The 71,249-nt window shown below is 38.5% G+C and overlaps 6 protein-coding genes across 9 annotated transcripts in view; all 6 read right to left on the bottom strand.

The window, feature by feature from the left end:
• Window positions 1-12,060: 12,060 nt before the first annotated feature.
• On the bottom strand, window positions 12,061-13,562 carry LOC101897167 (mitochondrial import receptor subunit TOM40 homolog 2). 2 transcript variants are annotated; one of them, XM_020036433.2, is made up of 3 exons: window positions 13,035-13,562; window positions 12,426-12,979; window positions 12,061-12,367 (listed from the first exon to the last, which is right to left on the bottom strand). In XM_020036433.2, exons 1-3 carry the CDS (start codon window positions 13,314-13,316, stop codon window positions 12,244-12,246), a joined length of 960 nt encoding a protein of 319 aa, XP_019891992.1. In that variant the 5' UTR covers window positions 13,317-13,562; the 3' UTR covers window positions 12,061-12,243. The 2 variants fall into 2 exon arrangements, with proteins under 2 accessions (XP_019891992.1, XP_005182619.1); XM_005182562.4 differs by having other exon boundaries at window positions 12,061-12,364; window positions 13,035-13,561.
• Window positions 13,563-23,143: 9,581 nt separating this feature from the next.
• On the bottom strand, window positions 23,144-28,068 carry LOC131807228 (uncharacterized). Of its 3 annotated transcripts, none has more exons than XM_059132331.1 (7): window positions 27,524-28,068; window positions 27,116-27,377; window positions 26,755-26,975; window positions 26,340-26,663; window positions 26,122-26,255; window positions 25,799-26,047; window positions 23,144-25,697 (listed from the first exon to the last, which is right to left on the bottom strand). In XM_059132331.1, exons 1-7 carry the CDS (start codon window positions 27,747-27,749, stop codon window positions 23,247-23,249), a joined length of 3,867 nt encoding a protein of 1,288 aa, XP_058988314.1. In that variant the 5' UTR covers window positions 27,750-28,068; the 3' UTR covers window positions 23,144-23,246. The 3 variants fall into 3 exon arrangements, with proteins under 3 accessions (XP_058988314.1, XP_058988316.1, XP_058988315.1); XM_059132333.1 differs by having other exon boundaries at window positions 23,144-24,007; window positions 27,524-28,041; XM_059132332.1 differs by having other exon boundaries at window positions 23,144-26,047; window positions 27,524-28,042.
• Window positions 28,069-46,302: 18,234 nt separating this feature from the next.
• On the bottom strand, window positions 46,303-48,950 carry LOC101894542 (sodium-independent sulfate anion transporter). Its single transcript, XM_059132334.1, has 7 exons — window positions 48,835-48,950; window positions 48,085-48,768; window positions 47,807-48,027; window positions 47,425-47,746; window positions 47,210-47,371; window positions 46,870-47,156; window positions 46,303-46,802 (listed from the first exon to the last, which is right to left on the bottom strand). Exons 2-7 carry the CDS (start codon window positions 48,578-48,580, stop codon window positions 46,362-46,364), a joined length of 1,929 nt encoding a protein of 642 aa, XP_058988317.1. The 5' UTR covers window positions 48,581-48,768; window positions 48,835-48,950; the 3' UTR covers window positions 46,303-46,361.
• Window positions 48,951-55,889: 6,939 nt separating this feature from the next.
• Window positions 55,890-56,905, bottom strand: LOC101896991 (uncharacterized). Its single transcript, XM_005182561.4, has 3 exons — window positions 56,723-56,905; window positions 56,212-56,663; window positions 55,890-56,120 (listed from the first exon to the last, which is right to left on the bottom strand). Exons 1-3 carry the CDS (start codon window positions 56,834-56,836, stop codon window positions 56,027-56,029), a joined length of 660 nt encoding a protein of 219 aa, XP_005182618.2. The 5' UTR covers window positions 56,837-56,905; the 3' UTR covers window positions 55,890-56,026.
• A 2,429-nt stretch (window positions 56,906-59,334) lies between these two features.
• Window positions 59,335-60,376, bottom strand: LOC101894379 (uncharacterized). Its single transcript, XM_005182546.4, has 3 exons — window positions 60,145-60,376; window positions 59,627-60,072; window positions 59,335-59,548 (listed from the first exon to the last, which is right to left on the bottom strand). Exons 1-3 carry the CDS (start codon window positions 60,259-60,261, stop codon window positions 59,461-59,463), a joined length of 651 nt encoding a protein of 216 aa, XP_005182603.1. The 5' UTR covers window positions 60,262-60,376; the 3' UTR covers window positions 59,335-59,460.
• A 7,223-nt stretch (window positions 60,377-67,599) lies between these two features.
• The window catches only part of LOC101896819 (uncharacterized), an 11,769-nt gene continuing 8,119 nt past the window's right edge, over window positions 67,600-71,249 (bottom strand). The window contains exons 4-5 of the mRNA XM_011293817.3: window positions 70,715-70,886; window positions 67,600-70,144 (exon numbers count right to left, since the gene is read on the bottom strand). Coding sequence (XP_011292119.2) covers window positions 68,528-70,144; window positions 70,715-70,886 — 1,789 coding nt within the window. The 3' untranslated portion in view covers window positions 67,600-68,527. The remainder of the gene's footprint in view (window positions 70,145-70,714; window positions 70,887-71,249) is intronic.

Raw genomic sequence — 71,249 nt, forward strand, 5'->3', positions numbered from 1 at the left:
CTCTAATCTTCAAATAATGGAAAAAGTTTTGTTGTTAAGCAAAAGCTTTGCGATTTTTTATGTGTCGTGTGTCGTGTGTGAGTGTGTTTTGATTTTTGTTTATTGTTTCTTTTTGATTTCGTAACTTTTGTTGGTGCATTTTGGAGGCCCAAAGAGACAGTACACCCACCCCCACACACACACACACACATACACAAGCCGTGAATACATGTGAAAGGAATGTCGAAAGAACCATGCACACACACATACATGTAGATATTTTTCTACTTCGTTTATGTTTGCTAATTGAAAATGGACGACTTATTTTGTCTGCAGACAAATCTGATGAGGGATTTGCTCCGCATGAGATTTGTCTGTGTCGTTGTTGCTGTCGATAGCGACAGCGTGTTCGTCTGCAATGATGACTTGGCCCATGAAGTGCCCGCAGACCGCAAACAATTAAGATAAAGCTAATTGGCAATTGAAAAGCTGCGATTGATTTCTTTATATCTCCCAATCGAACCGTTACCAAGAGGAATTCGGAATGACATTCTTTTCCCATTACCTGCGGTTGAATGCCGCCAGTGGAGGTATTTAATTACTATTTTATTAAAGAACAAATGCAACTAGTATGTGTATGTGAGCATGGTGGAAGATTCACCAACTAACGTGACTGTGAATGAATGCCGCAGGGTCAGCGTATTAGTAATGTTTCAAAATACGTATACGAACTCTGGGATGGATGTGGAATTTGGACATCATTTCAAAGCTCCCAAAACAACGATTAATTTGAAGGATTTTTACGCCTGCATCTGATGTTTAAAACGTTGCATTTGTTCGGAACGAACTATGGTGAAAAGCACAAAGGTGAGACTTTAAGTAGCTTCATAGTCCCTAGAAGTGATGTACGGTGGTCAATTCACTAAAATTCTTTGGCTATTATTTGTCGGTAGGTTTCGATTTATCGTGGAGCTGTTTGCCAAAGTATCAATAGGACGTTGCTTCTACATTTGCATTAATAAGCTACACACTCATACATATGCACAAAGACATACCTCAAGTTCTTCTGAGAACAAATAGCTTTCCATCCAAACCACTCATTACTGCCACATACAATTAGTTGTGAACGGTAATTGAGGTTTTCCGCTTCCGGCTAACTCTACGAATTTCCTTCCACTTTTCTCAGGAAGCGTTTTTTGTGTTTCAAGGATATGGGGGTACTTGGCTAATGCCGACCAATTGCATTGTGCCAGATTTTTTTGTTTGTTTTTGATTTTAGAAAATTCATTAAAAACGCTAGCATTTAATAACATCCCATATTTTCTTAGCAATTACTCGGCATTAAAGCATCCGAAATGCTGACCACATTGAGCTTGAGACTGACTATCCAGCAGATGGATGAGTGCTGTTGGGAAAGGACGATAAAGGTCCATTTTAGGCCTTCGGATGTTAATCATATTTTCTGCCCTGTAGTTTTGAGACTTTAATCCGGGGGGTGGTTTTACAACATTTGTTTTGTTTTTCTTTCGAGACTTTTGTTTGGCCACCAGATATGCTTTTGGGTTGCCGTAAATGTATCTCTTCAACGAGTCGGGGTTTTGGGTAGCGTTTCGTTTCGTTTTGTTCGCTGTTGTTGTTGTTTTTGTTCTTTCGGTTAAACTTGAAAAAGTTTTTAATATTCGCCAAGCTTTAATTAAATACATGTTTGTGTTTTGTTGTTGTCGTTTTGTGGGTTAAACTCTGATGATGTTGGCCACTCAGCGACCCTAAAATTGTTTGCACAATTTGCTGTTTATAACCGAAATGAAATCGGCCCATTGAAGAGGCCGAATGAAGAACATGGGGAGATGTGGAGGGGGTTGTTTGCAAAGCGTGGGTAGGCAGTTGGATAGTAGGAATGTAGCATATTTCATTTATTTGTTTTTTTTGTCGGTATATTTGGACAGTATCTGAATCAATCCTGCCCTCTATTGTTAGATTTGGCTGATACCTTGGCAGGGAGAGAGACGTAAAAGATTGAAGTGATCAGAAAGACCAGTAAATCAGAAACTGTTGCTATTATCCGCAAACTACCTTTCAAACGTCAGGAAATGATTTTTCTCCCCACTACGTTCACGTTGGTAAACGTTCGTTCAATAATGGTCTTAAATTTACAACCACCTAAATTATTTTAACTTCAATTGTATTTTCAAGCCAACACAATGGCTCTCCCCGCCGTTCATCCACGTTCCTGCCAGTTAGGAACTGGCAGAGCAAAGATTTGTCGCTTTGCAAGTTCCGCTGTAAATTATATATCAACAACAGATGGGCACGCAATAAAGTGGCAAACAACAACTAGAAGATACACAACAACAGCAACAGAAACACAAAAACAAACACAAACGAACATGCAAATAACGGATTTTGGCGACAAATTTATGCAAAATTATGTTGAAAGTTTTCGTTTGGACATAAGGCGGCCTATTTTGGCTTTTAAGCCTTTGTTGCTGCTGTCACAAACTTCTCGGCAATAAACGTAAACAATTTAATGTTACCACTTTCGCCACATTGCACGGCACGGCGACCGCAAGCGTCTCTCCAACACTGAGAGTGCCACAACGAAGTCATTTGCCGAATCCTCGCCCAGTGGTAGACCACCGAAGATCTCAGCTGTACAGATGCTTTTATTTGCTAATTTTGCATGGGATACGTGAAGGCCAGGACCGATGTGGAATACTGGAGCCTGCTGGCGGCATTGTGACAAATCGCCTTACAAGAATGTTTCAATTGCAATTTAATTGAATATGCCGACGACATTTAGCATTGAGTGCTCCCGCCTAGGTAGATAGACAAAAATACCATGTTTAATATGAGAAAAATGTGTGTTGTAAACTAGTTTCGAAAGGACAACATTTTTTTTGGGGGAGGTCAACGAAGTTTATAAAAAGAAACTAGGTAATGCGGCAGACTACATTATACTTTTTAGCAGGATCTTCTTGAGAAGATATCACTGGATACGCTTCTTAAAATAAATACATAAGAAACTCTCAAATATCCATCAAAAATAACCTTCGCTCAATGAGACATACATTTCAAGTAAACACATTTTCAGCAGGAGCCCGGCTGTCATCTTAGCGATCGCATTTACAACAATTGATGTAGAAAACAAAATCCTTACCATATAAAATGTTGAGTATTGAAGAACAGGTTTCTACAGTCAGACTATAGACAAATTTGCGATGAAAAAATGTTCCAACCCAATTCGCGTATTCATTTATCCAATTATGTAGGAATAAATGGAACTTTCCACATTGATCGTGATAGCATCTAATATGCCTGATGAGCCACTTACTGGTTGATGCGTGGGTCTTCGCTAGATTTCAACTTTCAATGCCATCTCCTTAGCACTTTTAGGTCAATATAAGTTCAACTCGAAAGAGAAATGGATAAAATGTACATCTTCTATTGCAGATTTTCATGCACGCTTTTAAAAATTCGTATTTGTTCGGTTCTTTGGTTTTCGATACATGTAGACAGCTGGAACGACAACAGATGGATGGGAGAGGTAAAGAAAATGGAGACCCTTCTTCACTTCCCAACAACCTCTTGCAACTAACAAGAGCGCCAAGTATAAATGCCTAATGCAAATATGGACTTGTTCCTTGGATGCATGGACTGAAAACTTTCATAAAGGAATGAAATGTGACGTGAAATATTTTTTTGAAAAAGAAGGAAACCAATTCAATTCATAGGTGTGCGGAATTAGCACACACTTGAACATGACCTGCCGAATTGTGTGACCCTATTTGAATATGTCCAGGTCGCCAAGCAGATAGTAGGACCAACATAAATTTGTGAATCCAGAACTTGTCCATGCTCTACCGATCATCTGCGAAATCATCTGTTTAACCTAAACGATCGATTTATGAAAAAAACTCTCTTATTTTCAATATTTTGTGACAGTTGTTTCTTTTTGAAAATCTACCCCCAATGAATGAACATCAATTACTACGTGGACAAAGCTGAGCATAGACCTGTGAAAATAAAGATTAATTTAAATCTGTAGAATCCTTAAAGGCGTGACTAATTTCGGCATTACCAACAGATCGCCCAGGATTTCACCGGTGCAAAGCCAAGACCCTTATTGATACTGCGCCGTTGGACTCATGTCAGAGAACCCGGGAACCCACATATTAAAGTGGTAATTAGTTTGAATGGACGCGATACAGGGATCGGCACTGTTTTCATTTACAAAGAGTATTGGGTGGTTTGGACCTAATTTTTTTTTAATTCGTTTCATTTGCAGTACAGACTTGCTCAAATAATTCAATTTTAAGTGAATTCTGATAACTAATTAAGTCATATACTCCCCTAATTAAGGACGACGAATAACTGAGTGTTAAAATCAATATTAAGAACTATTCTATATCAAATACCAAAAATAGTTGTGCCCGTGGTTTGCCAGTACCGATGAATAGAGACAATTTATTGCCTTAGAAAAAGGAAAGGAAAACAACACACCCAAACAAACGTCGTTCAGCGGTACGCCTTAAAGTAAATACAAATTATGTTAAGCTATTGCCCGTAATAAACGGTTTTGTACGTACACGCCGAGCTTTTCCCCTGCAATTTCTGCCACCATTCCAGTTTAACAACCAAATTATATATCTATTCACAAATTCGTTGACATCTGTCGGTCGTGAATGGAGCATAACTATCCACAACATCACGTAATGTTTCACAATTGTCATAGGGCTACGAGCGTTTTGAACGGTTTTATTTGCGACAGCTCAATTGCGGATCATCTTTTGTTCGAGAGTCAAATTATTTGATATTTGTCAATTTCGTACGTACCAAGGGATGGAAGAAATCGTGCCAATTGAAATGCTCTAATACAATAAGCTAGGCCAAAATTGCCGGATGCCCTAATAACTCAATGCCATAGCAACAATCCATTTGTATCGAATCAGGTGATTTTCGTACAATCAAGTTCTAAATCGATTTATACATGTACATCCGTTTGTCCGTATATTTGCATGATCCAAGGACGAGCCCACTGAAATTGATGGTTGGTCTTAAAAACAATGTTTCAATATGCCGCCGATACACTGTGTGCTTTCTTTCAAAACAAAAGCTTTCGCCGCCATCAGGAAGAAAACCCAAAAGTATTGCTGTACTGCGAAGTTCTCAACATCACATAACCTTGAGAGTTCATCTTCCCGAGCAGAGTTGGCATTGTGCTGCGTCGTTGTCACAGAAATTAACGCAGCAAAGCACAGCACAACAACTGTGCAGCATTTTTAAAGTTGATGGCTGTGAAGCATAGTAAACCTAGAAGACTGTGAAATGTTGGCAGCCCTTTCAAACACACCTCCAAAGATTTAGTTATTTGATTGGAAATCGAAATTAAGCTTTCCGAAAATATTTGAATACCGGGAAACGTTATGCATTGCAATGTATGCCAAGGAGTCGTCACTTGTTCACTTCAGCTGGGAATTAATATTTGGTGGATTAGAAGTTATCAACACATTGAGACGGGAATCTTCGTCTTGCTTTAGGAGATTGTGTTTCCATTGTCCCCTTAAAGGAAGAAAGAAAAAAAACTTTCGCACATAGTACAACCGAGGTGTGTATCATATGCTTTGCTTCGAATCCTCTGTTTGGAACTGCATACAGCCGAAGGATGGCGTATTGCAATAAACATTATAGCAGCTTACGAGCATATGTTCGTTCATCAACGCGGTTTAGTGCAAAGCACCTCTTCAGAATGTTTTTAAACCTCCGTAAACTGAAAAATGATGTTAGTGCGGGTTGTTGTTTCTTTGTAGCGATTTTTTAAACAACCCTCCAGTTCATATTAATGGCAGTATCGTTGTCGTCATCAACACCATCGTCGTCTGAAATACAGTAAAAGTCCGCTGTATTACGGAAGTTGTTTAAGCGTGAAAATTAACTTTTTTAATTTTTTTAATGTTTTTTTCGTACGTATTACAGCCAGCTGCTTAAGTTCGCATTTCCGTTTGCGACATCAAAATTACTAACAACACCTGTGGAAGTAAATGTGTATGTCTACTTGATTGTAGCTTATATCTCATCTACTGAAAAAATTAGATCGATTCTGTCGGTGGGTCTCATCCTATCCTATCAAATTTTAATCTCACACTCTTCATTGCCTCATTTCGTGCTTGTTTTTGAGAACGTTGGACAAAAGTGGAAATCTGTTATTAATTTGTCGTTCGGTAGATTCGAAGTTGAGTCGTTATCGGGGACTCTTCTGACATGTGATCAAGACGTTATATTCGTTCGGTTTGCAACTTGATAGCTGACTTTAAAATTCGCGTCACATATCAGTGACGCTACTGACTTTAAAATTTGACTTTAAAATTCGGAGTGCGTCACATGCAAGGTTTCTTTTCAACGACGCGGTTAACGTGTTTAAGAACCTTGTCGTGCGAGCGATCCCCAAGGGTTAATCACATTGACCGCTTTGTTTTTTTCCTCGCATTCACTTTTGATCATCGAATTATGTCGAAATATTTAATCTTGGTTATACTTTCAGGGCCTGCAACTGTTCTTTAAAAGTTCTCTAAATTTTTTTTCAAATGTTTTTTCCCCGAAAAGAAAACAACTTGGAGCGGAACTTAATTTTGTTTCCATTTCTGGCATCCAAGGCGGCGATGCTTTTTGTCTGTTGGAGGGGGAGGGAGGTAGTGAATATTTATTTGTGAAGTACGCAACTTAACGAATGAAATTTCACAGTTTTTCTGGGTGCTTGTGGTAATTTTTTCCCCAAAGATTTGTTATTAAGTTCTTGCTCTCTCGCTCGAGGTTAGTGTAAACTTTATAATACTTAAGTGTTTTTATGGGAGTTCTTCCAGCTTTGTTCTTATTTGGTTTTTGGCCAAGGAGGATGATTATGTTCTTCCTGTTTCTATCCATTCTATTCTATTCCATTCTATGCTGCGTTGTTGTTTTAAGTTCTTAACGCCAGCAACGTGTCCATTCGAAGCCACAAAAAGACATTGTCTGCGAAATTGCTTACAGGTGTCCTGGCGGTGTTCTGGGCTTGTGTTTTCGCTTAATGAAAGCAGGTTTCGTTTTGCGGTACACTTTTTGTGAACGAGTTTTCGCTAACGGCTTTCTGTTGCAATGAAAAACAGTTCGTAAACCAGTAATTATTTGAACTGCGAGATAGGGTGAGTACGGGTCAATCTACGACTTTTTAAATTAATAAGATCCATACATTGTTTATGCGACTTGGAATTGGACGGCAATAGTGTCATTAGATAACTCTAAGATATTCTGATTTTATTTTCTGACATTTCAATTGCAACCTATAAACATCTTGAAAAAAGATACTTTTCCATTTTGAAGACACAGCTCGGTTGAAAATCGAGGTAACATTTTGACGTGAATAAATGTGAAAACCCTGCTCTACCATGAAATTGATCAGAATAGGTGCGCAGAAAACAGGAAATTTATAGTCGTAAAACGAGAGAATGGAACCTGTTTTCAAAGAAGTTAAACTGAAGTAAAGTAAAAGTGAAGTGAAGTAAAGTTACTGGAGTTACCTTGGCATAATTATACCATGGCTTGTAATCGTTTGAGTCGAATATTCATCCACATTTATTCATTTCATTTGTCATCCGACTCATTTGTCTATCGATTTGTTATTCAAACCTCCCTCTCCTTCTTTTGAACGAACTCTTTGCGAGTACTTAGTTTTTATCTGTGCCACCTGAAGGATCTAATACGAAACTTGATTACATCCCTTTGGGTTCATTGTCCATTTCCTTTCACTCTTCACGTCCTCCGCCCTGTTGTAAGCCACTTCATCATTTGACAATTTCATTAAAATTAAGCTTATTTGTTGTAATTTGTTGACATTCAAGTTGTCGAGTTCTGAGAGCACTTGAATGCCAGCAAAATTACAAATGATTTCGCCTCCAAAGGCAAACCAATAAATATCAAATAACTTTTAAACTTGAATAAGATTGTTTGTCCATGCCCTTGTATTAAATTAAGATGTGTGTTGGCCCTGTTGTCTTGCCATTCCAATGCCGCCCCTCTGCGGCCAGCCACCCACCAGCATCGACCGTCGAACGAGTTCCTGGTCTTTGGCATTCGAAGTCAGTCAATGTTTTACAAATAAAAGCAGCTACAATGGCTAATGCTAAGCATTTGTTAAATATTTGCTCTCTGATTTTTAACATAAACACAACTTACACGCAATTGGAGTCTGTCCGCTTGGCGTGCTTGGCCGTTGCGGGGGAAAAGAAGCACGGACCGACGTACATTAAACATTGTAATGAAAGGGATACGATATCGAAAGGCCGAAGGGCATTCGCAAAGATTTGATACTTTGGCGAGTTGGCAAAAATGTGATATTTTGCAAATTGTCGATAATGTACGTCACGGTAGTCAAAGGACACGACAGAGAACGCTGTCATCACACCGACTAGCAGACAGACGACTTTGTCTGATTTCATTTGAACGATGAACACCTGAAGCTGTTTATTCAATTCGTGTATGTTGGTGGAATAAGTATTGTGGTCACACACACACACACACACACCCACCCTCGCATAAAGCTGAGGTAATTTGCCTGCGAAGTGTGGAATACATCCTCCCATATATTAAATAGTATCACTCATGAGGCAGCTATTGAAAAGGGATTCTGATTTAGATCTTTGCGCCGTCGTTTATTTCTCTTTTTATCAATTATCGCAGGTACAACCTTAAATCTTTAGTATCTTTTTACGGACGATTAACTGAAGAAGACATCGCATAGACATTTTGTAATTCCATTCAATGCCAATCAATGATTGGATTGTATCCACCGAATATGATGTGTCTCTTGGAAAGCTTCGTCTGATGCTACTTCCTTCTTCTGGCATTTTATAACAGGTTCATATCTATGCGTTATCGCGTTTCCAATTAATTCTCTGCCCTAAAAATAAACCTCAACGTTGCCAGGATAATTTCTGGTTGCGTTTCTTCAGATGTTGATTTCCGGAAACGATATGCCCGTGCTGATGTTGTGACATCGTAAAAATCTATTTTATTAACATTGCCTTGAGAAGTACGGAGACAGTTTGTGAATAGCTATTAATATTTCATAAAACTCGAAAATAATGGAGATAATGGAATAGCTAAATTAAATCAATTTCACATATCTCAAAACCTAAATAAAGATTCGCAAGACAAAAGTACGTAGAAAGTTTGCTGCGAATACTTTTGGACGGAATTAACATCACACCAAGACCTATTTAAGGAGATTTATTCATCTAGAATTACCATTACAAAAATAGATCTTCTCACGGCCGGATTTATTTTAAATCTCCATACTAACGACTTACAGCATTTGCCCGACATTGGTATTATTATACACTCCAATTTTTACATTTAGCATCGGACCAATGACACTTGCATCGGACGATGCATTAGGTTCCTTGAAGAAAGTTAACAAATATGAATCAACCCTTATTATTCAACATCAGTTGTCTATTTTGAAGGTTTTTTGATTGATAATTGTTGGTCAATTTTGAAATTGTTCAACTTTGAAATTTCGTACGCTCGTCGTATTTTGGCAACATTCATATCAACAGATGTGTTTAATTTGAGTGACGAAAAACATCGGCCGAGTAACGCTGTAAAAGGCTGAGGGCAGACTATCTCACTTTTAAATACAACTTGATTCAGACATAATAGTATTTTCGTAGGAAAGTGGCGACTGTTAGGCTCAAGGTCAATGTAATTGGGACACATTGGGACACAGAATTATCAGAATTATTTATTACCTATTTTACACCCTCCACCTTGGAAATGAGGGTGAGCAAATATACAGGGTGAGATAAAAAAAACTGCCACAAAGTCAAACGTCATAACTTTTAATTTTTTTTTTTAATTTTAATGAATGAAAGCAAAGCATATCGGAAATAGCATAAAATTTTAAAATAAGTTTAAATTTGTTCGAATTGGTCACCTTTGAAACCGGTCGGTCACGGTAGATTAATACGAGCGGAGAGCGACCATCGACTGTTATGGCGGCCCACACCATCTCCATGGCCGGCGCTTGAGTTTTCGTTGCCAACAGAAGGTGCACATTTTCAGCTGACCTCTTTGGCAAGTAAACGCGATCATTTTGTTTGTTTACAAACTGCTGGACAACGAATTTTTTCTCATCGGAGAAAACCAAACTCGGCAGTTCGCTAATTTCGGCCACTTTCAATGCGACGCGGGTTGCGATCAAGTCGCTTCTTTACTTTTGAACCATTTCTGCTGATGTTGCTGTTTTCTATTTGTTTCTCTTCGGCATTTGTAGTTTATAATGAGTTTTACAACTGATGTCAGAAAACTATTCGGTGTTTTGATGATCCTAGCCACATTTGTCCACGGTGTTATGAATTTGTCAATTAAGACTCGCAATAGATAACAATCCTTGTAGTAGACCAAAAGTATAAATATATGATACCGTCGCAGCGATTCCGAAATATTTTCAAGTCAACATTTTGACACCGAAATTAACAGGACATGTCGGGAGGGGAACTTATAAAAATATCACCATGGCCAAAAGACACATGTGTATTTGAAATTCAAAGAGATTCAAGTCACAATTATTCAAAATCTACTATGAGAAGTCTTCTTGGTCGACCTTATATAGGCCTTGAATATTACCTCGTGAAATGTCACAACCCTAGGTCGCTTTGGACCAAATCCGTTTCAGGATATTCAGAGTCGATCTAGCGATGTCCGTCCGTCTGTCTGGCTGGCTGGTGCGCACGATAACTCTCGAAGGGAGTATCCGATTTGGTCCAAACTTAGTACATCGTAATATTTTTATCAAACTTAGATCGAGTTTAGTTGAAATTTTCAAAAAAATACATTTTCTGCACAGAAAATGAAGCGATAATCCGATTTTGCTCCAACTTTGCAAATCCTAATATTTGCGTCAGTGCTAGGTCAGGTGAGAAAATGGGCAATATCGGTCCACTCCATCAAGTACCTCCCCCACAAAGGGTCAAAATTTTGAATAATTACAATCCTTATAAAACGTGATGTAAGAGTCCGATTGTCATCAAATTTCACACATCCCAATATCGGCCCACTCCTTCTGGTACCTCTCTAATAATAGGTCAACATTTTGAATATCCATGAAACTCATAGAACGTGAAATTAACATCCGATTCCATTTAAACTTGGCACATCTGAATATTTCTACCGACACAGGATCTGTTAGAAAGACAGGTAGCAATCGGAACATTCCTTTTGGTACCTTCCCCACAAAGGATCAAAGCTTTGAATAACCAAAACGTTCATAAAGTCCGAAATAAGCATCAGGTTCTCTTTATATTTCACACATCCCTTTCAAGCGAAGCGAACCCCTTCTGGTACCTCACCCACAAAGGGTCACAATTTCCAACACTTTTATCTGTCATAACTTGCGAAACAAATCAGCGATTCTTTACAACTTGCTATGCCCAAATATTTCTCTCAACCAGAAACCTTATATGAATATAAAAATTTATCGGAATTTATGATTTCGCATAAAATTAGATATAAATGTTCGATTTTCTTGTAATTTTAAACATACCAATATTTTTATCTGTATTAGATGAAGTATAAAAATGGAATACTTCGGTGGACTATATCTGGTACCTCACGCACATTTTAACATATTCTAAAAATATCACATATCTCATATCAAGTGAAGGAAGAAGTCGATATAGTCAGGTATGGGCGTCGCAATATTTATATCATATTTATTTAGGTCCTATACGAAATGGACAATATTGGCCCATTTATTTGAAACCTACTTCATAGAGTTTGTATAACAATAACACAATTCAAAATATATTTAAATAATCGAACATATGCTGAGGGCATACATCTGTCGACAAACCCGACTGAAACTTTTTAACTTGTCTTAATTATATTTTCACCCGCGAACCTTAACAAGAGGTGAAGACTCACAAGATTAATTGATTTACTTCTCCGAAATCAGAACCATAGCCTAGCAAAGAATAACATTTCATCGGGCCCATCGATAGTCAGAATGAAACCAGCGCATAAGTATCCCCCTGATCAGAAAAACGCTCCGAATTGCGATTTTAATCGAACAGTAATTATTAGCAAATTCAGATTTTGAGTTAAGCAGTAAATAGTTTTAGAAATATTAGTTATAGATATTGATCGGACATGTTCTCCATTTCACAATAGGTGGGAGGGAAATCGAATATTCCTTATTAAGAGTCTTGTAAACGGTCCTGGAGCAGCAGGAATCAACTACTCACCTCTGCGAAGACCACTGGGGTCCAGCGTAAAGTTTACGCCAAACACAAATCGATTTGTCAGAAAGTTGATCAACAGACTCATATCCATGCTCAGGGGTATGTGTGGCATGACCCTGCTAAAAACAAAATCGAAGTGACCAGGCTTTAGAACCAACAACAACTCTTCAGGGTTACCTCGAATAAATGAAGCCAACCGAAAGATTAGAATCAAATTGTCCTCGCACATGGGCGTCCTCAAAGTTCCACTGATAACAAATCGTGGCCAAAGATTGTTCCGTTTTGCGTTGCCACGCCCACAGCGTGGCCATTTGTATTCGCCGATGCAGACGCTGCCAGTAGCTGACGTCGACACCCTGGCACGAAATGGTAGCTGCAATGGAATAGGACCGCTGGCGGAAACGCGCTGCAAACGCTATGTCCGTCATCATGGAATAGGGATCGGTCCACTCAATCGAGAGTTCTCCGCCCACTGACAATTTATCATTGATTGCCCTTAGGTACGAGAGAGTACCCTGACCACTTTCTCTGCGGGCATTGTAGAGCATCCCGGTGAGTGTTGCAGAATGTGTGGAGAGTTCAATGCAAGTTTGGGTCTCCAAAGTCGGCGCACCTAGGGCTGCCCTCTGCATTTCGGCTTGGACACGCAGCTGTGGATAAGGATGGTAGACAATTCCGACGTCCGTGGACAGATTGGCAGGATTGATGTCGGCATAAATGGTAGGTGTTTGCTAAAACGAGAAGAAGATTATTTTTCATGTTTCGAGCCGGGGGCCTAGGAATTACCATGACATCTCCGTGCAAGCGAACTGTATAAATGCCACCGAATCGGAAGCCCGATGGTTCATTGTGGCTCAGCCTCCAACTTGCTGTAAGCATTTTGTTCGGTTTCAGACTGTGGCGATAGTTTAGCCTTATGCCATCTAAGAAACTGGGCTTTATGCGATTGGCCAAGTTGTGTAGTCCCAATATATTGCCCGGATTCGATTTTGAAGTCACGCCAGGATGTTTTTCAAAACAAGGAGGAAATTTTGCATTGCACTTCGGGGGACACCAGTAGTCGTTCATAACGTTCAATTCGACTTGAAATATAAACGCTCAGTCAAATGTGATGAAAAGTTTTTTGTTATTGTGTGTACGGCATGAAAGAAGGAAGTAAAATGTCATATTTTCAGAGCTGCCACTTTGGGAAAACTGAAAAAGGCACGCCGGTGTTGGTTCGGCCTGAAACCTAATAGCAGACACATGGTACAATTACAGAAGGTAGAACAAAGATACATCCTAAATACAATTTTTTTCTTTTGGTGCCCTTATTCTGTAACAGAATTTGCAACTGAATTTAAAATAATTTCAAATTATTGTATTTTTTTTTTTTCAAGACAATACACACACATAAACAAAATGTGTATATGTTTTGAATAAAAAAAAAAAATACAATAAAACTGTATAGTGCTACCATTTTAGATTCAATATTGTGGAACAGCCCCAAAACTCCATTTTTGTTTCTCAGGTTTTCCCCAATATAAGAACAAAACCAACTGTTGCATATTTTAAAATCTATTTGCCACTATAAGACTCCAGCACAGAGTTGCATTTTTCTAGTTTCTTTTAAGTTGAGCAACCTTTCTTATTGAGCCACCTTCAACGACCATGGTAAAATTGTTTGTATGACCCAAATACGTCCATATCTCCATGTGAAAAATGTCGATCCCCTGTGGGCCGATATGGAACTTATTAACACTAGATCTAATGTAGATGGAAGCATGGTACAATAAGCAGGTAGAAGAGTTTCGTGAAACTATATAAATAAAGCCCTGAGGCTATGCTCGCTTCCTGTCAGAATTATTCAAATTTATATGCAACAAGTTATTTTCATTAATTTGATATGTTCTCTCATTTTTAAAAATGAGTTAAATATCACAAAAGATGAATGGAATGCCTGTATTTCCTCTCAAAAATATGATCAAAAGTATTCAATCTTTGAATTTCATGGCAAAAACCAAAGTTCGTTTCTTCCAATCATTGATTTTGAAAATATTTTGTTTTAATTTTTCAAAACAATAAATAGATACACAAAATTGGCAGAAGTCGGGCACACTTAGAAAAAATTATAATTATTACCTTTTAATTGTACCATGAGTGACAAAGTATTGTGTTGTTCGAAGTTAAAAGAAAAATCAGTGAATTATTTAGCATTTTATCAGAGCTGTAATAATACACAATTGTCCATTTCCGAACTCGGTCTAAGTTTTATACAAATATGACGATGTACCAAATTTGTACGAAATTGGATATTACCAAACAGACAGACATCGCTAGATCTACTCCTAATCTCCTGAAATGGATTTCGATATCGTCTGTACCGTCCATACGGGTAAAGGTAACAACAATTTTCACATTGTCGCTAAGGAGAAAATTTTCCTCTTTAATTTTGAAAGATGAGTGTTGCCAGTTCACGAGATTACTTTGTGTGCGTACAATTTTCCCAATAGAACTTTAGGGAACAACATTTGGGAATTGGAGTCCTTCAATATCCATGGAGGGATACTGATAGTAACCCTCAGCAATTAGGGGTTTCCTTTTTTCCGAAATCAGAAGTAAGTCTAGTTTGACAAATCAGTATATATGTACAAGTCGAGATTTAAAATAAATAAATAAATAATGTGCCTCATTTTTCGGCAGAATTTGTTCAATAAATTTGAAATCAGAGTGGGTTCTTCACAACCACAAAAAGAGAACTGAAAAAACTACTCGTAAATTACAAATAAAAGCGTACTTAAATTTACTGCAGCTGCTTTTTTTGAAATAAGAGGCCTAAAAATGATTAAATCTTTTTGGAGGTCATCGCATACGCTTTCAGCTGAAAACGCCAAAAACACACACAAATGGGAAGCATATATTGTAAAAAACAAAGATCGGAAAACTCAAAGAGGACATTCTCATCGGGGATAATGAGAATGTTCGGCGTTTCCCAGGAGAAAACTACACCTTCTTCAGATGTAATACGAAACATTTTAATTGTAATTTGAGAATTCTATTTGTAATACAAATCATTCGAATTTTAATTCGAAATTTTACATAATTAGCTTACAATTGAAACAATTTGAATTACAAATGGAATACCACGAATTACAATTGGAATTCTCGAATTACAAATTAAATATTATGCGTTAAATAAAAAATATTCGAGTTACACATTAAAAAAGTGTAGTAAAAATAATGGCGATTGGTGGTGAATTTAGAACTTTTTCTATCGTTAGCTGCTTATTGGTTGATTGTTGATTTTGAAGTCAATTTTGAAATGTTTCCACTTTCATTCCCTTACTTTCTAGGCTATGCCGTTATCTCAGACCCTCTTTTACGACTTTTACAAGTGAGTCGAACTTTTGTATGAGAGCTATACCATTAGGTTTCAGCTGATCGGGAGGTGTTATTATGTGGGAGCTATTCTTAAATGTGTACGGCTGTTTTCCATTTTAAGTATCGACAATTCGGAGCTCCATCTCTAATAGATGGAAAGACAGACAGATGGATGTGGCTAATTCGACAAGGAATACTATATTAACCAGATTTGACAAGAAGTAGTCTTTTGGCCATACGGCAGCCATTACTTACTTGAAGTAAATCTTTAATATTTTCGGAATTGTTCTATTTCTACATTGCACTTACTGTAGTTCGCCGATTCGAGTCGATACATTGGAAGCAATTAAAATGTGAAACACAAAAAACGTCAAATAACTTCCCTATGATGCATGCTATGGAGGGCATATTAAGTGTGTCATTCATCTAGTTTCCGGACAGAATGTGGGAGGTTAATAAAAACTCCCCATACAACGGTACCCATCGAGTTGAGGTATTTTTGCCGATATAGTCATATTTTGCAGCGAGTTCGCCGAAAATCGGCAGTTTGTGTTCCCAAAGGGGAAAGAAACATTATTGCAAAGAACCACATATAACATCTCCAAATCGTTTTATTTCCAAATATTTTATGACTTTACCTCATTGTGGTGGAGGGTTTGAAAAATCGACCCAATCGAACTTAACTTGTGATCGCGGCAAGAGGTTAGAGTAAGCTGTTGTTTCCCATCTTTTCCCATTTCAACTACTTGCTCGCTTCTCATATCTTAGTTCGAATAGGACAATCCCTTGTGCTCGACTATCTGCTTGTACATATAAAATAGAAAAAGCCTAAGATACCAGCTTAGGGTAGCTATAACAAAAATTTACCATGGACGAGATTTATATCAACATTTCCACTGGTTGGATAGTGGTATTGAGTATCGCATGGTCGTCCCTGCCCGACTATAATTAATAACTTGAATTGCTTGACTCGATATGAATATGTCAAGTTCGTCCGGCCAGCTAGAAGTCAACATACTAATTTACAAAGATTGCCCTTTTGTGGAGGTAATTTCGCAAACTCTGTAAGTGGATGATGAAAACGTTTGTTCGCCTTAGCCACTTAATACGTCCCGTTTTTAGTGAATCATAAACGTTGTCATTGTTTTATCCAAACGCCTGACTGTCAGTCAGTCTGTCAGTCAGTATGTTTGTCTTTTAAGACGATTATTGTTGTTGTGTCTTGTAACAATTCACTTTACTGCTGGCAACTATGACAATGATGATGACTAGGCTGAGGGGCACTTCATGTTTCCTGTTGAAGAGCTTTCGAACAGGGCCTACTCCGGCTACCATCCACTTCCCAGTCAATGAATGGGAAAACACCAACGGACAAAGAGCCATGAATGAGAATAGGCTAAAAATGTTGGCAAAAAGGTCAGAACACATTAGGACTAGACGCTCACACACACACACACTAATCCACAGTCAACGAGATGTGCATGGCAGGCTTGAACAAGGAGACCTTCCAAACGTTTAACACTACAGACAGCTACACATATACACACACGGGCGTCGACTATGGCCAGTATCATCTCGTAATATCGCCACTCACGTACGATTTCAAGCCGAGCAGAACAAGGACTCTTCCGCCCAGCAATGAGTACAGGAAATCGTTGTAGTCGGCCCTTTTCTTTAAAATTTGTTCGAGTTCGATGTGCATATGTGTGTGAGTGTGTGCTTGTTCTGTGGCCACTCGACTGAATTTTTCATCATTATGAGTCCTGAATTGCTGGCAATTTCCAATGATTATCCCTTTTTTCGTTTTATGTTCGCCTCTTTATTCTTCTGTCATTACAGAAAATGGAGCTACAACAACTAAACGCACATGACCCACGTACTGTGCGGATGAGTATCTGTGTGCCTATTTGCGAACGTGGGTGTGTGTGTAGGTGCAATTGCTCCCGTGAACGCTCCCTGAAGTTTTCATTGATCAACAATTGATAAGTACTTTGTGAACGGAAATGAAATTCATTTTTATTCGAAATAATCGTACATTACACGCTTCAACACCTCATACGTTTTTATGGACTGGTCACAAAGGACTAGTAGTCGTCCTACACCAACATCTCGTCTGGACGCAAGCACACAAATTCTAGCCGAATGGAAAAGGATTCGAAGTGCCGACACTTCATTGCTTTTATGTACTTTGGAAATTGTCGCAATATCCTTTGAGCAATGATTTGATGGCCCAAAAAGAGATCCCCACGAGATAATAATGAATATTCGATAGAAATTTATTATGCAATGAAAAGCTTCAAATGGGCTTTCTGCGAAGTACAGATTCTGTTTGTTATGTCCCTGGGAAGTTTGGCCTGTGCGCGTTTGAAATGGTGGTCATTGTTTTTCGACGAGATGTCGGACGTTAGTTTAATGGATTAATATTTTGCTACCCCGTCTTAAATCTAAAATCTAGCCAATATGTTGACGAATGCAAGGACAGATTTTCTAATTACATTAAATTTCACACATCCCAATATTTGAATTAACCCAAGGTCTAGTGTTAAGATGGGCAATATCGGTCCACTCCTTCTAGTACTTCCCCCCAAATGGTTGAAATTAGCAAAAAAAAAAAAAAAAAAAAAAAAAAAAATATATATATATATATATATATATATATATATATATATATATATATATATATATATATATATATATATATATATATATATATGTATATATATATATATATATTTATTTAGGTCCGGTACGAAATTTACAATATAGACCCATTCTTGAAAATTCAAGAGTTTGAAAATTCATAACAGAAGTCAAAATATTTTATTTTAAAATAAGCGAACATTGGCTGAGGGTATACATCTGTCGGCAAAACCAACAGATACTTCTTTACTTGTTTTTGAAGAGTTTCGAGACGTGGACTTTTTAAAGAATATTTTTTGAAGAGTTTCGAGACGTGGACTTTTTAAAGAATATTTTATGAAGAGCTTCGAGACGTGGACTTTTCAAAAAATATTTTTTGAAGAGCTTCGAGACGACAACTTTTTAAACAACTCTGTTCTATTGTCTTATTGTGTCAAATTGACTTTTAAGATATGCGACAATTGTGTTTGCTTATTTTACAATTTTCTTATGTAAGTCACACACGACAAAACCGTTGGAACAACTTGGAGGGTAGTCAAGTTGTATGCCTTGGTCACAAACGTTACAGCTATGTGTTTAGCCCTTTTGTACAACTTCACTTCTTCGCGAAGAGTTTATTTGAGTTAAGATGTCGCTGGAAATAATTTCGTTCTCTATAATTGACTCAATAGCTTTCATATATTATTAATGTTTTCAATTCTATTTTATAAGATTATAATTTTGATTTAAATGACTCGTTACGATCAGTTGCAACAACTTGCCGAATATGTCAAAATTTTGATTTTTCATACAACCGAGACACAACTTGGTACAACCTCTCCAGGTTGTACAACCAGTTGCATAGTGTTTGGCTTGTATTACACATTTGGACTTGGGAGAAACATGAATAGAATGTTGGGGTTATTCCACACAGCTGCGGATTAATCGAATCGTTGTGACACATACAATTTCCAGTCATATGTATTTTCATTGAGGAATCAGCAGGCCAACATTTGTGGGCGTGAAGCGTTAAATAAGAAAACCGAATGCAAATGTCTCCGCAACGAATGAGTCAGGAACACCTGCAGTTGGACATATTAAAGAGTTTTTTTTAGAGAGTACAGATCTTCCAAAAGAATGCAAAGAGACAAGCCTCTATTCCGCGGGCGTATTTTCGATAACATCAAATAAAATTTAAATGTTTGTAATTGGGAAATATTACAATGGTTGGAAATTAATAAAGTATCAGTTTTTAAGACGTTATTATTTGGTAGATTTTAACATATGGACCCGACGTATTTACGTAAAACGGACATACAAAACATTTTCCCACGCAGTGGGAAGTTGAAAATTTGTGTACGCAAGTCGAATTTTGGGCAACGCTGTTATACAAAATATATACCAATACTATTGGGTCCATGCCAAGGTGAAGGCTGTGGAAATTATTTGTAGAGTAGAAAATACGCTAATGGTAATGTTGAGGGTCCAATTATCACGCATTCTGTGAATCGTCATATTAAATATCCTGTAAATCGATTTGCTTTTCTGCCGTGGACAATTCAAATAAAAAAAAAAAAAAACGGCCTCTTTAAATCCTCAATCATTCGGTCATTAGCTGCGGTTATTGCGATTTAACAAGTAAGCTTCTATAAAAGCTTGTCACAGAATCGCGCCAAATGTATGCAAATCATTTAAATAAATAAACTAACGGTAGCTGCATCGGCAGCCAAGGCAATCGCAACTAACAACAAAAACAGAAGCAGAAACAAAAAGCCAATAGCCAAAAACAAGGACAAAAAATGATTTCTGTTTTGTTTAAAATTCGGAGATTATCGTTGGAAAGTTGTTAACTAAAAGCATCTCCGCAAGCAGCAATAACAACAATAGCAGCGACACGATTGTGTTTATGCATACGGCCGTAATAAATATTTATGCTGATAATGGCCAATTGTTTATGTTTCTTTCCATTTAAAGCAAATTCCGTGCAGCTGCTGTGAGCGATTGCAACGAATTGGCTTTGGCCATCCGTCAACACCGGCGTTTGGGTCATGTAGTTGTCACTCTACGAGTCTTGTGTGTCTGTGTGCGGATTTGTGAAGCAGCGAGTAGTGTCGAAATGCGATGGCGGTGAGGACGGTGTTTTGTTTGTCGATTTATTCGATACGATTACAAGTATTTGATTTGCTTTGCTTCGATTTTCTCTGATTTCTTTTTCTCAATGCAATTAGTGGCGTTTTTGCCTGAACGAGCATTTAGCATTTCCCTGCTAATCGTAAATAGATTAGTCCGAATGGAACTAAGGACAGCTAACACAGTTAAGATGTAGCAGCAGAATGCTGCCAGCCAAAGAGAGTGGACAACAAGAACGATGAGAGTGCTTCAGCGACCCGGAGGTGGAACTCGGTTGCTACTCACTTTAAATTAAGTTAATAAAATATGCTAAAAGCTTTGATGGGACGCTGTGGAGGCCTTGCACATGTTGCAATGGGTATTACGGACGATGACTGGAATTGGGTTGGAATGAATTCGGAGCATTGTCGAAGACGACATCTGCGAATTGTCCATCGATAGCTGGACATTCGGGTGTACAACCGTCATCCTCCGTAGTAAATGGTAATCATGTGTCCGTATTTACCTACTTGCGAATTCCATTCCGGTGGCAGCTATAAAAACGCTTTATTAAAATGGGGCATTAATTTAACAACCTGCACGCTTATGTTTCCCTTAATAAATTTCCAATCCACCTTTACACCTGAGCTCGAATGAGTCGAATTCATTACTTCACATGGATACACAGCCAGCCGAGCATATTCATCTATGAAGTGAAAAAGTAATTTAATTTATTGCAACATTGTGGAGGAGTTTACTTTACGAGGAGGTGACGTTTATGCGGATCGCAGTGGAAACGGAAAATGTGGAAAACAAGGGCTATTTTATGAGTTTTATTTTAACGAGTCTCGCAACACATTCCTCCTGCCATAAAACGTCCTTAAGTTTGCAAAGTGTGTGCGATATCGCAATAAAAAGCGCCAAATAAAATGCACGCTTAAAACAAAACCAAAACAAGGAACAAATCTAAAAGGCAATGCTGGACAACACTGCGGCATACATATGTGAAAATTCTGTCACTTGTCGGATATGTGTGCGCCGGTGTCGGTGTTGTAAGTTCATTTATTTGGGGTTTTGGAACTGCCAACTTAAGATCGACGACGGTGGAGCAATAGCCGACCAACAGTTCGGAACGAGTGCTCTCCGTGCCAAGGTTGAGGTTGGTTCTTGATATCCAAAATTGGCCAAGTGACTCTTGTAGTGTAGGTGATTAATTGCATTTGCCAAGAATACTTTAAATGCGAAACGGAAAGCAGGCAGCAGACACTTTACCTGGGCGATTGCTGGTCACCAGACCAATTCAAAACTGGCGGGTGGAATGGAAGTGGAAGTTACTTTTTTTGCTTCATAAATGCCGTTTTGCTTTTCGTATTATCGTAAAACCCTTTGGTTTGGTAAAAACAAAACCGAATGATGGCGCAATAACGAGCGAAAACAAAGTTCTACGCACATGGAAACTTTTTATGATGGTCCACATTCCTTGACTGGCCAGTGGGATCCAATGGGACCATTTGATTCCACCTTGTCATTACATATTTTTTATACCGTCAGCCATATGGCTAGAGAGGGTATATATCATTTGATACGGCCAAAACGTACCTCATAGAATTAACGGTTTTAGACCCTAGTCTCTTTGGACCAAATCTATTTTCAGTCGATCTAGCGATGTCCGTCCGTCCATCTGTCTGGCTGGTGCGCACGATAACCCTCGAAGGGAGTATCCGATTTGGCCCAACATCGTTCGTTTATCGTAATGTTATTATCAAATTTAGATCGAGTTCGGAGATGGGCAATATCGGTCCACCCCTTGTGGTACTTCCCCCACAAAAGTCGAAATTTTCGAAAAACGTCTGTCAAAAATGGTCAAAATTTAGACCATCCATGAAGCTCATAAAACGCGATATTGACATCCGATTCAATTCAGACTTGACACATTTTACTATTTCCATCAACACAAGATCTGTTAAAAAGATGGTAAAGATTTCTTGTGGTACCTCCCCCACATACGGCTCAAGATTTTGAAAAACAAAACGCTCAAAGAAAACGAAGTTTGTGTCTTCGTGAGACGGGTACGTCAATCGTTTCGTTGGTTTTCGTTCGTTGCTCATAACTCTATTTGAGAGAAGAAGTCTTTCTTTTGTAGTTGCCTTTCCGGCAACTGCGATTAAAAATGTGTTTTTCTATTCCTACACGCAAAAAAATATAAGCCTCTCTAACATATGTCCCAAACATATTTTGCAGCAAACAAATATATGTTTGCAAACATTCCCAAACATAACATATGTTTGGGTGCTGCAAACAAATTATGTTTGGGTCCAAACATAATTAATGTTTGGGTCCAAACATAATTAATGTTTGGGTCCAAACATAATTAATGTTTGGGTCCAAACATAATTAATGTTTGGGTCCAAACATAATTAATGTTTGGGTCCAAACATAATTAATGTTCGGGTGCAAACATAATTTATGTTTGGACCCAAACATTAATTATGTTTAGATCCAAACATAATGTATGTTTGGCTGGAAACAAACTTATGTTTCGGTCCAACCATAAGTTGTGTTTGGATCTAAATATAATTTATGTTTGGGTCCAAACATAATATATGTTTAGATCCAAACATAATGTATGTTTGACTGGAAACGAACTTATGTTTGGGTCCAAACATAAGTTGTGTTTGGACCTAGATATAATTTATGTTTGGGTCCAAACATAATATATATTGGGGTGCAAACATAAATTTATGATTGGGTCCATTTGTATACTTACTGCAGATATAATTCAACCATAATGCAAACTAGTTTTAAAATCAATTTTTGATATTCACATTTTATTTAACATAAAATAAATTCATACATATTATAATATATAATATAAAATTAAAAAACATATACATATTATAAGCATATGTTTTAAAGGCAATTTATAAATAAATTATTTTCAAAATTTGAACATATATAAAATGTGTCATTTGTGTACAATAAATCGACTGGATGTGTGAAAAAAAAATCGTCGAGTTCTACTCGAAATCCATAAAAATGGGAATCAAATCCATGATTCAATATTCTTTGCAGACAAAAAATTGGTTGTGGTTCTTTACAAATATGCAAAATAAGGCCGAATTCCGGCAACTGGTCTTCACTATATCCGATATGTACAACCATTTTGTTTTTATAGTAAATGCCATTAATAGTTAGATTGTTTATAATTGAAATAGGATTTTGTAAATGAAATTTCTTTACAATACTTTCTATGTCGCATTCTACAACTCTCTCTCCTTCAACTTTGTTAGTATAAAACTCTTCAAAGTTTAATATAGTATTGGCGATGTTAAGCTGATATTTTGTGAATAATGTTTTTATTAAATTAACTCTAGAATTGGTGGAAGTTGCACAGTTTTTGAAAGGCTGGTGGAACGCTTCGAATCGAATTGATGACAAGTGTTTTAGCGGACCAACTTCGTCCATAATTCGTCCATAGTGAGTCAAATTATGATATTTAGGTTTCAATGTTGAATTTGAGAGTTTCAAATATAATCTGTGGTGCTCAGTTATCGAGTTTGTTAGTATTACGTTTGACTTAATTTGTAAAACGTCAGAGTTACAACATATGTTTAAAATTTCTCTTAGCAGTAAATACAAGTGCCATTCTTCGCAATCTGGGACTAAGTCGCCTATTATTAAAGATAGATTAGAAGAAAATGTTTTCATTTCAGATGCAGACATTTTAAACTTAAATTTCAGAAGAGCATCACTATTTAAAATGGGTGGCTTATTCTTACAGTTAGGACCATAATTAAATACCAAAATGCGATAATTTAACTGTTCTAAAGTAAAAAACTTATATTTTGTAATAAATGAATTTAAAATGAATATCAAATCGTAATGGCAAACACCCTCTAGCAAATCATGCATGACATCAATGGCAAAGTTGTTAAGTACATTAAAATGTTCTAATTTATTCCAAACGCATGTTTCTTTTATACCTGTCTGTCTAGCGTCTGATGTCTCTACATCATCAGCATAATTAATGTCATTTCGCAACAAACTTGGTTTTTCTTCACAAGATGTCTGCGTATCGCAACGTTTCATTTTGCAAAATCTACAAAAAAAATTGCTTTGAAAACTTTCTGAAAATCCGAGAACAGTATTCAACCCCAAATTATCGCCTAGAACCAAAACAGAAACAATTTTTACGACCTTATATCCTTCTATTTCTGAATCTAAAATTATTCCCTCACTCTCTAGGATGTTCAGATATTTTATGAATGGTGTGAATACACGGGAATTTCCAAATTGTTTCCTGTCTTCACTAAAGAGAAGCATTCCTGTAAAAATATTTTGTAATTTCGAAGCCATATGGTCTGGCATACACGCGAATTTTACATACACACCACAAATTTTTTGGATGCCAGCGTGCGAAGCTAGAGCATTATTCGGTTCAAAGTCATCACTGAAAATAAACAAAGGTAAATAAAATATTTCTTTCGATGTTGGATATTTAGATATTATTTTTTTCCAGTGATTACTTTGAACATAGTTTTTTATGGTGCCATTATTTTGGTGTGTCAACAAATTTTGGTAATATAAAATAATGTCGCGAAGAAAAGGGGTAGAATTGAAAAGAACGCCAAAAAATATTTTTAAAGGAAATATCCCTACAGTATAATTAATTTTTTTTAAAACAACTGAATTATCCATGTCCATACATTCATTAATTTCATCTTGTATATTATGATATTCAATATCGAAAAATAATTTACTACGTTTTAGTTCTGATATAATTTTGTATTCTGAATTTAGTTGGCTTGCTTGTATTAAATTACACACAGATAAAATTAATTCCGTTTTCTTTTCATTGTCGTCCCATTTTGAAAGCTGTAACTGCAAATGAATTTTCTGAAGGTATTTTTTGTAAAACAGCACTATTTGCTTAGAATTTGTTATTGCTGAATTCCGTGAAATTGTCTTATGACTGTATATTTTAATAAATACTTTCAGAAATTCCATTCGAATCTGTTCTATTTTTAGAGACAATAAAGTGCTAGATTCAAAATCTTCATTATCCACAGGCTCTGAGTATTCTTGTAAATATTCGTTTGAAATATGATGAATATCTAGTTCTTGACTAACTACAGGCTGATGTTCATCTGATCTTTCTCTAAGTTCAACACATAAATGTTTTCTCAAATGGGATCTAAATGATTCTATATTGGTGAATTTGCGACTACAAACCAGACATTCAAAAAATTTGCAACTTCTGTGTTTTTTCCTATAGTGTTTTATGAGATCTTTAAGAATATCACAATTTGCTTTGCAAAGGTGGCAAGTTAATACTGTCATCGTAAAGTAACTTAAAATGATCTTTAAATTAAAATAAATCAAGAATATAATAATGAATAAAAGACAATACAAATACAAAATTATTAAAATAAGTCTTTGATTATGGTTTCAATAATAGCTACCTTTTCGTTTGGCAGTTTAATGTTGAAAATGGATAATTGGATAAATTCCCATACGTGTTTGCACAGTGGTGGGTATGCAACATCTAAAGCCATAATATACATGAATCCTATATTTAAAGCTTCAAGTAGATCAGTGCATTTATAGATGAAACCTGCGATGTTAAACTGCGCATAAGTGATGTCATGGCCAAATTTTACAAATCTAATTTGTAAGTCCGTAATAGAATCCTCTTTCAATTGCACAATTGACTGTAAATTAAAATAAAATTTGATTATTTTGGGTAATAAATATTTGTATATTAACATATTTTAAAATAGCTTACCTCATATTCCTTAATAAAACGCTCCTGAATTTCAAATTTAGTGGCTCTACCTTTCTTTTCATGCGTTTCGTGTCTTTTTCCACTGTGTGGTAAGATGTATGGTATTAAAAGAAGGGTCAATTGTGCTCTCAATCCTAAAAAATAAATATTGTATTTATGACGTGATCCAAATAAAATATTTGTTTTACTAATTAATGCTTTATAATTTTAACACTTACGTTCTTCAGTGGATGTATCGATTTTCGTAAGTAAGTTGCAGACTGCTTTGTCCCGAAGAGTACGTGCGTGATTCAAAACATTTGAATATATCATCAACCAATTTTCAACAGGTTCTGTTGCTGAATACAATAATTTCACGTCCAAAGTGGTTAGCTTGATTCCATTGTTACCCTGTAGCACAGGGTACTTTGAGATATATTCAAATGTGGAAATATTTCCTTTTAATTCGTTTCGGCGATAAGCATGAGTTTCCTGCCACTTTAAAATAATTGTAGATAAATCCGAGGTATTCTCAGTAAGGTACTCAATACTTTCTGCTTCAGCTGAAAAAAAAATCATTTTTAATTTCAAGGTGTTATAAATTACTAATATCCTTTACCACATAGTGGTGTAGCCTATAAACCAATAACTTACATGGGAGAGACACATTTGCTTTACGCTTAAGGTCCTTGCGAGGCCTTCGACTTATTATTCCATCAGAACGTAAAGATGTCCTTTTGTTATTGTACGCACTCCACAACTTTCCTCTAGCAATACAGCCTTTCTCCGAGGGGAGGAAGTATGCAGAAGCTAATTCGGTATAAAAAATGTGGACAATCGATTCGGCCAGAACTTCAAAATCTTCACGTTTAAGTCTGAAAGATATTTTTTTTAATAAATAAATAACAATAATTATTGAAGTATTAAAAAATAATAAAAGCAAAAAAATATAAAACTTTTGCAAATACTAAAAAAAATAATAATAAAACTGATTAAAATCAATATGCATACTTACAATCTGTTAGGGTCTTCTTTTAGACATTCGTCAATAAGGGCCTTCGAAATATTCACCCTATCTTTATTTTGCAGGCGTTTTTCGGCAATAAAAATTCTCCATATTTTGTTGACAGCCGGAATTGACTTGATGGACTCTATGTCAGTCTTTAAAGTTGAAATAACATTTGTTTTTGGGGTAAGATCCCCAAAACCACCTACGGATTCACACTCCGATAGAGTGCCACTAACTGTCGATGCTGATGCCACTGATCGAACGGAGTCTAAATGAAAATTAAATATATTATTTAAAAAAAGAAATATATTATTTAAAAAAAGAAAAAAATATTAACAGCCTGTTTCTTTATTTTGAAACGAAATTTTTTTTGTTCCGACATAAAGAAACAGGCTGTAAATCCAGTGTACTTACCTCCAAATTGCAACTCAATATGAAAAGTAGGTGTTGACATATATTGATGAATTACTTTTTCAAACTGGTCTTCTTTAATGGTTGCACCAAACACTAAGGCTGTTATTTTTCTTGAGGCATCAATTTTTAACTCTAATTTGGCTGCTTTTATAAAGCTTTGTAGATTTAAAGGCTCCGGCGCTTCGACAAATAATTTGTCTTCCCACAAAACAGTTGGTATCAACATTTATTACAACACTTGTGACACGACGCGAAGGCACAAAACAAATAAAAAGAATAAAAAAAGAACACAACCAGAATGCCAACATGAGACACGCGCAAATGTTACGCTCTTTTGTTCTCATCAAGCAAATCGGTGTGTATGCGAAAAACGCATGTATGTATGTATGCATGAACATTAGTAAGAAGCAACGTCTCAGCAACAAAAAAACATCCAAACAGCTCTTTGTGTGTTGTTGTTGGCATTTTTTGGTGCATGGACAATAGAAAAGAAATAAACGTCTCAGCAACAGTTTCCATCCCTCTTGCCGCGCACACACCACACATAGTTACAGCAGCGATCGACAGTGTTTGCTTGGTGAGAGCAAAAGAGCGTAACATTGGCGCGTGTCTCAAGTTGAGACACTCAAGTTGAGATACGCGCCAATGTTACGCTCTTTTGTTCTCACCAAGCAAACACTGCCGATTGCTGATGGAACTATGTGTGGTGTGTGCGCGGCAAGAGGGATGGAAACTGTTGCTGAGACGTTTATTTCTTTTTTATTGTCCATGCACCAAAAAATGCCTACTTGAGAAAGAAAACGTTACAACAACAACACACAAAAAAATTGACTCCTCTGTATATATGTCGGTGTTAATGCGAAAAACGAATGTATGTATGTATGCATGAACATTAGTAAGAAGTAACGTCTCAGCAACAACTAGAAAATTCACACCGCACAACAGCAACGAAAAAACATGCAAAAAGTTTTTTCGTTGTTGTTGTTGTGCGGTGTGTATTTTCTAGTTGTTGCTGAGACGTTACTTCTTACTAATGTTCATGCATACATACAACTTCTATTTACAGTTATATTTGGAAGAGAGCAAAAAATGTTTCGGTTCTGCTTTGTTGTGCGGCCAACCAAGCCAACACATCATCAACGCAAAAACAGACTTCTCACCCTCCTGTCTTCTTTTAAGTCACCTATAACACCAATTCAAAAGTAATCGAGAGCTCTGTTGTTTAGCTCTTTGAAAAAAATCCTCTCCGCACCCATAAAAAAATATGTTCTAACATATAAAATATGTTGGTACCCAACAAATAAAATTGAGTTATGTTACAAAATGTTGCAAACAAATATTTGTTTGCACCGAAACAAATTATGTTTGCATCCAAAAATATATTTGTTTGCAACCAGTCCCAAACAAATATATGTTTGGATCCAAACATATTTCTAACATATATTTTTCTGCGTGTAGGTAGACTTCTTTGCACTACCTTTGGATTGACATAGAAACCCGCACATACACTCCGATTACAAGGCACGAATCGTCGGTGCTACTCCAGATTTCTATCGATTTAATTAACCATTTAACCCTACTCCCTTCGCCTTCGAACTTAAGGGCACAAAAAAAGAGTGGTAGTATTTCGACTCACATATTTGTGTGTGGTTGGAGATATAACGAAATGTCCTAATTTCCGGTAGTGCCCTAAGATCCACGATTGCTACTGAAATTGTTGTTACGTTTGTCCATTAGGCATAGGCTAACCAAGCCCTGTGCTTTGCAAGCGTATAAACAGTTCGTGCGGTCAGATAGGGATGTACTGGAATATGTACGTCCGTATTCTCCGTGTCGTGTATCGTATACATAAGTAAGAAAACTTAGATTTATGGAAAGGTTGCTAAGATTAAATACTAATTAACACTAGTCAGAAAAAGGAGGGCGGGGGTATGTGGTCATTGGCTCAGTGCAGATATGGTGGGTAAGGGCTGCCCAAATGTTATCACAAATATCTGTTGCCATGTAATGGGGTCCAATGTCTCGCTGCGGTTATTACGTGTTGTTGCTGTTGCTTTTGTTTGGAAACCTTATTAACTGGTTACAATTTCGAAGTCAATTTCCTTTCAAAATGTAGTTTCTTTGAGTTGGGTGGTTGTTGTTCTTATTGTTGTATATTCTTTCGGCCATACACAAAAGCAAAATGGTTAATGCTGGCAAAAGTTACGACATTTTAACAAAAACGGCATTAACTGACACAATCGGACAACAAAACGTGCCCTCATTACACACGACTCATATGAACAGTCGCATGGCCATTGAATTGGCTGCCTTGCCTTTTCACGCAGAAATTGAAGAGGTCACAAACAAATGTTGTCTTTTCTTTTGACCAAATCCGCTTCTTGACATTTGGAGTCGATCTGTCCGTCTGTCTGGCTGGTGCGCACGATAACCCAATGTCTGGTGCGACTTCTGGTACCTCCCCCACAATGCGTCAAAATATTGAATATTAATGAAGCTCATAAAACCCGAAATTAAGATCCGATTTCTTTCAGACTTGGCAGATTTCAATACTTCCGTCAACACAAGATCTGTTTTAAAGATTCCGATTCCATTCAGTCTTGGCACATCTCAAAGTTCCAATATTTTAGATCTTTCCCAAATATTTGTAAAAGCAAAATTTATTTCCTCTTCGGTGGGGTCAGATATGACAGATGGTGCTAAATATTTATACAAGAGAATACAATTTTCAGTAATTTCCATTATGATGCTATAGATCGGATAATGAGAGAGCATGTCTTGTCGATTTATTTCAATATGCCCATGAATACCGATTTCGATTCACCGGTCGGTTACTGTGTGTCTGCTTGAGGGATATTTCCTCTGTTCCACCAATGAAAACAGACCCTTGTCTAGGTTTGGGCAAAATTATAAACAAATGGAGTGGAATTTATTGCTGACGCCTGTCCACTACCAGCAAAGGAATGGCTATGGCAAACCTCAATGATGGAATTTTCTACCTTGGTTGTCTCCTCGTCACACTCTGGCCATAAACACACATATGTATGTGCATGCGCCTCACTACATTCTTGTAGCAATTTATTTTCCTTTTGTTTTAGAACCACACTTCAGGTTGGCCATTAAGCTTGGTCGGTCCTCGACCGAAATTAGAGAATTGATGTTGCCGCGTGTCTTTCCGTACATGTTGAGGATGACGATCTGCGAAATGATTCATGGTGTCTGATTTTGTCTGCGGTACCCTTGCTCTGAGCAGTGATACGGGTACCTGCAGGGTGACGTGTGGTTGGGCGGTCACTGAGAATTACAAATTTGTTTGGTCTTTGCTGGGGAAGATTCGAAAAATTTAATAAAAGTGCGTTATGGCATTGGTTGCTAGATGTTCTCCATTTATTTACATAACAGCCACGCACGCAAATGCAGGAGTATCTGTGTGCCGTGCGTGATGGGTCTCCGACACACACATATGCAAATATTTGATCGAATCGACAAGGAGCAAGAAGTATGATATGAAAACAACAGCCAAATTTTAAAAATACTCAAGTTGTGTTTGCCACTGTGAGGGCTTGAAGGACGCACTCATTCTCACGGCTGCTATTCTGCAAGGACATGTTTTATTTAAACACAACAATGCCGACGTTTGTGTTTTATGGTTGTGTAATTTATGTGTCTGCCACGTAAGTCGTAGAACACGTTAGTCGCTTTTTTGCCAATTGCAGCGATGAGAAGTTCCATCATTGTCGATTTTCTCTTTTCCTGCTTTTATGCTGATGAGCCCAAGAACCAAGCTCACTGACAGCCGTGAATGTGGTTTGAACCTTACATGTGTGTGTTTGCAAGTTATGCTTGCTGAGGACACCCGAAGAAATCCAATCGATGCAATGCATTTTCATGGCAACGCATAACTTTTCTTTTAATCCTTTTTTGCTGTGCGAACTGTTCGTAAGTTTGGAACTAGTTTAAAAATCTAAATTTGTATTTTTTTCTTGGACATATCACAAGTACATTTATCTAACGCCTTTATGTACCGGCTAGCAGAGAGCGAGAGAGCGAATCATATACACAGTGACCGCAATGGAACTGCATTTTAAACTATTAGACAATTGTGAACAACCCCCTTGGCCAGTGATTGAATGGCAGGCATAACGTGAATGCACCCAAACACTTGCATTTGCATGTGTAGGCTGTGGAGCAATGCAATTCTAGAAATTAAATTCGTCAGGACAGACATGGGTCAGGACTTGCCTGCTCAGCATATTTTGCAAGCAATTGAGTGCGAACGGGAATTTAGTGGACGCAATGCAGTGACTAGCCGGTTATCTGTCCACTGGTCTGTCGTCGAACTGCATTCAGTGTTGGTCTATTTTGTTTATTTTCCACGATTTGGGGAACTACCACCGTGTATGTGGCCGTTAGTGGCCAGTGCCCAATGGGGAGGAAGAGAGTGGGGCCTAGCAGTGGCGGCTCGTTTATTCATTCGGCCACTGGTCATAAATCATAAATTTTATTCATTGTGAACCCTGCAGTTATTAAAATTTACTTTAAATACATGTATGCATGCAGGCGTATCTACACACATACACCCAGACACTCACTCACTGATACATTCTAACGCATGAATAGCCATTTCTGTCAGAGGACAAAACATCCTCGTTCAAAAATGCCATGCATGTATTTACATTTGGCGATTGTAACCGCTCATAAAAGGGGAAACATACACACGTTGTACGTATATGCATAGGTTGGTGTGTGTGTGTGTGTGAGTGTCTATTGGTTGTTTTTGTTTCGTTGTTGTGATTTTCAGCAATGAAATATTCAAAGCAAACAGTGATTTAAACATATGCACCTTTGCGAGAATTTCTACAGGGCTGGATGTTGGAAGCACATCGTTCGTGTGAACAGGAACTTCTGCCGATTAGCAGGTTTAGGGTTAGTTGCCGTATTGTCAGTCAAATGTTATCGTTGACATTCAAAAAATTATAAATGTAAATCAAACAGGCAGCGTTCTGCGAGCATTTCTGTAGATTTAAGGCCAGTGACGTGGGAATACATTTGTATACCCTGAGAGTGAATAATTGAGTCAAACGCCCAATAATCTTGAGAGAATATTAATTTTGATATTTGGTTCAATCTTAAACGTTGATGAACTTAAAACAAATATCTGGCGTATTTTGTAGGAATAGAATTTCATATTAATGATAAAGAAGTTCAGCAAAGAACATTTAAAACCTTTAAATTTAATAGTACCACGACTCAGTAGTGCAATCCTAGTGAATTCGGTAGGATTTTGAGGCTAAAGCCTTACACATTCCATACCCTCTAAGAAAGGGAACTGCTAAATTATAACGATTAGGCTAACGAGTGGTGGAGTGGAGTTTATTTTCTCGACTCCAGCGAATACGTCCAACTTTGACTCCATAGTTTTGATTCGGATAGGGCTTTTTAATGATTCCCAGATACTCGGTTTTAAGTATTTTCATTGCAATCCTTTCTAACCGAATTGGCAAAGGAAGTCTTGGACTGACAAGGTATCATTATCTCATTATCACAATATGTAGTATCCGATTTGTGGTACTTTAAAAGCCCTTGCTACATAATTTAAGCAATGCACCTGATACTACGTCTGCTGTTAAAAAACGAGATCAGCAAAACTGATTCAATTAAAAATTCGAGCGAGAGTACTCTTTCGATTAAAAAATGTAGTTGAGTATGCTAAATTGTTCCATGTCACTAGAATGAGAGCGTGTTTTGTCATACCGCAGGTTTATCTGTGAGTATGTGAGTTTCTTCAACTCATAGCTGCAAAGGAAATAAAAACAAATAGCACTGCCGCCAGTCTCTTTCAGCAATGCATTTGATAGTGCATATATTTCTGTTGTTTTGGTGCAATATTCTTCTTATCTGTTTTTCAATTCTAGGCTTCACTCGCGAGTAAAAACGAAAAAATCTTAGCTCTGATAGAATCTTTTTTCCAACCGAGTTTGCTGCAATTTTCTGCGATTCAAAGACATTTTTCAATATCACCCATATAACGGGTCCAAACAATTTTTATAATTTGGTGCCATCCAAAGTTCAGTTAAAACTTGTTTACTTTGTAAATATTGCATCGGGACATGCCCCTGGGCATGAACCTTTTTAGGCTACCGCAAGGCCGCTTCCACTGACTGGCCCCTATTACGGATGATGGGTTTAGCCACCACCAAAAGAGATGATGTATGAAATTGCCGAATCACTCCTCACTTATTGGGAGTATTTTTTCTCTAATGTAACAATAACAACAAAATTGAGGCGAGAGAAAGAGATGTCCTCTGCATGGAAGCACATACTCAATATGGTTTAAGGCCATTACTGACCGTGAATCCTGTCCTCCAAATTGAGTTGATTTTACGCAACGTAGTTGCATTCATCTGTAAGCACATTAATCTGTGCATTTGAACGTGTGTGTGCCGGTGTGTCAGTGTGTAATTTATATTGTCGTGATTACATTTTATGAAATATAGCATTTGAAACCTCTCATTCACTCTCCCTACCACCACTGGCGTACGGGGACAAAAAACATGCAATGATACATTGCATGCCACAGCACCCTTCCTCTTCGATACTCACAGGTGTCTGCTCCATGCGAGGTGTGAGGAGGGAGCGTGCTGGCCCAAGAGCGCAACCCATGCAAATCCATGTTGGCGCAATAACAACAAATGATAAATGCGTTTTAGATTGTTGCGATAATTGCAGCAGTTAAAGGCAATTTAGGCCGTAATAAGGCACGCAGTGGGCAATGTGTTCGAGTGTGTGGTGGGCGAAATTGACCATGCATTCCTCCACCCAATACGCTATTGTAAGATATAGAACTATTCGCTGATGATATCTCGGATGATCAGAAATGAAGAAATCTTTGGCTCCCGCCAGTGATCTAAAACATTGTTTGCATTTTATAATTTAACCCTTTGGTTACTAGCCCCAGTGTCCGACACGTAATTGAAATCGGAAGTGGATATCATTGTATGCTCGCGCTCTCTCTCCCTCTCCTTCTCCTCCCCTAATGTGCAGATAGCCACCAACACATTATCAAATTTTATGGCTTTAAGGTGAGGTCGTAAATAAAGGTGTCGTAAATCATTTACGCGCGCGAGCATTTCGCATACGCCAGTAAAAAAGACGATAGGTCAAACCATAAATAACTATGTGTAAACTACAAAGGCAATAAAAATATAATGATTTCATTATCGAATCGTGATTTAAATGCAATGCAATGCACCAACGAACGTTGAATTGACAGAAGCTGCGGGCAGAGGCCTCAATCTCAACTTCCTCCACGAAATACGGCTAGCTATGGTACTGCATTCATGGGTTGCGGAACTCCAAACCTTTTAATCCCTCCGAACACCTAACAAATGCACAGATTTGCTGTCGGACAGCTGTTTTGTTTGCATTTTTGGCCGGTATAAAAATAAGACCTGTAAAAATCTGCCCATGGACAAAATGTCAACAAAAATGACGGCGGGGGCCTGTCTCTGTCTCTGTCTGTGATTATTTATTTATTTGTTTGTCCACTTGAAAAGTGCCACGAAGAGTGTTGGTGGCTGACAAACGAGTTTCCAATTTTACAAAACGGATAGAAAGTGATTTCCGAAACAAACCAGACAGAATCTCCTGAAATCATGGAAATTCATTTGGCTTTACGATTATTTTGCTGTGAAAACGACGTTTCGCTTAAACGGCCATCAGAGAAGTTTTGCAACTTTAATGCGCACCGACATGAACACGTCAGAGGGACGAAAGTAGGGAGTGTGAATGGCTGTTGACACTTGAATGATAAAATATGGTTGCATTAGTTGTAGCTGGAAGTGGACAGCGGAATTATGGATGACTGAATACCGTTTTGGGCCATTATTTGGCGCTATTCCTGCCAAATTATTTAGCTGTTGATATCTAGATGCAGTTATGCCCCCATCGTGTTATCACTGATTACTCCAATCGATTTGTATGAGTCATATTACGAGGAAATAATCCTATGGACAGGTCTACAAAACTGTTTGTCTGTGTGTGTGTATGTGTGCGCGAGTAAATAGACAATTGTTAGGTTAGGTTTTAAAAAATGAAAAAAAAACCTTGGAGATGCGGTATATAAGTGAAAAAAGATCTACTGCCTTTTATATATTTTAAAAGTCTGTATAAACGGCATTATCGTCGAAATCTATTATTCCTTTTACCACCATTACAAAATGCGTTGCCCTGACCTCAATGCAATGTTGTCCTTCCAGAACCGTGTGTAAACATATGGAATGTTTTTAGTTAGGAAAAGTTCCTTTAAAGGATAAAAACTATTTCGGAGACTTCTTCGCCAAGGAGTATTCTCTGACTATCCTTTTGGACATTTATATGTCCATTGCATTTTAAAGTACGGAAGAACATGAAATGTTTCTCCACTTTTACATTAATGTGGTCACAGCCTCCATTCAATTTATTAAAATATATTCGAGGATTGTAATACAATACTACTACCCACGTGTTTCACCAGACTCAACTTTTGTTTAACGAAATTTAGAATGTAGGTGGGGCTTGGACCAGAATAGAACCCTATTGCTTTTGGAGATGATCGCCAAATGTTTAGGGGTTGAAATGGACCAAATACTGAAAAAATGTCGGATTTTGCAGTAGCTATACAGGTCGCAATTATAGACCAATCGAAGCGAAATTTCGCATGTAGATAGAGTTTAGGGCGGGGAAGAAGCCTACTAATTTGGGTGGTCATCGGATAATATCTAGCGGGTAAAATAGACCATATCTTTTGTGTTGAAAAAAATCAAAATTTTTCATTAAACCGTGAATATTTTAAATCCCGGCGAAATCACAAAGCCATCACAAGGTTACTTCTGACCTTTACATTGATGTTATTATCCAACAAATCGGATATATAGCAAAATATGTGCGATATATATGTCTATCAAAGGAGATATGCTTGAAAGACCTCTTATATATCGAGAACGGCTGAATGACCTCTTGGCAGGAAAGAAAAAACGTCTAAAAAAATCGCATACAAATATCTCTCTAAAGATGAAAATATGAATTTTGTAAGATTTTCTCATATTTTTTCAATTTTGTCATATTTTTGGCATATTTTAATTTTGAATTAAACATTTGGTAATATTTCTACAGCTAACAAAACTAAGTAGTTAGGATATCAGGATATCATATACAGATCGCATTTATGGCCCGATCCTTACGAAACTTTGCATGGAGATAAGATGAGGGTCAGAATAGAAGCCTACTCTTTTTGGAGATGATCGATCGCCATATATTTAGGGGTTGAAATGGACCAAAAAACTGCAAAATTGTCGGCAGGTCGTAATTATCGACCGATCCTCACGCACATTTGAATGGGAGTTACCGCACATTGCAGAAGCCAAGCAGTTTCGGATGGCCATCCAAAAATATTCAAAGTGTGAACTAGTTTGCCAACTTTTGTAGACAAAATACGAAAATGTCCATTCCAGTGACTTTTGGGAGAATTCACAAATACAGGAAAGACGCACTTCCGACTATTTCGTTAACGCTGATTTCGTTGAAGAATATAGTCAAATGTCTGTATCTCATATAGATCCGTTTCAGTCAAAAACCAATAATAAATGTTAATCTTTTGCCACTTCTGAGAGGTTATAGGTCTTTGCAACATCTACCAATAAATTGGAAATGAGCAAATTAGTTTAGGTTGCTATTATTCGAAAATTAGAGAACGAAACCTGATGGTTTTCTTTTATTATTTGTCACAATATCTTGTGGAATTCTGTCGAGTATTTCGCCTATATAAACTGTATGGTTTATTATAGTGTTGTAGGGTATTCAACGGTCGGCCCCGCTCGACTGTAGCCTTTGCTTACTTGTTTATATGTCGATATGTCGATATTTACGATTGGGAATGTACTCTCTAAATGTCCTTTGACTCACAGGCCATGTCACGGATGTCCATATGCTACTGAAACATGACCTTCTCTTCCCCTCCCCATCCAGCCCATCAACTATGATGGCCGTATTGACAGCCACAAAATTAGTTGGTGGCAAGAACAAAAGCCTTTAAAGAGAAATGTTCAGCAATTTTTTCGCTTTAATGAAGAAGTTATGAAAGACGTGAGCAAAATAAATTCCTAGCTCCTTCCCACAACGAACGACGGAATATTGAAAGTGACACATTTTCGCTTCCTTAGCGTGGAGCAGGAGGGAATTCGCTAAAGACCAGAAAAATGTTCCATTACATGTGTCCTTGTTCAGCGTCGGTGGTGCACACAGCCAAACACACGCGCATTCTTGGCGAAGGTATTTAACGGAAATTTAAATAGACTTTTGCACTTGGCGAAAAGACGGGTTCGTCGACGGGTATGTGTGTTATTTTCTCTGTATGTAGGTCACTTTCGGCACGACTCGGTAACACACGTAACGTTGCGAGCAAATCCTTCGAAAACAGCGAAATGAAGAACAACTTTGATAAACGTCTTAGAATTTTTAGCAAATGGAAAACTTTATGTTGTGAAACTACGAAAAGTTTTCTTTTTGAAGGAAAAAAGTGCAAGTTTAAAAAGTTCCCAGAGACGTGACATGAGTAAACAACAATCCGATACACGCTCCGCTATAAGGCAGCCGGATAAAGATGTGTGGTCGGAAGGAGAGCAATGCAAGCGTGTCAGGTGTTAAAGGTGCAATTTAAAGAATGGAGGGAGTCACGTTAAATGCAAGTCTGAGATGTCTTCATAATGGCCGAATGACCAAATGTTGCCATTTAGAGCGGCATTGAAGATTGAAGTGGTGTAGATGAGAATGGTTGATGCTCCCATCATTGGGATTCGTATTTCTCCGAATTGATTTCTGTTATTCTTGTTTTAAATGACACAATTGGGTGGCTTGCAGAACTACCATGGCTCAGGATAACCTGTCTATAATTTATCCATTTAATTGCAATTTATTTTTGAGAACCCTCTCCCATTATATGGGGGCATATTATGTTTGAGACTCAGTTTGTTACTCTCCGATTTTACCATGTCCGTCCGCCTGGATGTCCCTCCGTTTGAGGGAATCACACTGGCCTCTGAACATCAAGTTCTTACTTGTAGGCTTCTGCCACATCCCTTCCCTTCTTATATATGGGGTCATTTCCTCTTATTACGTGTGTTATTTCTGGTTAGCAAACATTTCACAGGAATTGTCTGGAAATAAGGAATAGTTTGGATGTAATAAGCCTTTAGGATCCTATGTTGAGTTGAGAAGCGTTTGCTTGTTGATTTGTTAAAAATCCAATTTAGTTATGCTATCTTATCACTATACAATTAATGCATACGCTTTTATCATTGTCGGTGTAATGTTTGAGTATTCCTTGCACTATTTTTGCTTTTATAGAACAAATGTGGCTTCTAAGCTATTTTCAAATTTTTGGCCAATTTCCAATATCAGCTTTAATTTTCACACTATCCGCGTAACGACGCTAACTTTTGCAGATATTTTCCTTTATTAAAAAAATATTTTTATGACATTAATCATTTCAAAAATTTGATTATGATTTTTTTAGTTTTTTTTTTTTGGTGGCTGCGTGCGCCACATGATTATGGTAGTAATAATAAAACTCTAACCAAGTCGAGATGTAAACTTTGGAATGGAGTATGGAACCCTTAAGCATGACATCGACAATATGTATGTATATATACAACTATCCATGATATACACTGATAAACAACCCTTAATTTCGGTCCATTCAGGTTTTCAAAATTGGTCATTCAGGCCATGAAAATTTGTCATCTTTGTGCGGCATCGTTTGGTTGGCGCATATTTTACATGTTGCCAATCACCAGATGAGGACCATATATGCAGGACTTCTTGCTATATACTCATTACCGACATCTTTGGCTGTCCTTGTTGTCGGAAGAATGCGAAAGCACAGCCACAGGTACATCGTAGACACTAATGACCACTCGCTGGCTTTGGCGTTGCTTCTTAAATAAATATTTGTGACACTAGCAGAATCTCAAATTGAATTTTTCACATTTTCTTTGTGTGTCCAGCACGCTAGTACGAGTAGGGGTGAGGCGAACGACTCCCATCCAAGGCTGTTGTTTTGTTGGATTTACACCTGGGTTTATGTGTACGCATAATTACCGCCTGTCTCGGGGATATTCCATCTCGAGTCCTTAAAATCGTTTATCGGTTTGTTTGTTCGTCGTTTATTACACGCTCAATCTTCCCGCACAGCACTTGGGTGTTTTTAATTAAATTTAATTACAAAATGAAGCAGAACATAAACAAAACTTTATGACATATAAAAGAATTCAGTGGCAGGTGCTACAACTGCTGCAGAAATTGCTTCTCCGCATCGTTTGCCATGTTTAAGGCTTTATGCGGCTGGGCAGGGATGTAAAAGGTGATTCTTGTCTTCTTTTTGTTTAATTTTAATTTTTTAAGTTTGCAAATCATTCCCTCTGCACAAATACAAAAAATTATAACCGAATATAATAATAGAAGAAGATGGATGTAGAGCAACAGTGTCGGCGATGTACCACCCAAAATTTATTCACAGACACATTTGCAAAAATATTTGTATTGGATGTCAAAATGATTAAAAATCTGGCATTGTAGTTCTTATGTGACGTATTTCTATGATCACAAATATCATGCGTGGAAATGCTAAGAATCTAATGAAAATGCAATCAAAATTCAATAAATGCAAAACCAATCAAATAATTGTAAAATAAAATTGAGAAATGTCGAGAAGACATGTGAAGAATATGGACCTGGAAGATGCGTCAGCAAAATGGTGATGTGTTAAAACAGTTCATATGTTAATACCCCATCATACGCATACAATGTTGGCGTAGTTCTGTATCAAACGGCCAATTTCTGTTCAAAACTAAAGGTCTCCTTCCATCGTTTTCTCTCACGTTCTCTCTTGTATTTGTTCCACTGACATACAAAACACTTGCTTCAAAAACCCAAATATTGCGAACGATTGGCAAAAATATAGTTACAAAAAACAGCCTGTAACTCTGCAGTTCTTTTAAAAAACTTCAACACATTTATTACGTCAAGAAGAATTTCTTTATTTTTTTTCATTTCCATTCGAGTTAATTGCTTATGTTCCCTGAACAAGTCAAAATCTACATTTCCAGAACAAAAAAAAAAAAATCGAAAACATATAGTAATATTTTAAAGTTTGCATCTCGAACCGCTTGCAGATAACGGAAAGTTGTGCTAGCATTTCTGAGTTATTCGGTTTAAACTAATAAATGGCCCATGCCTGGAAATCTTTGGAGGGTGTCTGTTGGTTTAAATTTAAATTTATTGAGAGTTTATTTACAAAAAAAAAAAACAAAAAAAAAATGTTGCTCATCTTTAAATGTTGGAATTATTAACTTTCAAGTTTAAAAATAAAATTCTAAGTTTTGCTATTTGTTTTTACTTTTATACATATGGCGTTTTTGCGTGGAGATCTCCAAACGGACTTGAGAAATAGCATACAGACGATCATTGAAAAACGACCCTTATATCATAAACACAAAACCGACGATTGGTTATTCAAAAATCGGGTACTTGGGTTCCAACAAATTTCTACTTTGGGAGAGATTTTCTAATGAAAATATTGCAGACTTCAGTATTCCGCTGAGTTTTAAAAAAATACTATTTAAGATAGAGAAATCACTCTGTGGTTGTTTCTATTGAGCATTTGTTCTCTACCATTGCTCTACCCAAATACACAAGGACATAATGCTGCGGGGAGGGGACTATACTTATTCCTCTCTGCGTTGATTTGCTTGGCATTTAATTACCGAAATTTATGACGAAATTAATTAGAAACGAAATTAATCTATATCCGCCATTAATTGCAAAGTTTCGGATACGAAGGGAATTTTATCAATTCATTAGACATTAACAAGATAATCATCATCCGCATCTTGGGATAGACATTCTCCAAGCTAACATTAAAAATCTAGTATCCTACCTATTGTTCAACAGTTAGTAAACATCCCAGAATAAATTTATGGATAGACACAAGGTTGGTTGGTGCCCATCGACTTGTCGCCCAGTTGAGGCTGTGGGCCTGCTTACTGTGGTCATTAATGAATCCAACGTCGAAGTGACAGTACGGAAAGCAACAGCCGGTCGTCTGTGTTTGGGCAACATTGTCTGCATACAAATGACCGCAATTTAATGGCCAACCTCATAAGCATCAATGGCTTCGGCTCGTTTGTATCCTCGGCAGCTGGCCAGGGAGGACAATTTTCAAAAGGAGCGTCGGAGCAAATGCCCGACTGTCAAAGTTATGAAAGGTTGTGCACTATTTTTTGATGATTCGCATTATAAAATTTGAACATGTATGTGCATTTGTGGCCAGTGGCCAGGGAGTGGCCCAAGGACAAACAAGGAACTGATGGGATGCACAGGGGTGGAGCATGTCTCCCTGATTTGTATATTTGTATTTTTGTGTTGATTTTGATGTTCATATAATGTAATTTATGGCATCACATAAAAATCACATGCATGCTCGATCCAGTAACTTGGTGTTGCATGTGCTCCTTAGCTGTGTGCGGAAGGGACATTCGCAAGCCGAATGCCTAACGTTTAGTCTTTATCATTATTTCTATGAATAACTTTGAATATCCACGACAGATAACGAATATTTGAGACTATTTATCATGTCAAAGATGGCAGCCATACTTTCTGGCAATAAAGAAAACTTAGGAAATTATTTCTAATTTGTCATTTGTGACGGCGACGGGTCCGCAAGGCAGCAATCCTTTTTTCCTATGAATGCTGGCGAACACCTCCCGTGTATGCTGAAAATACCGCAAAATATCGTTTGTGTTTATTCGCATAAATCCGTTAACATCCCTGTTGATGGCAAAGGCGTTTCATCGGATAATGTCACTTGATCCACAGAAGCAGCAACAATCGTCGCCATGTATTGCGGGTGTGCAGGGAAAATGGTTTGTAAGGGCGAGCAGCCACCATCCACTTGGAGATATCCCATCAATTGAACTAATATTTTCAAAGAACATCCCATTAACTTTGTCTGCAGAACAGCGGATGGAGTTAACACACAAACGGCTTTAGAAGGGGATTGGGAGGAGGTGTTGCCATATATTTTCAATTTTAGTCGTGTTTTGCGAATGGTGACGCCTCTACAAAACCGCTATGCGCCTTATATACATTCATGTGTACATATGTATGGGGCATTTGAGAAATTCAATATGATCGATTTAAGCAGATGATAATAGACGGAATAACAGAACAGTTCAAACACCATAATTTTAATTATTAAGACTAATCAGAGAATATACATGTTCTACATTGTTTACATACTTTTCAGCCGATTCAATTCTTAAGATGCGAATAAAAAATGATATTAGGGTGGCCAAAATTGATACTGTATTCTCAACATTAGTATATGCCAACTGATGCTCCAGGTCCTTCTAATTTAATGTTCGTATTATCAAGAAAGTGTAGCGAAAATTTTATAACTTGTTCGGCTCCTTAGGTATCATTTTCTAGATTGGGTCATGTCTATTTTCCCACGATTTCCCACGCTCTATAAAAAACCAAGTTCTGCCTCTTTGCGAAAATCCGAAAATCAATCTGGCATCGCCGTAATCGACGACTGTACACACACACACACGTACAGCAATTGTTAAATGTCTACGCAACAACGCCAATAAATATGTGTGAAAAGGAAGAAGAACAACAAAGGTAACGAAATCAAAGGGCAAAGTTGGCACCCCTCTCGTGTGCCGCTTTGCAGACGATTCAAGTGTCAGTTATGGCGGCGAAATATTTACTTTCCGAAATGTATGAGAGCCACTTGTCCCTAATCAAACAATAACGGTTCGCTGGGATTTCAACGCCAAGAACACGATGTCGAGGTGGAACAATTGTACAATTATTAGGTTAAACGATTTCATAGCGAAACATGAATGGATGATATTTTAAAGCGGATTACCCCCAGGGGTGGAGGGCACTAAATGTTCAGTCCGGCTCAATTTAACGGCTTCTTTACTTGTTTATGTTAGTTTCCACCAAAAATGAATATGTTATAGGAGTTTGGGTTCTTCTAACGTTTCCCACTCAACTTCGAAATCCAACGGGGAATGGGTTTTTGGCTTTTTCCCCTGACCATGGTCTTAATTAGTTCAATCTAAGCTTTTCACAAATAAATCATTAAGACTTGACGTCAATACTTGAAGAACTTAAAATCGATAGTTGAGTCGAGTCTAACGAACAAACTGTTTGTACAAATGTTCCAGAGACAAAATATTAATTAGGTAGCGCCCCATTTAAACTTTTTTCAATTAAAGAATGCCCACAACTCTCTGCCAAGAAAAATGCTGATATTTAAGCGGTTTCAAACTGGAATCATTCACCTAAGGAATCGCTGCGATGTTTTTCGCATCGGATCGTATCGCATGGCATTTAATAAAGCTCTCATTGTGCTAATTAAGTGATTGCTATGCTTCCCCTCCGCCCAGCCGTTAGCCATAACAAGACATTCCGCGATCCAGCTATGAATATAGCACTGTCCGCAGGCAAACATGACCACCCAGTCCTTAAGCGGACGATCTCCTCCCTTCGAAGCATTTTTAATAAATTTCCAAAAATGTTTAGCCACAATGCTGCCGTCTTCCGGTCTCATTTAAACTGTTTAAAATGTCAACTTAATGTGCTTAATTAAATGCCAATGGGAGAAGCAATGGCTTCTTTTGTTATGGCCAACAAACGACCTCCACATCTTGCCGTTCGCTAGGCCCGGCGTTCGAACGACAGAACTTCCAATGTCGGCTATCAAAGGAAGGGCAAGAATTATGGCCTGTCTGTGCGTTGGGTATAACGCTTGTGTGTGTATGTGTGTGCGCGTGATGTCACGAGAAATAATTAACAATTTGTTTAAATAAATGAGCAAATAATGTCCACAATAAAGTTTGGCCATAAAGTGCTTTGCGGCGAACTCATCTTTAAAATAGCCATCAACGTTTACAGTTGAACGGAAAGTATTTCAAATGTGATCGACTTAATTGAAGCGAAATTCAAATTAAATTTACTTTATGCTTTCAACAAGCGTCGAACTGCGATTACAACGGAACTAGGAAACTAAAAATTCAAAGGATGGTTTCACGTTATTCAATTAAAAAAAAAAATATTCACCAGAAGTGCCATTTCCGCAACATTGAAATCGTTTAAGGAACCATAATTTATTATCCTGTCTTAGAAGAAGCGTAAATAGAATCCTCGGACTTCCAAATGGAGAAATCCTTATTAATTTGAACAACTCTCCAATAATTCTATGATATGAATTCTGCCAAACCTCAATTCACTGTGGGCGACGACTGTCTGATTCGGTTGGGTTATTTTTTGTTGGGAATTCTGAAGTACAGAGTGAAAATTCTCATTGCAACTGATTGAGTTCGACAGTCGTGTTGGATGAAATTCGTTAAAACGTGTTTGCCTTTTTGTTGCAACTGCTTTGGCAAGTTAATATTTTAAAGTTTTATTAGTCAAAAGCCCACTCTCTGTGCCGCCATACTCATTACTTTGTAATGGGAAGAAGAAGCCCTTTTGCTTTCTAATTTTTGATTGCGATAATCCAAAAATGTCGACATTGCCTTGTGGCGAGGTTTTTAATATTAGCCCACCGTTTATCCTTCAGATCGTTATTTGGCCAAGGGAATTTATTTAAAATTTAGTTGTCTTTGAAAGGGCATAGTCTAGTCAAACACAAAATATTTCTCCAATCGCAGAGTATTGTTTTTCGAAAGTTTCTAAATGATGTACCTTATCTCGAATTACTAAGCCATTGTTTTAATAAGGGCATGTCACTCGAAATAAGCAGTTTTTCTTTGGTTGCTACAGGAAATAACCACTCATTTGGCGACATTTTTGCTTCCAAAGATTAACGGCTCATTTCGATCGATTGTCATTGTCATGAATTAAATTAAGTAGTTAGCAATCTGCTGCGATGGAAGTTCCGAACAACTTTAACCTTCCGATTCCCTTGAAAACGGAATCAATGAATTCATATTTTAAACGGGCGGGTTTTGTTGATCTCTGTCTATTGTCGAACTCACAATGTTCAGCTTTTACTGAGATTTAAATAGCAAGTTCATCCGAAACCCGAATTTTACTATCGACAACTCTGGACGCATTAAATGTTCAATTCAATTTCAGGTAAGAATATGTGGCTAAAAACGAAACGCTAAATGTGTTTCGAAACGCATCTGGAGGCGTCAGAAATTTGCATCGATATAAAGAATACACATTTAACCCAATGCATTGGAAACGCTCACAATTGCTGACCGCTGCTGTTGGCGAATGCAAATGTGGGAAGCAATGTTTGTGACGGAGGTGAATTCGTTTGCATTAGTCAGGATTTAATTAGTTTTTGCCGTTTTTTGCACTGCGTTTTTCTTTTTGTTTTTGTATTTTTTTTTCTCTTTTGTTATTTCTATCACACACTTTCATGCTGTGGCCAGCCAACGAGGCAGCACGGTTCCAGACTCGGACACGAATGTCGCTTTGTCAGTCACAGTTTTCACAGCTAAGTGGAAAAGTAAACAGAAATCCATTAACTCGGCAATTATGGTCCGTCCAAGGAGCGTTTATTCTGCTCCAAGTCCAAAGTCCACAACGCTGTGTGACATTCAGATAATCAGATGAGATGCGATGAGATGAATGTGTGGGGGTGGTTTTGTCGTCTTTTCTTCGGAGTATTGCCCAGGGAGGCAGTAGGTTTTCTGTTCAAGGTCTTTAATGAGGCACACTTTAGTTATGCAATAGCTGGAAGTGCTAATTTTTTTTATTTAAAACATATTGGGGGAAGTTATGATTCGCCTTCCATGTCGATTTTGTAGCCGAGGTCAATGGATGCCCGTATGTGTTCCTTGAGATTTATAAAGCCGTTGCGCAGCGACTCTTGAGTGAGGAATTCGCGAATTTTATCTGGGCTTTCACAGAACACCAGGTTGTCGACGTTGTCAATCAGCTTCTGCAAGGAAACATCCAAGCGATACAGCACAAGTAGGGCCTCAGTGCTCCGGCCGCCACTTTGCTCGTCATCTTCGCATTTAAGGCCACCGGCTAGCTTGACGAAACCTTGTGCGGCTGTAAAATCCAAGCCTGTTACCTTATGGCAGTCGATGACCACTGGAATCTGGAACTCGGCCTGCATGGCTGCCTTGAGTACTTTGGCACGTAGGTGGTTAATGGCGGGGAAATAGATGCCATTGCCGGGCGTCACACATATATACTGCATATCGTCGACCTTGGAAAGGAATTGAATTTGAATTCTGTGAATGACGGCAGGGGATCTGCGCTGTAGTTGGACATACCTCTTGAATTTTCACCGATATTTCGGGCCGAGCCCACAAGTAAAGCAAATGAGCCACATTGATGATGAGGCTGACAAAGAGCCCCACCTCCACACCACAGAGTACCGAGACAAAGAAACATATTACCCACACGCCGAAGTCACGCTTGGACTCCCGCCACAATCGCAGGGGGAGTTTGAAATCAAGCAAAGTGAATATGGAACAAATCAGGATGGCAGCCAGTGTCGCCTCTGGAATGTAATTGAAATACGGACTAAGGAAGACGAGAGCCAGCAAAACGATGATGCCTGCGAGATGAAATATTAGCTTTCCGCCTGGTCCTGTGAGTGATGACACTTACCCGAATACAGGTTGGCCATGGGACTTTTAAGCCCGCAGGCTGTACTGATGGCATACCGGGTGAAAGCACCGGAGGTAGGCATGGATTGGAAACAGGATCCGAACACATTGCACAATCCCAGTGTCATGAGCTCATGATTTGTATCCACCATCCCCTTGGGAGCTGCGAAAAAGTTAGAGTCGCTGTGTGGAAAAGCTATTTTATTTAGAACTTACTCAGTTTTCCGATGGAAAGGTTCGTCAGAATGCCGATAATGGGAATGACGATTATGCCGACGTTCATCTCCGCTATCATATCCCAAAACGAGTACGTCTTCTCTGGGGTTTCTATCGTAAATACCGGCAGAGTTATATTCGGTAGGCCGGACAGGGCGTTCCTGCTCAGAGCGTATGGCACCTGGGGCTCGGACTGCAGCCAGACATACGATACAATGGCCGTGATCACCACTATGAGGGTTGTACGCGAAAAGGAGAGATAGCGACACGTGACCTTCCAAATTCTATTTCCTTTCCCTCTATCCGCCACTTTCTCCAACAGCTTTCGGAAAATATAAGCTAAGGAAAAAGCTCAGTCAACGCTGATCGAGTGTGTACGTACCTCAAACAGAACGAGGAAGGCGATGGCGCAAATGCCCATGACAAGGTCGCCTGTGTTGGCTTCACCGTATCTCAAAAACAACGTCTTCACCGACTCTACCAGTCCCGCCACCAGGTACTTAATACCCAGAAGTACCTTGATTTGCGATTCTATAACCAGGATCGCCGTTGCCGAAGAAAAGGCCTTTATGACGGGCATGGAAATGAACTCGAAGATGAAGCCTGCAGAAGGCTTTTGCTTAGCAAAGCAGAATTAGCAATGGATGATTGACTACTTACCCATCCGTAGACTTGACATTATTAGCTGGACCACACCACTCAGGAAGGTTAGCATGAAGGCAAACTCTATGGGCTTGCCGACTGTGAACTGCACACTGACCAGGGCCACCAGACTGGTGGGCCCAATAATGACTTTGTCGATCGACCCAAAGAACAAATAGATCAGTGGACCCACAAACGCAGAGCACAGGCCATACCGAGCTGGCAGACCGGCCAGCAGGGCACAGGCAATGCTCTCGGGGATGATGGTAAGGCCTAGGGTTATGCCGGCGATGGCATCGTTAATACCCCACTCCACATTGTAGCGACCGATCCAATTCAGGATGCGCAGTTTGTTGCGTAAGCACCGCTTGGCTTTGTCGCCAACGCTTTGATTGCGAGCCTTGGCGGTGAAAACAATGCGTGGATGCTTCGTCGTTGCATCCTGGCCCTGCAGCATTTGCGCCCGCTCCCCGACCTTCTCACCGGCGCGTGGTGGTCCTGTGTTTAAGTCCATCTTCAAATCGGATTTCGTTCTGTTCGCCGTCACCACCGGTAGCGAATGTTATCTTCTTCGACTGTGACGAATAAATGTAAGTTCACTCGCTGCCCAGCCGGTAATGATCTTGATTTCAGCGACCGAGCACCGAGGACGCGCATGAATTTCGTACGACAGTTACACTTAGGTGACACTTTTTGTTTACCCTACAAATCATTATCGGGACTAATTGTCTTATCCAAATTTACACTTTTCCCCAATATTTTCCGTACCGCTTTATTTGTCTGCCCAGAGCTCGGTGTATGGCCGTAATGGGTGCGAAGTGTGAATTTCGTTGTTATTATTAAAACGCGCTAAACAGCTGGGTATACATTGCGATTTTGAGAGTAGCGGTCCGTTCAGCTTCATTTAGCTGTTGACATTCAGCTGGTATTTATATTTGTCGCTGGCGTAGACAAGATCATCATCTTAATTGGATGACAGTGTGTTAGATTGCTTTGTCAATCCATCCGCATGTGTATACAGTGGGTGTCAAAAAAAGGGGATGTATTCAAGAATTGTTTTGTTTTCCCAACTTGCCCTGAGAGCGGGGGTGGTGTCGCATTATGAATATGATGGCAATGCACCTGCCCAAGTCGATTCTGGATAGAGTATTTCGGTTGAGCTCATCCAAATCGGTGCGAAGCTGTGTAACATTTTTCCATTGCCTACGCGCATTTAGTACCCACTGTATATCGTTGTGTACACATGTCAAAATAGATGAACATGAAGCTATTGTACGAGGTTTCGGCAAACAAAGCAATGTAAATTCTGTACTGTGAACTACTTTACATCGGAGGTTCGAGCAGGGCAAAATCAAATTGAGACGTTTTATCAAGTTGTTGCTTTAGTTCTTTTTTTATCGCAAACTAAGTTTTGTAGGTCGTGAAATGCTTATAGGCCTGCTTTGTTGGAGTGCGGATATAGTTCTATGACTTATATTAAAGTATGCTTCGGAATATATGTTCCCGGCTAAACGCAACCACCGAGTTCTTAGTCAGTATTATTCCGTAACCATTCCGTTAAGAAGAACAAACAAATATTGCAACATGTATGTAGGCTAGATAGAGTATACCAGTTGTGCGAACCATTGCCAAAATCTGATAATTCGCATGAATTTCGTACGACAGTTACACTTAGGTGACACTTTTTGTTTACCCTACAAATCATTATCGTTACTAATTGTCTTATCCAAATTTACACTTTTCCCCAATATTTTCCGTACCGCTTTATTTGTCTGCTCAGAGCTCGGTGTATGGCCGTAATGGGTGCGAAGTGTGAATTTCGTTGTTATTATTAAAACGCGCTAAACAGCTGGGTATACATTGCGATTTTGAGAGTAGCGGTCCGTTCAGCTTCATTTAGCTGTTGACATTCAGCTGGTATTTATATTTGTCGCTGGCGTAGACAAGATCATCATCTTAATTGGATGACAGTGTGTTAGATTGCTTTGTCAATCCATCCGCAGTGTATACAGTGGGTGTCAAAAAAAGGGGATGTATTCAAGAATTGTTTTGTTTTCCCAACTTGCCCTGAGAGCGAGGGTGGTGTCGCATTATGAATATGATGGCAATGCAACTGCCCAAGTCGATTCTGGATAGAGTATTTGGGTTGAGCTCATCCAAATCGGTACGAAGCTGTGTAACATTTTTCCATTGCCTACGCGCATTTAGTACCCACTGTATATCGTTGTGTACACATGTCAAAATAGATGAACATGAAGCTATTGTACGAGGTTTCGGCAAACAAAGCAATGTAAATTCTGTACTGTGAACTACTTTACATCGGAGGTTCGAGCAGGGCAAAATCAAATTGAGACGTTTTATCAAGTTGTTGCTTTAGTTCTTTTTTTATCGCAAACTAACTTTTGTAGGTCGTGAAATGCTTATAGGCCTGCTTTGTTGGAGTGCGGATATAGTTCTATGACTTATATTAAAGTATGCTTCGGAATATATGTTCCCGGGTAAACGCAACCACCGAGTTCTTAGTCAGTATTATTCCGTAACCATTCCGTTAAGAAGAACAAACAAATATTGCAACATGTACGTAGGCTACATAGAGTATACCAGTTGTGCGAACCATTGCCAAAATCTGATAATTCGTCAATGATACCACGTTTTGGTATTTGACAAAATTGTTGGCCGTACTTCTTAAGGTGTTCCTTGTTTTTGAGGGTTTATCTGAAAACTGTCCTTAAGATATCTACAAAAGTTGGTCTTGAGACATCACTAAGCCATGTCAGGGTCTCGATAATGGTTTAGATTTATGTTTCCAAGTTTTACCTATGGCTTCGGTGGGTAGCTGCAGGTTGACCAACCCATTTTCTTGGATGTGAACTTTTCGTTGAGGTTTTCTATCTCGAATTGCTCTCAGATCTTTAATTCTATTGGAACGAATAATGACACTCCTCTCCTTCAGCAATGCGCTACGTTTATTAAAAAAATCCCTTCCAATTTATACTCACATCGCAGAAGACTTACACAACTAGAGATGCCAAATAGCAATATCTTCCGTTTGTAAACGTTGACAATTACTTAACACCAAAACATTGACCGGTATAGAAAACCCGGAGAAGAACTAGCTTTGCAGAAAGCTCATTTCGACATTTCAGTGCGAAAATGTAAATTTCTTCTTTGGGTATTTTTAGCTCAAATGCGTCTACAGCTGTAATATGTTTGGTCTTAAAGAAACAATGATCTAAAAAGTAGCTTCATTTAAAAGTGACATTATAGTGTTTGTGGGGTTTTGGCCCAGTTGACGCGTCAGTGCGAATACAGGCGGCGTATGAGCAATTATCCATTATCCGCCTAAGTCGGCAAGTGTTTTTAAATTTTAGCAGGGCTTTTGTTTTGTTTGCAGGTCCAATCATGGTACAATGATATCAAGGTAGGGCTATGATACCATATGATTTCAATTTTTTTATTTTCTTGGCTTAATATGTCATTTTTATTTGTTTATGTATGTGTTTTCTTTTCAATAACAAAACAATTGTTTAGAAAATATTCAAATTCGGATGTTTTCAAAATGTTTATTTCATCGTATGCATCGACAAAATCTAGAGTTTTTGTAGCGAAATAATCCTTTAGAGATATATAGAACCTGGTTTTGAAAAGAAGTGTTGACCTTTCATTCAGTTTTCGCGGTTTTCAATTCTTTATTCAAAATAAATGCAACAAGTTGTTGGATTTTTTTTATTGTTTTGATACTAATTCTGACATTACAAGCCAAACAGGTAGACCTCTATACTTGAAATTTTTTTAAAGTTAGCCTACCTTGAATTCATTGTACCATGGGTCCAATGTTGTTTGTGTCGGGGACCCCACCCTGTGTATGTCCCTGGTGTGACCGCATTTCTAAATACAGGGCAACTCTTAGAAATGTGGGTAGGATCATGGTACAATGATATCAAGGTAGGGCTATGATACCATATGATTTTAATTTTTTTTATTTTCCTGGCTTAATGTCTCATCTTTATTTGTTTATGTATTTGTTTTCTTTTCAATAACAAAAAAATTGTTTAGAAAACATTCAAATTCAGGTGTTTTCAAAATGTTTATTTCAACGTATGCATCGACAAAATCTAGAGTTTTTGTAGCGAAATAATCCTTTAGAGATATATAGTACATGATTTTGAAAATAAGTGTTGACCTTTCATTCAGCTATCGCGGTTTTTAAATATTTATTCAAAATAAATGCAACAAGTTGTTTGATTTTTTTATTGTTTTGATACTAATTCTGACATTACAAGCTAAACAGGTAGGCCTCTATACTTGCAATTTTTTCAAAGTTGGCCACCTTCTCTTCATTGTACCATGGGTAGGATTGTGTTGGGGCATAGAGTTTGTTTGAGCAATACGAGAAATAAAAAGTTTGCTTATTGGCGAGGAGTGATTAAAGTTCCAAAGATTTCCGTGTGCTTGGCACATGCATGTCGAACGCACAATACAAAGCGGTAATGAATTCAAAAAAAGCTAAAAAAAATGCCAACATGTGTGAATAATGTTTGGGTTAGATAAAGTTTTGTACCAATTCAGCCACACAAATGTACAATGCGACGCACATATATTCCTTAATTTGGCTAAATTTTCCACTTTCGCACCTACAGCTACATACATACATATGCGATTGACAGCAAAAGTGCCAACAAAAAAATCAAAGCCAGTTTTGAAACCAACGTCTTGTAGGTCGCATTTCACCCTTCTTTCACGAGCCTCAAATGGACTTGAGGTTTTGGAGAATGCGGCGCATATTGTAGAGCCAAAGCCCTGACACACATATCCGTTCAAATAAAAGCAAAATAGCTAAACGTGGAGGAGAACAATGCATTTAAAAGAAAAACAAGAAAATCCAAATCTCAGACTTGTTTGAACACTCCATCTAAATACTCGGCAGGTGTTGGTGTTGTTTGTGAAAGCCATAAAAGTGTGCGTGCCTGCAGTGGCCCACCAACAATGGCACAGGGAAGCCCTTGTGCTTGCCTCAGCGAAGGATTTGCGTACGCGATTCACGTATGCCCACTTGCGTAAAGCTGTTCCACATCTTCGTATGGACGCCTTTACAGCCATTAAAAATTCCCAATAATGTTCAATAATAAAGTAAACATTAATTTTGATGTTGTAACAAGACTGGGGTTGTGCAGTGGCGTTTGATGGTTGGTGGCTTACGTGCCATACGGGGATGCCTCCCATGCATACGGAATCATATTCACTGACAAGAACATAGATGGCACCTGCGCCTATTGGGCTTACATATTCCATCGATTTATTATGCAAAAAATACTCACATGGGCGAAAACGTTTTTTAATAAAATGAATTAAGTTACAAAAAGTAGTAGCACAGGACAAAAAGCAGTCACTGAGGACCATACGAGAGATTTCATAACATTTTTGATTTGAGCCAAATTGTGATCCGTCACTTGTCACTTGATATACGGTTTACACTTCGCTTTTAATGGTGGGGGACTTGGTTTGATGTGAACCAACTTGTCCTTAACCTTACCCTTGCGATGTTCCTATTCGTTGTCTTGTTACGATGTTGCGTGTGATTCGCGGGGATACTTTGAGTAACGGTAATGGTGTGCCCCTTTAGGAATGCCACAGAAGTGGCCACAAATATTGAAACGTTATTGAATTCCTAAGTCTTAATAATTTAATTAGCATTATCCTGGGGAAAACGTTCCAGACACGCAAACGAGAGGAGGAAGCGACCGTCTGTTAAAATAAATGAGAAACACCCACTTCCACAAAACTACACATCGCAACTGTAGCTCAAACAACATACATCGGTGAGGTGCATACAAACGCATGTTTTCTATACATGGACAAAAGATCCCGCCAACACTCAAACACATGTCCAGCAAGGACATTAAGATGTAAGCAACCATTTGGGATGCCAGTCAGGTAATAGTTGAATTCTGCTGCAATAGTCATTATGGCAGTGCCACAACAGTGTGTGCTTGGAAATTGTAAATACTCGCCACGCACCCACTTCCGTACTAGCACACACGCACGCTCACTCTCTCACACAACCTGGGGAAGGCTGACAGCTGAGGGCCGCGGTTAAGTGAGATGCTGGGCGTAAAGTCTATCGGTAGTTGCCACCAAATGCTTGGCAGAACGAGAAATTGCACAACTGAAAACAATCCAATTTAAGCTACACTATTTGGTGGTAGTAGTGGTGCCGAATAAAATCAGCTCCAAAGCAAAGCTGAATAAGAGGAACACAATAAAAATATAATTTAATGATTTTTCTCTCTCGACTGAAAATGAAACGATGTGCAGACAGTTCCTTCTATGTAAAGTCTTTTGTGGACCTAAAGAGTTTATTTGCTTCGGCAAACGAAAAAAGATTTTTGCAACATCATCACGAGTACCAGCTCTGGTGCCGCCGACAAGTGAAGCCAGTCAGACAGACGGACAGACAGGGGTAAGGAAGACAGAGAAACAGCAGCAGCAGCATCATCACGGTCACGAGTACGTGATCAAAATGTTAACTCGTCCTTCTTGTGTCGGGGAACAGAGACGTTGTCTCCCCCGTTCAATAAGTTCCAGCTGATGACATATTTGTTTCTCAAGAATGTGCCATTCATTTAAATAGCAAATACAATGACTCCAATAGTTCTGATCTTCTGAAAATAGTTACTACTGGTACTAGTCCCACCCTCAATCGAGTGGGGAGGGGGAGGGGACATTGTAAATGTCCTTGAGAATGTTTTCATTTCCCAGGTAATATTTTGAGCAAACCATTCTGGAATGGGGACTCGTCAAAGAGGAAGCGGCACGAGTTCCAGCCGTACATTTCCACCAAAGTTTCATGTGTCAGACCCCAGTTCTTCTTTTTCTGCCAAAGTTTGATGTCATTAAATATTCGAATTTGTTAAGCCGTCAACATTCGAAGATGAATAACAGAGAGATGACTACCCAAAAAAAAAAAACTCCAAAGAATATCCCTGACATCCTATTTTATTATAGCAACCAGGCATAATTTTGTAATGGGTTAGTAATCACCATTGTAATGTGCTGTTTGTTTTTATTTTTGTTTGTTTTGCTACTCTAAATATCGAGTTCATATCCTTGGGTGTATGGGCGACCATTCACACTACATTTTACAAAATACTAGAAATTGAAAAGGCAGTTTGTTTCCATTACCCAGTAATGAGTTATGCGGCTCATGTGTCCTCCAACGGTTTGTTGGGAAAAGGTACGTTTCGTGAATTTCTTCTTCAGTTCCATCAATTATATCCGAATAAGATCTTTGTTTTAAGCTTTTTGCACTGCACCGTCAAACAGGTGAACTCGTCGAATGCATGCCGGTGCACATGAAGCTGTTTGTCTACGCCAAAGGACAAAACGAAAGCAGGGCTAGGCAAGGCCCTCATAACGAAGGAAACAGAATGAGGGGACGTGTGAATAAAGTTCACTCATTGACACCCTTTGCTTACACCTACACGTACACCCAATTGCGTTGCATTACTCACACATACTTTCAAATACATCCATTACACACACATACACACTTAGCCAACTAAAGGCCCTGATGAAAATGATGATGACAGCGTTATGTAGCACCTCCAATAAATTTTGGCATTCATATCGAGTGTGTGTGTATGTGGGCCTTCAACTGTGCTGCGTCGACACAACGTTCGTCGCAGGAATTCGCAACCTTGTGAACTATTTGCAACCAGCCATTTGTAAATACCATTAACTATGGCGCGAGTGACATACTTTTAATGTTCACCCGCTCCCGCCGCTCTACCGATATTTCAACAACTTTCAAACTACTTTGCAACTATCATTGTTTTTCAAACTTTAATTTCTTATAACAACACATTGGAACAGAACTCACACATACATGTACTTGTATACACTTAAAACGAAACAAATAGATTTATATTTACTTAGGGCCCGTGGACGGTAACTGGTTGTCCTACATGGCAATGTGGACCAGGGCATGCAGTGCCGCAAGCAAGGTGGCCAAAATTGCGTAGTCACGAAGACCGTAGGCACCGGCGGCATAACATCTGAAAGGAGAAAATATACCCAAACACACACACACACACACACACGTATATATATTAGTAAGGATAATTTTTTCAGCGGATAATCACTTACGTGGGTGACTGGGTGATCAGCGACATGGTGCCGTTCGTGAAATTTGCATAATTCTGAGAAGCCATTGCCTCGTATGAGTTGAGGGCAGTTGTGTTGGGGTACCGATCACGTGTGAGGATAATGCCGAAGAATGTGTTGGGATCAGAGGCGTTCGTGTAGCCGCAGACAAAAGCGTAGTTTTCATAGTCGGTGTCCAGCAGCTTGTATACTGTGTACGAGGTGTTCGACAGTCCGTTGATGTAGGAAATGTTGTAACCACCGCCGTTCACAACATTGCCCAGCGCTATGTCCGTGTACATGGTCTGATTGACCCACAGATAGCTCGGGGTATTGGAGTAAGTCGTCGCTATCCTGGCCGTGTTTTGAGGTTCCATTATGAAATTGACTTCGACGCAATCCCAGTTTCCAGTGGGCGCAGGATTACGGGCCACTTCCCACCAAGTTCCATTAAACTGAAACATAAAATATGCCGTCTTTAGGATGTTGTGTCACCACCCCTCTCCAAACCTACCTGAGTGCTATTTACAGTCATGCTAGACGACTGCGTACACAATGGAGGGCTTTGTTGGGCATAGGTCAGGCCATTGGTCAGGAATATAAAACATAAAATGCCAATTGCCAGCATTCTGATGCGTGCAATGGATAATGTGTTCTTCGGGGAAATGGCAAGCAGACTGACCCACAGTAGGAAAAACAAAGGTCGATTTCACGGAAATGACGCCCCACACCTCCGACTACTTTGGACAGTTTTTTTTTTCGAAAATAATTAAAAACTCATTTAGATATCGAAACGACAAGAAATGATTGAAATGCCCAAATTCGCGGGGAACTTCAGTTGAGATAATGCAGTCGGGCATGGGTTTTAATTCATTTCAAGTGACCACCAAGCCGAAGCGGCGGGATTAACTGTACCCCGTGACGCTCTGGGCAAAACATTATAGTTATCTAACAGTTGGGAAATTCCAAAAACATTCAAATTTCGGTCATGATTATTCACATTTGAAGAAAAAGATCCGAGCAATACGTCAACATTAAATTTTACGGCTAATCAATCTCTATTCTCACTGGAGTTCCTTGAAAAGTCGGGGAAGTGATAAAACAAAACCGATGGCATAACATGATTTAAACAGAAAAATATAAACGATTAAACTGGACAAAAAATGTCAAAAGGAGATCGGCAGACCCCTTCAAATTCCATTTTTTTGAATGGGGACTACCTTTTACTAATTTACTACAATACAATGTGGATGTGCACAAAAAATATCCAACACGTTTGTTGTAAATAAAATAGTACTCATACGCATCAGCGTTATATGAGGAGGTGGGGTGGATAGAGAATCCCGATATGAACAATTCTTACACATATGTAGCCGGACGTACAGTTTACTACATACAAGTCCAATCAACTGTATATGTGAGCTGACCATCGATCATATGCCTTAATGAGGACCAACAGCCAAAATAACAAAAACATTTCTCAAAAGTCCACCAAAAATATTTATATTGGGTACATGTTGAGATTTCGAAAATTGGACGGAAGATTTTGTGATGAGTTCACGTACCACTCGCAAATTCAAAAGCAAGTTTTGCCTATTTTTTACCGAACCCCATCTACATGAAATATGTTTCCATTTGCTGTAGTCACCATTCGAGTCAAAGAATGAAACCGACAGCTAAAAAAACCCAAAATGAATTTCTTTCGAGTTGGAAACGAAAGATGCCTTTCGATTGCTTAAGAGCTGGTCCAGGAAAAGCAAGTACGCGAGCCTTCTGTGAGCGTAATTCTCTCCATACTCACGATCAGATTCATTGAAAAACAATCTAATCACAGAGTAACTCTTTGCTCGGCCCTGTCATTGAAAAACAGGCCATAAATACTCCGTTTTCAAACAAAAAATGTACAAAGTCATAATGCTACCGGATGATGGAAATTTACAACAAAATATAAATAACTTGTCCGAACTGTCTCTCTGTGGATATTTCAATATGCTGTCCAATCACTAAATGAGATGCCACATATATTTGTAGGTACTTCTTCCACTTGGAACTTGTGTGGAATTGTGAAATTTGTATTAAATCTTTGTAATTATCTTATTGTTTTCATTATTTAGTAAATATTTAGATGACAAAAGATCAATACAACTGCGTTCCGTTGGGATATGCAGAAATATTTCTGAAAGTAACCGATATTGTGGAGAGACAGTTTTTTTGTATTAATATGTATTTAATAAAAATGTCCAATGCTATCCGCATATTTGTGTTGCAGCGCGAATGTTATCCAGTATTCGAAACTCGAACACAGACACACACACGCCTACATGGATTGGTACCGCCCTGCATATCTGAATATTTTCATTAGCGGCTATTTTTGAAACATAGATCCCGCTGTTTATCACTTGACTCGTTATCTGGCAAATGATTGATTTCCAATGTAAAATTACCTCTGTTACCAAATGGAAAATGGCCTTATCTCCTTTCCTTTCTTTCCATGTAGTTGTGGGTCGTAATTGTTATTCGTTTTGCAGGGCAAAGGGGGGAAATATGCGAACATGTTGCCTCACGAAGTCAAACTGGAATATTTTTATATTTTGTGAAAATCGTAGGGTGCTTTTCCGGTGAGGGGAAAGTTTCTGCTGCTGTTTGGTCCCCAATATATACATGTGTATGTACATGTGTGTGTGTGTGTATTTACACTCGTAAACATATGTACATCGTACATTCATCACTTATAATGGGTAATAAATCAGTGGAATTTCAATTAAGTACTCGACAAGTAGACAGATGTCGCCAACTACAAATACGGTCACACACACACCGACACACATTTGTGGTTGAGTGTGTGTGTATATATGTTCATGTGCAAATATTAACCTTTCATTGATGTCTCATCGGCGTCGAGCAGTAGGCTCTTGGTATCAAAACGGTACGACTTATTCCCGAACCCAACTTTGTTTTGGAACACATCATTAATTAGATACCGAAACCAATGATGTTCCAGCGTTTATCTTATCAGACCTCACCCGGGTTGTCTATGGATTTATTGATAAGGATTGTACCCAGTTTCGATAAAGACTTCTACACACATGAAATCCAACAGAGTTGGAGAGAGAGAAGGCACAAGTCTTGGGGGGGGACCTTATTATATATCGTTTATTTTATTTTATTAGGCAACAATTCATTTAACAAATCAATAAATTAAATAAAAGTAAGTTTTAAACGTCAGTGCGACTACTTTAGACAAAGATGTACTCAGTTAAAGACTCTAATCAGCAAATAGAAAGCGGCAAACACTGAGCTCAAAAGGGGCAAGGTGGTCGACGCGGAACTGGCGTAACAGCTGTGGACGAGAGACAAACAAAATTTGTGGTTAAGATAGGTTTCGCATTTGCCATGCCAATCAACAATGGGGACTTACTTGTTCTGGGTGACATTGGCCACAGTGCTGACGTTGAAATTCACGAGGTAGGGGGCAGTGTTGTTGACCAACTGGGCCACCCAAGTGCTGTTGGGTCTTACGGTGCTGGTCAGGATGCCGCCTACCGAGGTCGTCAGATCGTTGGCCGAGGTGTAGCTACAGAAGGTCACATATGTTTTGTAGTCAGTGTCTAGGATCTTGTAGGTGGCGTTGTTAGGCTTGGCGGGAGACTTGGTGTAGGTGAAATTAAAACCGGTGTTGGCATTCACATCAGTGACATTGACAGTGGCATTCGTGAACTGGTTCATGTAGTTGGAGGTTGCGGACGAGGAAGTCCATTTGGTGACGACCAGCTGGGTGTTGTTGTTGGCCAGAGCCACATTTAACTGGACACAGCCAACGTTGGCGGCGGGAGCTTGTACAGTTTCATACCACAAGCCGGTCAGCTAAAAACGCATGTACATGGCAAAGGGTGATAAGAGAAAAATGAGGGGGGTGTATATCAACAACCAACTTACTTGTGTGGCGTTCAGATTTGCCATACCGGTGACCGTTTGGCACGGTTGCTGTGCCTGGGTGCCGAAAATGCCAAAGACCACAAGAAGAGCAGCGCAAATGAGTTTACTCTGAGCCATTTTGTCTTGGTTACTCGTCAAGGATTCGATAATGGTCGCGATAGTTGGATTGTTGTCTTCGTGGCGTGGAGACCCTCTGCGATTGCCTGGCGAAATCGTACTGAACCTCCAGTAGCAGCGTTAATAATATTTTATATCGGACTGAATTCATATCTATTTCCTTTTTATCTTGCAACCCGGCGGTATCACGTCAGGGCTTAAAGCCCCTTTGACTGTGTGCGTGCAAGTAGCGGAAGATAACAGCCGTATAGCTGAAGAAAACAAATCAATGTGCCATGGTATGAACTCACACAGCGGGAAGGTAGCTCGGCTTGTGCTGCTACTCCATTCAGCTGTGTGTGTTGTTGAGTATCGTGCAATAATTAAAAAAAAAGAAAAGAAAAAAACAAAAATTATAAAATCAGACAAGGGGATTTTTCCTAATTGAATTTCTATGAAGGGATTATTCAAGACATTTTCGAGCAATAAACATTTCTTTCAGAGAATTGTCACCCCCGACCCCCCTCCACTACACTGAAGAGTGTACTTTTCTAATTGTTGTCAATTTCACCCCCTTCTCTGCCCCTCTTTGAAGAGGCTGATAGCCAATTGATAAACATCAATTGGCATAACTCTCTATAATACGAATCCCCAGATAGCTCGAACTAATCGGAATATGGTACTTGATTTCAAGTACATGGCCATTTATTGCATGTGCGAGAGGTATCCGGCGATAGCAATACTATTTCCAAACTTTGTTGTCGCCTCGAAAACATAAATACAAAATATAGACTATTAGTCACTGCCAGCTGAAAAGAGTGTTCGCATTCATATATTAAATGACGCAATTGTTGAGACAAGGATTGCTGAATAGAAGATCGTGTGTCGTCTCGGTGGGATATGAAGAACTTTCGACAAGTAGTTCGCTTGATAATAATATCAATAAATTCCAAGAACAAAAAAAATGCAAAACCGTATTTTTGTTATTTTGGGATAAATTAATAAGAATATGGAGGTCTTTGAAGAAATTTCTACAGTAGTATTTGTTAAAATTTCAAAACTTATTTTAAATAGCAAGTGAAGAAAAAATGAGAACAATTCTCACTCAGCAAAAATATTTTGAGTAGTCACTTTTCGCTTTTGTCAGCTGTTGGCATTTTATCCTCGTAAGCCGATGGAAACTGACTTATTTTTAAGGAATAACTCATTATTTTTAGCCTACTGGTAGGGTACTTTGTTGATATTATGCGCGTGTTAGTGGGTAATGTTATATAGGTCCATGCACCTGCTAGGTCCTTTTAGCCTATTTTTTAAAATTCTTAAAAATTATTTTTTTCCACCAATGAAATTTCAAAATACTCCAAAGGTAGTAGAGTTTATTTATGTTTCATAGTTTATTTAGGTCTTTCAAACTGATTCAATTGTTTGTTGGATATTGACGTAACTGTAGTTCGCATTGAGCTTGTGGGGTATTAATTGTGCGAATAGCGTTCCAAATGAGCCTATGAGTCATAGTTAATTATCGTGACAATTTTTTTGATTATTTTTTTAAATAAAGAAGTGATAAATTAGAAAAGGCAAATGGAATTGGATTATTTTGTCAAAGAATTTTACATTCAATTTCCCTTTACCATTTCCATGTTTGTGTGTGCCTCACACCCTTTCGAGTATTGTTTCTCAATTGAATGCTTCAAATGCATTTAAGAACGAAGTAAGCTGTTATTGTTGATACAGGTCCTCAGAAACTACGATATGTGGAGTAGTCTTCACATAACGGTACTTTCGTTTTATACCAATAAAAGGCTTTGGGCCCAGTTCTTAAAGTTCGGTCAGATCGTACTTTACGCTGTTAATACTAGTTTATATTTTACAATTGTACTGTGAACTATTTAAATGTCACGTGACATTCCTACAATGCAATCAAATTCTATGCACTCATCTTCCTTCCATGGGTGTTCTGAAGTCTCATATCCTTACAGAATTAATTTTATTTGGCTGATGACAGACATTCTTAACGTTTTTGAAGGACGTATTTTCAAATGTAGTCCTTTTGGACTTATACAGGGTGTTTTTTATGAGGTTTTCTTTTAATGTGAATCATTCTGTTCTCTGACAGCTGTTTTAAAGGGGAGGGCTGCACACCAGGTTAAGGCCTTGGAATCAGTTCTTCAGATTTGCAGCTCGAAACGTGGTTTTGATTCGGTTGGGTTCATTGTTATATGCGAGCATATACATATCCAGTTCCGCACACCAAATGTATTAACTTACTCGCTGTAATAAAAATACATTAAAACTATATGATTTTTACTCCTTGCTATGAGGGACTAATAAAAAATACTAAAACGTTGTTTACGACCCGACACCAATTTGAAGGCACAACTTTTTGAACCGAGCCATTTTTTTAAGTTAAAATACGGGGTTTGGATCGGTCCAAATGTTTACAGGGTGAGATAAAACAACTGCAACAAAACCAAACGCCATAATTTTAACATTTTTTTAAAAATTTTATTGAATCAAAGCAAAAAATGTCGGAAATAGCATCAAATTTTGGAATAAGTTTTGATTGTTTTGAATTGATCACCTTTGGCACGAATCATAGAACTAATTGTTGGTCACCTTTGGTACGCTTGCTTGAGGTGTTCGACACTTTGGTACTTTTTAGTGCCGACCTTGCATTCCAAAATACTCCAGAGTCAATAGTCCAACGGATTGGTATCCGGAGATTTTGGTGGCCATTGTGCGCTGGAAATGAAGCGAGGAACCTCATTTTGTAACAAATCTTGGGTGGCGCGTGCTGAGTGCGATGGTGCTGAGTCCTGTTGGAATGTCCAAGGTGTGCAGCCAAAAGGCATTAATAAACCCTCCAGAATATTTTCGCGATAATATTCGGCATTTATTCTGATGCCACGGTCGATTAATACGAGCGGAGAGCGACCATCGGCTGTTATGGCGTCCCACGCCATCACCATGGCCGGCACTTGAGTTCTGGTGGCCAACCGAAGGTGCACATTTTTAGCTGACCTCTTTGGCAAGTAAACACGATCATTTTGTTTGTTTACAAATTGCTGGACAACGAATGTTTTCTCATCGGAGAAAACCAAATTCGGCAGCTCGCCACTTTCGGCCAAGCGAAGCAATTCTTTAGCTCTCTTGAGTCTATTTTCTTTATGTTGCAGTGTAAGTTCTTGCACTTTTTGGAATTTCAATGGCTTTACCCCGAGCTCATTCGCGATATGTTCATCTGACAAGCCATTTTTCGGCCACTGCGACCAATTCTGCTGATGTTGCTGTTTTCTTCCGTTCACTTCCTTGGCGTCGGGCTACTCTACCAGTATCACGGTAAAGAGCGATCGTACGAGACAAAAAAGATTTATTCACATTTAGATGCTGGAGTGCTCTAACGATAACCACTTCTGGTTTTCCAGCCAAAAATAAAGAAATCGCACTATCACGCTTGACTTCCATCACGAATTACTTTTTTTCTGGAAATTCTCACTAAAATGCGGACGAGTGGCTTAGTAATGATATCAGTCTTTGGTGTGGTGCCTTACAAAAATTCCATCCAATTATCTTCTCATTTTTAGATATGTCAACAAGGAACAATTTGGAGCAATGATAATCCACACGCCGTACAAGTATTACCAATGCATCCCGATGAATGTCTTAGAAGAACACCCCTTAAATAAGTATGGTCCCAAATCCATACATTGTGCTCCTCCCCGGTGATTACAATTAAGGAAAAACAATATTTGTGTATTAAAATTCAGTTTTTATTTCAGTATTTTACTCTTCTCTCACTTCATTGTCTTCAGGACAATTATATAATAATTTTAGAATTAGACATCATATTTTCAGGAGTGGCTTACGTAGGATGTAATGGTATGTTGTTAGGGACTAGAGACTCGATACTCCTTTCTGCAATAATTTGAAATAAGAAAATTGAAATTCAATTGTTGCAGAAGGGAGCAGGTCTCCTGATATGGTGTTTATACAAATTCTTATAACGGGTGTCGGGAAAAAATGTGTGGAATAATTATTTCTTTAGATTTATATGTATATATATATATTATATTTTATATACTGATTCTATACCATGATGATTGTACCGCAACAGACACTGTTTGTCAAGAAAAAAAAAGAGTAAAGTAAAATATGCAAAATCCAATGGCATTGTGTGGGATTCAAATATAAAAGATCTGCGTGACTTCCAAAATGTTTCGAAACAGTATAGGTGTATACCCAGCAAAAACTTGGGATCTGTATGAGACGATTGAAACAGAACTTCTTTTACTCTATACCGAGTACACTTTCGACTACACTACACTACACTTTCGACTACACTACCAACGGTTGTGAGTTCTAGACTCGAAAACGCACCCAATTGTTGATGTACATTTAAAGCTTGAATCTTGAAACCTTTTATGTTCATGCGTGTGTGTGATCGACTTGTTGTTAAACATAAGATTGCGAGTTAAATACCAGCAGCAGACAAATTATTATTTTTTTTTTTTGACTTTTACTGGCATATGATTAGGAAACCCATTATTTGGTTGGTTTGGTTAGTTTTGCTGGTTAAGAAGTGCACACCGATGTATTATGGGCTTTGTTCCTTTACCTTTGCAGGATTAAAACAAGTGGAAGTGAAATGAATATAAAATTCACTCCGACAGTCAGTAGGTGGCAATTATATTATATATTACCAATTTCTACCATAACGTCATATTGCACAGTGGTCCCAAACCGTGACACTGTTGACTTCTACTTTATATGTGAGGTATACAAATCAGTGAATATATTGTAACGAGAGTCCAAAATGCCAAATTGCATCAAAATATGTACCCAAATCAACAAATGTACCTAAGGTTATAAGGACTACGCCCAAAGGTGTTCACTAAAAAAGGTAAAGAATGAAGGTCGAATCCCTTGGGAACATTTCCCAAAGCTGCCTAATAGATGCCGATGCGTTCTTCAATAAACGTTTTGGAAGTCAGCTGCTTGATTAAATTTATTTGGACTTTTAATCAGAGTCACCATATATTCATTGGCGGACTCTGGCCCATTATATATGCATATCTTACAAGGAAGGGGGGGGGGGGGGTTCTCTTTGGGTGTATCTAATCTTAATTCATGTATATGTTTGTTTACTCGTGTAGTTCCCTACATAGGTGTTTATCGCTTTTATTTATTTCTATTATTATCATTATTGGATTTATTTTCCTACATTTGTTGTATATATTTACGTTAGAGAGTGTGTTTGCACTTGGGTCTACACAAACATACTTTTAGGATTCACGGGATGTGCTCATTTAAAATGCGATTTGGGTAATGGGGGGAATACACAGGAGCAGGTAAGGTGGCAAGGAGTTCAGTTAGGGACAGAGGGAAGTTCGGAAGAAAGACAGACGCCTATTGGGGAATATGGGGGCGGGAGTAATATATGTTTCGTATTTATGACTAGAATATGAAGCTATTAGTATTGTAGTATTTTCATACATTGAATGATTGATTGTGTGTATGTGTGTGTTCCGTAAAAAGGACTCATGCTATTTTACAATGGTTTACAACCTAAGTAGAGTTTTTGTTGTCAGGATTTATTAGCATCACTCGAGGAGAGTTTCGTTAAGTTAGTTCGTTTTACATTGTGGTATTGCATAGATATTTGTACATTTAGTAGTAGTAGTAGTAGTAGTATTGTTAGTAGATTAGTAAGAGTGTGTGTGTGAGTGTTTCGTAATGGATAAAAGGTAGATGCGCTGTTATTGCTGATTCGTAGGTAATTCAAATTATGTAGTTAACAGTCTTTAGGAAGCCTTACAATATGTACGTAGGTATGTTCATTATGAAAATGTTCGATAAGTTTGTTTTTGTTGTTTCCACTGATATGTTCGCTGTGGTTGCTTAATATTGCAAACGCCTAAAAATATGCAATGTCTTTTGTTATCACACACAATGTAATGTTGCTGTTATTAACATTACAGTATTTCAGTGCGTTGCTGTTAATAACAGCAATTGATTCATAGCAAGATAAATACAGAGACGAAGCAGCGCTCAACAACACCGCGCTCAGCGACTCGAAAAAAATTTGGAATCCAATTTTTAGGAAAACTATCAAAAATTTTTGCAAATTTTTATTTTAAACTAACCATAGTTAGAAAAACTTAAAAATTTGTTTTTATTGGCATTGGAAAAAGAAAATTTTGTCTTTACATTTATTTGTCTATGGTTGATAGGCGTCCCCGCCAGGAGCATGGAAAACATTGGCGGGATGCTAACCACTTACTATGACAAAGTAAACTACTCATCAGCAACGTAGTTGGGTGAGTAAGTTGCAGTACATTCTGGATTCTTGCACGTCATTATAACCTAGCTTGTTTCTCCGACTTGAGAAGGAATTGTGTAAAAAAATGTGGCAACCAAATTTTTATATGTACATATATGTGTTCCTACATACACCGTTACCAACGTGTATTTATAGGCAAGTTAACATTACTCTGCCGATGACATTTAACATTTTTATAAAGAAATTTACAATTGATGTGGACCTATCAACGGAATATTGGAAAAACGTAAGATTTATCACATGTATGTACATATATATATATATATATATATATATATATATATATATATATATATATATATATATATATATATATATATAAAATTGGTTATAATTGAAAATTCCCGGCACCTATTTCAAAATGTGCCCGACTTTTGTCAATTTTGAGTTCGTATTTATTGTTTTAAAAAACATAAACAATATATTTTCATAATCAATTATTGGAGAAACGTGCATTGCTGGGCTCGCATTAAAGATATCAACCAGTTTTTGCTGTGGAATTAAAAGATTGAATAGTTTGGATCATATTTTACAAATGAAGAAATCAAATAAATGAAAACAACTTGTTGCATATAATTATGAATAATTCTAACAGGTAGTAGGCATAGCCTCAAAACTGTGTTTTTGCAGTTTTACGAAGCGGATTTACATTTACATCCTTATTGTGGCATGCTTTCAACGATAAAGTGACCAGATAAGATGTTTATGTAAAACATCAAATCAAACAATATACCACTCGTCTTGGGCAAATAGTTTTTGAATGATAAGCTATGCACGAGTTCCAATATGAAACAAATGTTTGCCATTGCCGGTTTGGCAAATGAGATTACCTCATTCACTTTGCCATGTCTAGATCCACAAACTAAATACCATATATTATTTAGAAAACAAAACGATCGGGTTTGACAGTCTTGCTAAAAAACGATCGAAAATTCCGAATAAGAAACATTGCCGCATAATGACGAGATGCAAGAATCGAAAATATGCTGCAGGAAACGAAAATAAAAATATAAACAAGATTTAATTTTTTTCATTTAAAATGAGTTCAAAATCATTTTGGCTTTTATTTCCCTTTTGTAATATTTTGTCATTTGCTTTCACTTCTTCTTCGTCTCGCAATAAATACTCTTTTTGTTTTGTGTTGTTTTTTGTTTTCAATTCAGTTCGATTGTCCTTATAAACTAAAATAACAACTTAGGAGTGTTCGTCTATCAGCTAGAGCTTACATTTACAGGATAAGGTTCAATAAGTACAAATACAAAAATTATTATTAATATAATAATAAAGAATGGTAATGTTCACAAAAATATGACTAACTAGATAACAGCACTGCCCGGCGACGGAGTCTCCGCCCTGGCACCGGGGCATATGCCTAGCGATAGGAAACAAACAAAAGTAAACCTAGATTTATTTAGTATTTAGTATAGTACATTAACAATCACAATCGGTTGGTCGGAGAGGCGTCCACCTTCCCCCCACGAAGCTATAGTTGAAGGCCAGTACGGCCCATGTTCGTGGCCGGGATGGGGACTTTCGAAGCTTAGGTCTAAAACAATAACAATGATAAAATAGAATTATTTGTTTATCTGTTTGGAGTTATTTGGACTAAGGTGTTATTGCTTCATCGTTGAGAGTTTAGCTGTTGCTTTACGGCTTTTGTTGGTGCCTGGTGGCGAGGATTGGGTTTTTGGCTTTACATCTAATTGAGTCGAAAGCTCGATTCGATATTTACAAGTGGTTTAGTCGATGGAGAATAGCTCTCCGATTGCTATTTACACTTAGGGGCGTTGCATACAAACTAGATTAAATGATACGTAGGATTCTTCTGAGAGGAGGATAGCTGGCTTATCTTCTAAATTTGACTATGTATTTGGATTAGAGTCTACTGAGTAAGAGTGTGGTTGCCACATATACGAGTTGTTTTGGTGCGGAGGGCTGTGTCTGATCTCACGCCTGCAGCAGATCGTTGTTGTTTTGTGTCTGCGTTGCGCCGCTTGATGACGAGGATGTGTTCTCTAGATGAGAGGTGATGGTGGAGGCGGCGCTGTTGTTGTTCGGACTAGACGCTTCGGTGGAGGGCGCTGTAGTTTGCGTTGACGAGGGTAGGATGTTCATCATAGTCGCACTCTGGCCGTTGTTGTTGTTGTTGCTCGTTTTTCGTTTGTGCCACGAAAAACTGAGGGCGTTCGCCAATCTGCTGGGCGGCTTCTGTGTAGGTGCGGGCGGCGCTGGTGGAATGGGCATGGCAATGTCGTAGTCATGGCGACCAATGGACGAGGCTGGCGTGTGATGACTATAACCTGAATCGGAACCAAAACTTGAGTCGCCGTGAGCATAGAGCGGTGTTGAGTTTTGGTATGTTTGCGAGGCAGGGTGGTGGTGTCTGTAGCCGGAGGACATGCTTCCCGAACTGTATTCGGGCATGATGTAGGCAGGGTACGACGCAATGGGATGTGGAATGCGGTTGTTGGCTGCGCTGCAGGACTCATAGTGGTAGTTTTGATGATAGACGGGCTCCGTATAGCCATATGCTGGCTCAAGGCTGTCTGGCGGTGCAACCATGCGCCCTCTCCTTCTGTCCACTGAGCGTGGATTTGTTCTGGTTCTCATTGAACTGGCCAAAAATCCATTAGGTGCATTGGATGTATAATAATGCTGCGGGTATCTGGCACTACCGGGGTATTGTATGCGCTCGCGGAAGATTGTAGCAACGGCTGGACCGGAGTGATTCTTCAGTTGAGCATTGATGCGGTTACGTCGGTCCACTTCGCTTTCGATTGTGTTGTAGAAGTGGGGCGGGACATGCGCAGCCATATTCCTATTGTTGTTCGGATGCGCATGCATGTGATGCAGGCTATGATGATAGCTTTGCGCTTGGGGATGCAACTGGTGTGGATATCCTAAAGCCATCAGATTGCTGCTATTGTCATACATATGCTGCAAGGGCGTTAGGTCTGCCACGTCTGCTGTGGATGCGGACGTGTTCAAGTCTTCGGTTGTTGTACTTCTCCGATCACTTCGAGATCTGGCTCCACCCGCTGATGATCGGCGGCCCGTTATTTGCCTCACCATTCCCGGTACTAAGGTGGAAGCTCCACTACTTCTGGCGACCACTGAATTAAGGTTCGTATTGTTATTGTTATGCGACGAACTTGACGATGCCGCGGTTGCCGTTGAGGCATCCTGGTGCGATGAATCCGATGACAAAACACTGTTACGCTCAGGCATACTCGTTGATGCATTCGATGTTGTCGGCAGGATGTGGGCTTCAGTGTTGTTGGGCCTATCAACCTGTGTTGTCGTTGCTGCATTCGATGCCTCGGCATTATTTGGTTTGTTGAAGGATCGCTCTCCTGGCAGCGAGAGTTCGTCCTCAGCAAAATCGTCATCGGAATGAAGGGGAGGTTCACTTTCCCCATCCGAGTCTCGGTTGGGACCCAGTTCCTCATAGACATTATCGTTTGAGCGGTAAGGATCCGGGCCGGGAGAGTTTGTTACCAAGAAAGGTGGTGATCTAGTCATGGGATATCCGCTTGGATAGTGAATGCTCTTGGTGTGCAACATCTGCAGAAAATGAAGAAGAAACAGAAAGAAAAGAGCAGTTAGTAAAGTCATTTAGAAAAATACTTTGAATTTAGTCTGTCCGTTTGGAGGAAGTTGGGGCACACCAGTCCCATTGGCGGTTGGAAATCTGATATTTTATTTGGTCGTGGTTTGTCGAAACGAATGCCTGAATACGAAAAAGGCGCTAATGGCTGAAAAAACGGATCCTGACACCACACAACGGACGAAGTGTGTTTATTTGTGAAGCATAAATCTATTTGTTTTGACTAAAAGTCGATAAAGAAGCCGACAACTATGAGTTTCGCTATCACACCAGCTTCGAAGATGAGAAGACATTCAACAAGCTTGACGAAAAGCCGGAAACACTAACGTCAACATGTAAACGACAAACAATGGAATTGTTTAGCACAATGAGGTTGTAATTGTACACCTTGACGGGCCAGCTACATGTGAGTGAGTGTGTGTGAGTATAAAGTTTACAGGATGTGTTTTGAGCAGAGGACATTCGGATCGATTTGTCATTGAAATGTCGTGTAGTGTAGTTTATTGTTGGCTCTGACATAGACTTACCTCAATGTTATGATGGTGTCGCATTACCAGCGGCCTATGGTGGCCTAAGTGAGCATCGGGATCCTCGTAGGTTACGGAGTGTCCCGCTGTCAGGGCGGTAAGAGCGCCAGTGATGTGGGGTCCACGGTTGGGTGTTTTGCAAGGCAGAAGATTTTGAACCTTTCGTTTGTTTCTGTGAATGAGAAGAAAGTGAAAAATCAATTAGTAAGTTACATACATACATACATACATGTACGCATAGATACAAAGCAGAGTGTGCTGACATATATATAAGCATATTGACTGACCATTGCATAATAAGAATATACCAATTTATATTTCCTAATTTCTTTAAATCAATGGCCTAAATATGTGTTTGTAAACTGCGTGATTTACATTTCTACAAATGACGAACAAGCAACGATTTTTAAATGAACACAACTTTGATCGCTGTCACCCACAAAGGCAAATGGTAACGGAGCTCTTCAAACAAACAGCTTTTTTGCCACTTGACCAAATACTAATGCCTCGGCATTGTTTTCGTCCCTCTGTCCTT

This window comes from Musca domestica, unplaced genomic scaffold, assembly GCF_030504385.1.
Source record: "Musca domestica strain aabys unplaced genomic scaffold, Musca_domestica.polishedcontigs.V.1.1 12, whole genome shotgun sequence".
NCBI classification, from domain to species: domain Eukaryota; kingdom Metazoa; phylum Arthropoda; class Insecta; order Diptera; family Muscidae; genus Musca; species Musca domestica.

Bases quoted from the DNA above. Each gene is read 5' to 3' on its own strand.
- LOC101894542 (XM_059132334.1), bottom strand. From the start codon at position 48,580: ATGGACTTAAACACAGGACCACCACGCGCCGGTGAGAAGGTCGGGGAG. The intron at 47,747-47,806 runs GTACGTACACAC...ATTTTCCGAAAG, and splicing joins CCTTCCTCGTTCTGTTTGAG to CTGTTGGAGAAAGTGGCGGA. The intron at 46,803-46,869 runs GTATGTCCAACT...TTCCTTTCCAAG, and splicing joins TATCGGTGAAAATTCAAGAG to GTCGACGATATGCAGTATAT.
- LOC101896991 (XM_005182561.4), bottom strand. From the start codon at position 56,836: ATGCTGGCAATTGGCATTTTATGTTTTATATTCCTGACCAATGGCCTG. The intron at 56,664-56,722 runs GTAGGTTTGGAG...TTTATGTTTCAG, and splicing joins TGACTGTAAATAGCACTCAG to TTTAATGGAACTTGGTGGGA. The intron at 56,121-56,211 runs GTAAGTGATTAT...TTCTCCTTTCAG, and splicing joins CTGATCACCCAGTCACCCAC to ATGTTATGCCGCCGGTGCCT.
- LOC131807228 (XM_059132331.1), bottom strand. From the start codon at position 27,749: ATGTTGATACCAACTGTTTTGTGGGAAGACAAATTATTTGTCGAAGCG. The intron at 27,378-27,523 runs GTAAGTACACTG...ATTTTCATTTAG, and splicing joins TATTGAGTTGCAATTTGGAG to ACTCCGTTCGATCAGTGGCA. The intron at 25,698-25,798 runs GTAGCTATTATT...TTTAATTTAAAG, and splicing joins TTAAACTGCCAAACGAAAAG to ATCATTTTAAGTTACTTTAC.
- LOC101897167 (XM_020036433.2), bottom strand. From the start codon at position 13,316: ATGAACGACTACTGGTGTCCCCCGAAGTGCAATGCAAAATTTCCTCCT. The intron at 12,980-13,034 runs GTAATTCCTAGG...TTCTCGTTTTAG, and splicing joins GCTTGCACGGAGATGTCATG to CAAACACCTACCATTTATGC. The intron at 12,368-12,425 runs GTAACCCTGAAG...TTTTGTTTTTAG, and splicing joins GTTGGCTTCATTTATTCGAG to CAGGGTCATGCCACACATAC.
- LOC101894379 (XM_005182546.4), bottom strand. From the start codon at position 60,261: ATGGCTCAGAGTAAACTCATTTGCGCTGCTCTTCTTGTGGTCTTTGGC. The intron at 60,073-60,144 runs GTAAGTTGGTTG...ATGCGTTTTTAG, and splicing joins CAAATCTGAACGCCACACAA to CTGACCGGCTTGTGGTATGA. The intron at 59,549-59,626 runs GTAAGTCCCCAT...TCTCGTCCACAG, and splicing joins GCCAATGTCACCCAGAACAA to CTGTTACGCCAGTTCCGCGT.